Source organism: Muntiacus reevesi, chromosome 18 (genome assembly GCF_963930625.1).
Source record: "Muntiacus reevesi chromosome 18, mMunRee1.1, whole genome shotgun sequence".
Lineage (NCBI taxonomy): Eukaryota > Metazoa > Chordata > Mammalia > Artiodactyla > Cervidae > Muntiacus > Muntiacus reevesi.
This window is the reverse complement of record NC_089266.1, coordinates 10,223,535-10,293,472: the sequence shown is the minus strand read 5'-3', so window position 1 is coordinate 10,293,472 and position 69,938 is coordinate 10,223,535. Positions and strand designations below refer to the sequence as shown.

Sequence of the window (69,938 nt, the reverse complement as noted above, 5' to 3'; positions counted from 1 at the left end):
GAAATTTGTTTACCATTGTCTAGCTTCCCTTGTGATACCACTGAAAGATGCAGATACACACTGTGCATTGCAGGGAACACACCACACATGCCAGTTTAACAGATCAAATCTTGGCAAGTCACCAACTAGGGATCATGTGCGTGCTCAGTAGCTTCAGTCATGTCCGACTCTTTGTGATCCCATGGGCTGTGGCCTGCCAGGCTCCTCTGTCCATAGGGTTTTTCAGGCAAGAACACTGAAGTGGGTTGCCATGCCCTCCTCCAGGGGATCTTCCTGACCAAAAGGGTTGAACCTGTGTCTCCTGTATCTCCTGCCTTGCAGGCAGATTCTTTACTGCTGCGCCACTGGGGAAGCCCCAGTAGGGACCATACTGACATTTAAAACATTACAGGCGATCTCCTAGTCTGGTTCAGCCACCTCTCCAGCTGCCTGGAGAAATGAAATGTGCCTCCAACTCTAGACCAGCTGAGTTTCTCATAGGCAAGCCATCTCTTTGTGTTGTCCAAGCCTTGCATGAAGGGTGTGGGAATTGCCATGTTGAATGGACTGCTGACAAAGGAAGAGACCAACTTGTGACCTGTTCAATCAAATTCCCATCATCAAGATAAGAGTGGGCAGGGACTTCCCTGGTGGTCCTGTGGTTGAGAATCTGCCTCCCAATGCAGGGGACGTATGCTTGATCCCTGGTTAGGAAACTAAGATCCCACTTGCTGTGGGGCAACTAAGCCTGAGCACAGCAATTAGAGAAGCTCACACACCTCAACAAAGACCTAGCACAGCCAAAAAAAAAAAAAAAAGGAGAGAGAGATAAGAGTGGGCAAACGGTCAGGTCTATAAATAAAGCTTTCAAGAGGGGCTCTTCCTGAACCATCTCACAGATTTGGCAGGTGTGAGCTGCCCATTTCTTTCTGTCCCAAATGCAGAGATGGCCAGCTCTCTCCCTGGAGCTTTGGAAGCTCATCATGTAAGAGCCCCTCTCGTCTTTCTCTACCCAGCACTGAGTCAGGAACATGGAATCTTCTTTAGCGACGAGATGGTTCTCATCTCTCCACCTGCCCTGCAACCATGCCACTGCCTGGAAATTAACTCAGGTGGTAAAGAAGCCTCCTCCAGATTTCCAGTTCCCAGTTAGGGTGAGGAATCTCCACCAGCTGACCAAAAACGTGCCCAGAAACCCAGATCACGGCTGTGTTTTGTGTCATGTCCTGCAGGGATCCCTGTGTCTCTGCCACTCTTGACTGATCTCTTACCTGCTGAACCTTAACCTCTCTCACTAGGAGGGACTGTGTCTTTGTCACCATAATTCCCCAGCACAGCGTCTGGAAGACCTGGATAAATATTTACTGAATGAATGAGCTGTGTTTACAAGGTTACAAGTCACTGCTGCTTCCTCTCTTCCCATGTCCCCCAACTGAAACTCAGAAAAGAGTAAAAATTCAGGCAGAGGCTTTCTCGAGGGCTGTCCCCTGGTCCCCCCACCCCCTGCTCCCCAAGTCAGCAGGATTTCCCACCTGCTCATGGGATGGGAGCAGAGGAGGTATCTCTTTCTTTCTCTGTATATCTAAACAATAGCCAATAGTTATCAGATTCAATCTTTGTTCTTTACTCTTCTCTCTTTTATGAAAGACATTGCTTTTGTCATAGCGTGTGAGGTATTTTGTTTTCTCTCTCTGACAATTTTCATCATCAACTTGAGTTTAGGATAAATGCCAAAAGTGACACCAGCTCCTGAATAAACACCTCTGCCTTGTACCCCCATGACCTAATAATGACAATAACTCACAATTATAGATTGCTCACTGAGCCAGGCTCCATGGGAGAGCCCTTACATGCTTTTTCTCTTTTAATCCTCACAATAACCTGATGCAATACAAACTATTATTGCCCCCAAGAGGAAATGGATGCTTCGAGGGGTCAAGTACTTGGCCTGGGGTCACAGAGCCCGTGTGCAGTGGAGCCAGGGCTTGAATCCAGCTAGCCTGGGCTTCTAACCCCGGTGTCACACTGCTGCCCTCAGGAGTCTTTGCACACAAGGAGTGTCTGACCAGGATGTCCCTCTTCAGGAACGGCAGCATAGTGACAACACATCAGAGGCACCAGCTGTGAACTGAGATGAACCCTACAAAGTGATCCACTCCTGGGACCATAGAGTCATCACAAGGCGGGAGCTGGAAGAAGCCTCTAAGAGACCTTAGGAGCCACCCCCTCATTTTATAGACAGATACAATGATGCTCGGGGGCCCACACTTCAGTTGGTGGAGCATCCAAGATCATCCAAGAGTGCTTCTGCCTTTGGCCCCCAATTCGTGGTCCACTCTCAATGCAAACTGGACAGGAGACAGTTTGAGATCAGATTTGGCCTGCTCAGTTCTTGGTTCAAGCCTAAACACCCTGGCTTGTTTCACAGCTGACTCAGCCCTCTGGAGGCCCCCCAAGTTGAACATGGTTTTAGAGTAGCCTCCAAAATATGAGGCTGCTGGTTACCACATCTGCTCTACAGACCTGGCAATAAACTCTCTGCTCCTTGTGCCTGAGTTTCTTTGTAGCCTCCTCTCTTCCGCAACTGAGAACTGACAAAGGATTTTTATTCACAAACCTCACGTCATGGTCATTCTATTTCTATGGCTACTCCATTAATTAAAAAAAATTTATTTATTTATTTGGCTATGCTGGGTCTTAATTGTGGAGCGCAAAGTCTTTGATCTTCCATCCAGCATGCGGGATCTTTAGTGGCAGCTTGTGAACTCTTAGTTGTGGCACCATTAATGCTAAGTTTTCGTCACATCCTCATGGGATGAATGGGCAATTTCCTCAAAGTTCTGAACCAGAAGCCCAGGTTGTTCAGGCAACTTCCATCCCAGCCTTGGCTGCAGCCCACATCCCCAAATGAAAGTGTTATATGCTCTCAATAGCACCAAACACTTTCCTCCCCAGTGCTTATCAAGGTTGCAAATTACATTAGGTGTGTGGCTTTTCTATTGCTATTTCCTCTCATCCCAGGCTTCAAACTCCATGAGGTCAAAAGTAAGGTCAGTTTTATAGTAAAAATAACTCTAAGCACTGGGCTTGATCAGCATGGAGCAGGTGCCTAGGAAATCTTTGTTGAGTGAACGGTAAGAGGATGGGTGGATGGATGATGGATAGATATTGAGAGAGTGGGTTTAAAGAAAAATGTCTAGATGCAAGATTACCAGAATGGCACCTGAAGCTGAGGGAGGTCCCACTGTGCACAATGATGAGGCTAAGGAGGGCCAGAATAGGTGCAATAATTCTTCCCCCACCTTCCTTCCCCACCTGTAGCCTCTCCAGCTACCACCTGGAGACCTACCGGAAGGATGTCCCCTGTAACTGGCAGCCCCTGGGTAAACGGCAACCTCAGGAGGTTGGTGAATGGGACTACATTCTCTCTTCTGTTTATTTGGATTTTGCCCCTTTCTTCCCCAGCCTGCTGCTCCAGGGAAGGTATTGGGAATATTCTAACAGATATGAGGGGAAGCAGATGAGTAGGCTGGAGCAGATAACCTTCATGTACTTCCTGAAGTGGAGCTGACATCGCACACTTTATGTGGGGATTCCCCTACCAAGGAGGGGAGGTGAATGGGGGAGAGGGAGGACAGTCCATTCTTGGAGACACTGGTTTCTAACTGCTGCTGCCTCCACTCTAATGACACATGGGACTTCATAGGCTCGTGGGCACCTCCTTCATGCCCTTGGTGCAGGGCTTAGGGTAGTGCTGGGAACAGGTGCATTTGAGGAAGCATCTCTATAATCATAATGGCAAAGAGGACCATAATGGCATCAACACTAAGATGCAAATTAAAGACTAACCTTTTCTCTGCTTTTCTAATCAGGGCACTACTAAGTACCAGACACTTCCCATGGTATTTTACAGGGTCCTGCCATGATCCCATGCTATAGACAGGGAACTGGGAGGCCTGGGGAAATTCAGCTCCAACACAAGTGTGCCCAGTTGGGGGCCATGGTTCTGTTTTGTCTGTTCCCTGAAATCTAATAGGTGGAAACCCTAGAGGTCATTCAGGTCACCCTCAAACCTAAGCAGGAATTGCTCCATGACTTCCCATGATAGCACAGTGGGCTTACCAGTCCCAAGCATCCTACTCTGCCAAACTCTAGGGGTTGCTAATTGTTGCCTGCTCCTCCTTTAGCAACCCCTAGAGTTTAAATCCACCTTCTCTGCAGCTTCCTCCTGTGTCTTCTGGGCTGCGCCCTCAGGGGCAGGCAGGGATCCAAGTGCTGGGAGCTCTAGGGGACCCAGCCTTGTCAGGAGGGTTCGCCCCCGCCCCCCGCCCCGCCAATGGGACTGACCCCCAACCTCACTCTGCCGCGGTCTGTTGAACCTGACCTGTACCTTTGCCCTTGGCTCCTACACACGCGCGCGCGCGCCCGCGCGCACCCACCCACCCACACCATGCTTTCAGAAAGGAGACAGCCTCTGTCTAGCCTGGAGTGAAAGAGTAACTAGTACATTTTCCTGGTTCTTCCCATACACCACCCCACGCCACCCCCACCCTACTCCCACCTTTTTTTAAACCTTTCGGACGGAACTAAAAGGAATAAGCCAGCTACGACGCCGGTGGTGGAGAGGCGGGAGATGCTCTCAGGGCAGATAGCTCTGCTCAGCCCCTTCCCCAGGTTAACTGCGGTAGGGGAGGGGAAGCATCTTAGAGCAGGGAGGGGTGGGCTTATCCCGGAGGACACCCAAGCACAACCCCAACACTGCGAGAGGGTTTTGATTGCTCTCTCCTTCCCCCTAAAAAAGCGCGATGGGGATGGGAAGGGGCGGGGCTCGGGGAAGGAACGCACCGGCCGCACCTCGACCCTGCTGACTCGGCAAAGCTGGCTCCGCCTGCCCCAGCCCGGCATTAGGAGTAGCCGGAGCCGCTCGACAAAGCTGGGGAGTGGCGCCCCTCCACCTGGCATGCCTGTCTGCCCTTCCGCGGCCCCGGCCCGGCGGACGACGCTGGCGGCCGGCCATCTTCCCTCCTCGCCCCCGCGGCCGCCGCTTCGCAGCTCCGCACCCGGGCGAGACCGCAGGCCAGCCGCCACCATCCCGGCTCCCGGCTGGGGGTCAGCTGGCGCGCGCCAGCGCCGTCGCCACGTGGCGGGTGGGACCGGGGCAGCTCGAGCCCTGCCCTCTAGGGGGTTCCCATCGACAGGACCCGGGGGCTGGACGTGGGGGTGCAGTTGCTTTCTTAGGGGCATCCTGGTGAATTGTCGGTGAAGCCTTTGAAACATTTGTGCAGGGCAGGCTTCGGTGCCACACGTCCACCCTCCACTTCGATGGAACTACTCTGGCCTTTCCCGCCCGTGGTTCCCTCGAGGTCTGCTGTCCCTCCTCTGCGTCCTCGGTCGCATCGGGCAACACTGAGAGCCCACGCAACAGCCACTTTCTAAAGGGTTGACATTCAGTCCTAGGGCTCATTTCGGTGTCCCGATCCGACTGTAAGCGCCCCCAGGGCAGCCGAGTCCGGAACAGTGTGCCCGGGGCCGGTCTGGAGGCGGCTCTTCGCCGGGATTGTCCCGGCCAGTGACTGATCCAGCAAGTGAACAGCGATGAGGCCCGGGAGTGGAGTTTCCAACCACGTGGAGTTTTCACGATAGGGAAAGATAGGGAGGGGAGCGACCTGGAAGCCCCCCGAGTGTGACCGAGTGTGTCCCTTTGACGGTAACCTTCTGGGCAAATCCATTCGTCGCTGGGGCAGTGGAGGCTGCGGACGAGCCGGGTTCACCCCACCCTGGGAGCGGGCCGCCCGCCGCCCGGGGAGGCTTGGGAAATGGGCGAAGTGGTCAGACTGGTTTCCGGAGCTGGGCTCGGAATCCACGCGGGCTGGCAGGCATTGGTGGGGGAGGATTGAGCCTCGCCAGCGGCGTTGGCAAGGCCGCCCTGGGATGCTTTGTTTTCCATCCTCGAAGGAGACCCTGCAGAATGGGGGTGGGAGGGACAGCAGACGTCCGGTTGGGAAACCCAGTTTCAGGTATGAACCAGCAGTCTGGCAACTCCCCACCCCTCTGGTGTCCAGCTCCCTTCTGCCCGGTCCGGACTTTAGCCAAGAGTATTTGGAAGATTGAGCTCCCGGTCCATAGCGAACGTGGGCTTTGATCTTGGTATTTGAAAGAAACAAGGGGAGGGTGGGGTGTGTGAAGAAGAGTCCAGCTCAGCCACTAACCTCTCCCAGCCTGTTTCCTCATCCATCACCATCCTTTCCAGTCAGACACTCCTGGGGGTCTGGGTGCACCAGGAGATGGGGACTCAGAACCCCTAGGGAGTCGCGTGGAAAGGAAAGCAGGGTGCAGAAGCTGATGGCCACCCACTCCCTCCCAACCTAGGACGTGCAGTCGGGAGGAATCAACCAGCAGTTGGAGACCTCGGGTGCCCCCACCTCATCCCCAAGGGCTGGGGACTTGGGGACGAGAAAATGGAGTCTTCAGGCAGAAAATTTCCTACCTAGGAACAGTGTGGCACTTGATGGAGCAGGCTGCCAGGAGCCAGATTCTCCCCCAGTCTCAGGGGTGAGGAAGGGGAGCCTCACCTTCCCCCCCCCGCCCCCCCATCATAAACCCCCAGGTCAGGAAGTCCTGTGCAGGGGAGGTGAAGGAAGGGGCTGAGCAGCAAGCTGAGGGTTTGGGGCGACAGCACTGCCGAATGGAGCGCCGAATCTCGCGTTTGCAGCAGCTGCTGGGCAGCTCGGGGGGGGGGGGGGGGCTCTAGAGAGCCGCCCACGCTGCGGTCTTCTTTGAGGTTCCTAGGGGGAAAACGGGGGCGTGAGGTGGGCACTACACGAGGTCGGTGGGGGCTCGAGGATTAGTGACACTCCCCCCCCAAACCAACCCAAGTAGAAAAGAGAAGGAACTCGAGGCTAGAAGAGCACCCAGCTCTTGTCACCCGCCCAGCCTGCGGGGGACCCCACCCCCCTTCCCGCAACCAGGGTGGGCTACGGCGAAGGCGCGGGTCCAGCCCGGCAACCGAGGTGGAAAGGAGGTCCTTGCTGACCCTCTAGGGCTAGGCGAGTGGCCGTCGCACGCGGAACCCCCCCCTTGGGAGGGTCTGTGCCGGCTCCCCGGGAAGGGCGGGGCGAGGGCGCAGGCCCTGGAGCCCCCAGGCCGCCCAGCCCGGGTGGGCTGCAGGGGCCCCCGCGGGCCCGGGGCGGGCTTTGTCTGCCGCGGCTCCTCTTTGGGAAGGCGCCAGCCCGGGTACAAGATGGCGGGGAAAGGGTGGGATCGCAGGCGCTCGCCACGCGGATCGGCCCCGCTCTGCCTGCAATGCAGCAGGGGGAGGGGCGGGAGGCGGCGGCGACACTGCGCGCCCCCCGCCCCCGCCCCGGCCACCGAATGCGACCCCCCGCCGGTGACCCCGCGCCCCTCTGGCCCCGCCGCTTCTGTCTGGCGGCTGCATCCTCCGCCTTACTCCGCAGAGCCCCGGCCGCGGCAGCTGCAGAAAATGGCTGCCAAAGCGGCGCCAGTCGCCACGCTACCACGGGCGGGGGGCGGGCTCCGCGGCCGGCCCGCAGCCCCGCTCCCTTCCGCGTCCCGGGACTCTCCGCCCGGGCGCCCGGACCCTCGTGGGCACCGGGGAATCTGGGGCCGCAGCGGGGGGCGAGAGGGGAGAGGGGAGGGGGAGGGGCGGTTACCTGCCAGAGGAGGGGGCGGGGGTGGAGGGTGGCAAGGGGCCAGTGCTAGGAGGGCGCTGTCTGTCTGACCCCCCCCCCCCAATTCCGCATGCCCCGTGCCCTCGCGAGGTCGTGGCGCCCGGGTGGGGCAATGCTAATGGGCTGTTGACCTCGGTGACCGCTTGCAGCCCACTGTCCGCACCGCCACCCCTCCCCCGCGTTGAGGCTGGGCTGGTGAACCCTGACACCCCCTCAACCCCCCGCCACCCTCGGCGAAAAATAAAAAATAAATTAAAAAGCCGTGTGCGTGCTGACTACAAAACGACCCAAGCCCGGAACTCCGCGGAGAAGATCCGGGTGGATCCTTCGGCGCCATGAGCCGAAGCGGCGGCGGCAGCTCAGCAGGTGCCGCGAGCCCACCCTCTTCTCTGCAGGGAGCAGCCCCCGACCCCTGCCTCCGCCCAGCCAAGGGCCGCCGCGGGCGCCGAGGAGGCGCCCGCGGCCACCCTGCCTGGCACCCGGGCCCAAGCACGCTTCTCTGGGCGCCAAGAGGAGCCCGGGGCTCTAGAGAGAGGTGTCCAAAGCGATCTGGAGAATCGGCCGGGGGTGCAAACTTAGGGCAGGGCCTGGGGGGCGCACCAGGGAGGGAGGGAAATCGTCCCCCGGACCCCCAGGGCTGGTAATGCTGGGGAAAAACGAAAAGTGCGAACAGAGGACCTGTGGGTGGGGTTAGGTTCTGGAGCCCGAATCACTTGACGCAGTCGAGCGGGTCTGTAGCCCCCTCTTATTCCAATCGGGAGAAATCCGGGGCGTAGTGAGTCCAGCTGGCCAGGAAGAGGTGTTCCTGTAAATTGGGACTTTATTTTCCCCTCTCTGCAAGTTTCTCTCATCCCTCCCGCCAACCGCGTACTCAGCTCCAGCGATTTCACCACTACTGGCTGGAAACTTCAAATTCAATACATAAAGAGGGCAGGGACCAAGAGCCAACAGGTCAAGGAACGGGGTTTCCAGATTAGAGAATGGCTTCTGCTCTTGAAGTTTAAGAAAAGAGAGGAAGCACACGTAAGGAGACACCTCCCCGTGACAGGAGAACCTCTGGGGCCCTCCTCCCTCCCCTCTCTGGGCGAAGTTATCCATCCACCTACCTAAGCACGCAGAAACTTGGGGTTAGAGATTTAATATGAATGACCTGGCTAAATGGGCGTGGGCAGGTGCGGGGCAGGGATGGGTTATGTGGGAGTATCAGGAGGCTGCACCCAGGCATCCACGGATTTTTCCAGGGCTCAGAGAGGTCTCCATGGCAGAGGTCCAGCGTTGGGCTCAGACCCACACAAATCCTCTGCCCCGAGGGCATCCTCAGTCACTGCGCGGGAGGGAAACTGCTTTCTGCTAGGCAAGACACCGCGGCAGAAAATCTCAGCCAAGGTCGGGGAGGGATATGTGCTGGCACCAAGGGCTGCTGCGGCCGCAGCGCTTCCTTCCGCAGAAACAGCGAGGAGGAGGAGGCGGCCAAAACTAACTCCATCCAGCAGGCAGCGCCCTCCTCAATCTCGCACCCGCGTTCCCTGGCAGAGCCCGCTTCTGCCACCTTCCCCGGGGAGGGTCCAGGTTGGGGAATTTTAGTTTTGGAAGAGAAAGAGGGCGAAGGCGAGGAAGGATGCCCAAGACCGAGCAGAGGTCACGCAGGTCATCGTTCTCCGTGTCCCATCCCCCACCCGAGCCAGGTCTCCTGTGCGACCCCCACCTGCGCAGGGCTCCAGGCACAGGCTTCCCAGTAGAGGGCATCGCTCAACGCCTGGGCTAGGCGCGGCCCTAGAGGCAAGCTCTGTCACAGGCAAAGTCCCAGGGCGCTAAGGTGCTCATTGTCTTAGCTGTCCCCTTTGGTTCTCCTGGGGACAAGCGCGGGTCCCCGAGAGGGTAGCTCTAGTCGCCACGGCGTCGCTAGGAGAACACGCGCTTCGGAATTGGTTACCACTCGGGAGGGGTCAGCTGGACACCTGTGCGTGCGTGCGCGTGCGCGCGCCTCTGAGCACGAGGGAGGGGCCGAGGGGAGCCCCGGGAACCGCTGTGCGTTTACTGCCCGAGTTTGAGGCAAGCCCGAGCCTCAGGTCCACGGGAATAGGGACGTCTTCTTCCTCCTCTGGCTCCTGTCCAGCGGGTGGGCTCAGCGCTGAGCACCTGACCTGCATCCCGCAACCTCCAGTGCACTGCGTTTTGCCTGAAATCCCGAGGGTGGCTCTATCAGTGCATTTTTCTCCCTCACGCAGCTTTCCCTCCACAACTGGCAGTTTTTTAAAACAACCTTTAAATGAGACATCGATTTATCATTATTATGATTGCATTCAGAAATCCAGCCCGAAGGGACACCCTGGGAGATAGTAATTTGGTGGTACCTAGGGCGGTTTGTGGTTTAGCACATCCCTAGTTCCGTAACCACATTTCTTCGGCAGCTAATTGCTCTGATTACCTTTGGGGCAGGAGAGGTGAGCGTGAGTATGTTGCTGGCAGAGGGGAGACTTGGACTGTTCCCAGAGCCCCGTGCGTGCACACCGTGGACCTGATGCTGCAGCGGCAACCGCAGCAGCAACGCGCGCGCACACACACACACACCCTCCAGCTCCCCTCCCGCATCCGGGCCTTCCCGCTCCTCCGTCGCCGCTCGCAAGGGTTTGGGGAGGGGGTGCGTGGGGTAGAGGTGGAAGCGTGAGCGGAGGGGGCGAGAATAGGCTGAGCGAGAGGAAGAGAATGACAACGAGGGGGAGGGGGAACAGCCGCGAGGAGAAAACTTGGGGAGGGTCAGGCAAAAATGGGGGTAAGCAAGGAGAAGGATGCGGAGACGAGAGGCGGGGAAGCCGCGGGAGAAAGAAAGGGAGGTGGTGGGAGCGGGCGGGGGCGGCTGGCTCGTTTCCACTCGTGAGAGCCGGTTGCCGAGAGACGCGCGGGCCAATGAGCTAGCACCAGCTCAGCCCGGCGCCCGCCGCGTGCCCTTATATGGTGCGGCCGCTCGGCGGGCGCTCGCGCACATCGCCATATAAGGGCAGGAACCTAAATACAGGCTATACCTTGTTCTCCGCTCGCCCGGCCGCGGCCTCGGCGATCGATGAGCGCGCCGCCGAGCGGGCTGCGGCGCGCGGGTCCCGGGAGCCGGCGGGGAGGGGGCTGCGGCGGCTGCGCGGCTGGGCCAGATGTGGCTGGCGCAATGGCAGCGCGAGCCAGCTGTGGCGCTCGGAAGGTGTAACCCGCCGCCTCCAGTCTCCCTCTTTCCTTCCTCTACCATTCCCACCCTCCCACCTCCCACTGTTTCCAAGGTGCAGATGCAAATGAACCAGAATTGACATCTAATTGCTTTTGTTTAAAATAATAACAATGTGAGCGCGTCTGTGTTAAGTCTGAGCAAAGGCCCAGGATCACGAGAAACCTAGCCCCACGCTTGGGAGCTGGTACGGTGGGGAGGAAAGAAAGCTGGACTGTGATATGAAGGTTCGAGTTCCCCTCAGCTTTCTTCTGAGGCCTGGCCCACGGTGCCGTCAGCTGAGATCCAGCGTCCCTTTTTCTCCTACCTCCTCGGCGCCAGGCCTGGCGCAAGTGCCAGGCCGGGGCTCAAGAAGCGGGAGCTGCGTGTGGCCCGAGCGCAGAGGACTCACGGGCTCGGTGCCCGGGCGGCCCAGGCAGCCTGGAGCCAGCGGAGCGGCGGGAAGCAGCGGTGAGAGGCGTTCCCGTCACACCTCTCTCAGCGTCTTCTCTGTACCTGCCCAGCTCCTGGACGGCAGGCTACATGCTACCCGAGGTGACAGGCCTGGCAGGTCCGCGGCCCAGCAACGCGATTGGGCCCAAGGAGGTGAATTCGGACAGCTGCGAGGAAGAGAGCCCGCCGGAGGTCTCTGAGAGAGGAGGTTGGCCAGAGGGTAGCCTCAGAACAACTGGTCAGCCTCAGACATCTCCGGGCTCCTGCGTAACCCTTTGACCCCAAAGTCCTGTCTCCAGCTTGTTGCACTGCTTGCCTTCTCCCTTCCCACTTATGACCAGTTTCCTAGCCCACCCAGAGAAGAGTTTTGGCCTCCAGGCGAGGGTCTGGACCAGGAATGGCCCCTGGCCAGGATGCCTGCCAGCCTGGAAGGAGCCTCAGTGGTGTGATGACATAGTTTTCCTGCCAGCGGAGTGGGTGGGACATAGCTTTGCCAGTGAATGTTGCTAGAGACCCCACAGAGCTTACCCATGGCTCCCCACTGTGTCCCGGGCTGAGGCCTTTTCTTCCCACTGCCGGCGGACATGAGAGACTCCCAAAGAGTCTTGCCAGAAGGCTGATGGTCCTGAAGAATCCTATGCATCTGGGCCAGTGGCCCCCAGAATCTGAGAGACCCATGCCCCATCACCCAGTGCACCGGTGCCTCAGCTGCCTCTCTCCGTGCAGTTTGCACTGGGGTTGTGTCCACCTTGCCTTGGCTTCCCCAGTGCCTGGAGATGCCACAGAGAGAGCCTCTTCCCTCTAAGGAGGCCATTTCCAGTAGCATGATGCCACCTATAGAATGTACCTGGAATTAGTCCCAGCTGCGGCTATGCCTCCAGCAGCCTGGTGCTGTACTGGAACTGGAGGGAAGATAATGCTCCCTCCTTGTCCCCGACAGGTTGGGACTGGAGAGGTAGTCTCGTCACCCAGTGCTTCCTCCAGGACTCTTCCTCTTGCCTTCTTGGATCCAACCCCCCCCCCCCCAGTTGTTTAGTAGTTCTGCGCCTGGCATTATTTGAGAAACTGAGACCAGAACCTGGCACAGCTGGGGCAGGAATTCCCGGCTCTCCCCAGGAGTCCCTGTGATTTCCCAACAGTCATGAGCTCCAGGGTGGTGTGCTGGCTGAGGCGTCAGTGGCCAGTCGTCAACGGTGAACAAGTATTTTCTAAACATTTTGGAAGCCCAATAAACCTGACCACACGACCCCAAATGTACAGAATGGGGAAACTAAACAGGCTATTCTAAGGCTATATGCTCCAAATGACCCTTTTACAGGACAAACTGAAGTCAAGAAGGGGGAAAAATGACTTATCCAAGGCATCTCAACCAGTCGGGTGGAGCAAGCACAGGTCTGAATCCAATTTTTTTTTTCATTCCCCATCCACTGTTGTTTGGATTATCCAGGCATGTCTCGGCACAAGCTTCCATGTTTGAATGGCTTGGTGGTCCTGGAACCCTGCAGCTGGTGCATGAAGTCCCATGATGGTTGCCCCACTGATTTACCTGCTCCTTGTAACTGACTGCCTTTGATGGCAGCTAGTGGCTCTTCCTGGATGGCTGGGGAGGAGGGGGGCCAGAGGCAGGGAAACTCTGTTGGACCCTGACCTCAGGCTGTTGGGCTGCTGGTCTGGCAAGAGTCTGGGAAGTCCCAGGGTCAGTGACCCCAACTGCACCCCAGATGACTCTGTCATGCCAAACACCATGACTTGGAGCAGCAGTGGGGCGTGTCTAGCTTCCTGCTGTGCCTGGTTCCAGTACCATGACACCTCCTCTTACGCACCACCGCAACTCCTGGGTGATAGACCTAAGTCAACCCTGTCCTCAGCTTAACTTGGTCACCAGTAAGTTACTTAGTCCCTATGAGCTTGTTTCCCCATATTTAAATGTGATTACTGAATTCTCCCTCTTAGGACTGTGATGAAGAATAGAAGAGTTCAGAAGCTTCCAGCCAGAACTTGGCATGGAGCAAGCAGCCATTGCTCAGCAGATGGAAGCTACATCTATCCACTCCCACCACTCCTGCACACCCTCTTGTGCCAGGCTAGGCACAAGGCTCTGCTAGACAAATGACCATAAAGCTTCATGTACATTTGAGCCCATGTAGAAACATGGGAAACTCCATATAGAAACTCCCAAGCACTCTCCAGTGGGCTCCCTTGGGCAGCTAATTTGTGGGTGTCAGCTCTAGCTTCCACCTTATCCTTGTATAAATTTCTCCAGTCAGTACTCTCCAGTTCTAGCCTGGATCCATCCTCTGCTGCAACCCAGAATCCAGCGATCTAGCCCTGGGCTGGCTTCCCTGAACACCCCTAGGAGCTCTCCGGTGTAGACTGCACCAGGATCTTTCCCTCTGGGGAAGAGAAGTGCCTGAACCCACAGAAGCTGGAAGAAGCACTACCTTACTGTAGGAAATTGAATCTGGGACCTCTTTCCTCATCTTAGAAAAACAGCACGTGTCTGTGTGTGTGTGTGTGTGTGTGTGTGTGTGTGTGTGTGTGTGGTCCTGCCTTCCTGGGGTCCAAATTACTCTCCATGTGGGTCCACTAGAGGTACCTATCATAGCAACAAAATGGGGAAGACCCTGCCAATTTGGCAGTTGGGAATACTGATTTTCCAGAGAGGAGGGAAGTCTGCTCATCTTGTGGGGCAAAAGCTGAAGGCACTTTCTTGGATTCCCCTGAGCTGGAAACTTGGGCTGGACAGCGGTTGAGAGCCTCAGCTGCAGGAAGCACAGGGATTAGCCTACAGGTTTGGAGTACCCTGGGGTGGGGTGGGGGAGGCTCTGTCTGAGGCTCCAAGTCATCTCCCCCAAGCCACCTCTCCTCCACTTCTGCCAATCTTTCCTTCTCTTCCCTCACACCTGCCTCTGGCACACCCTCGCTCTCAGGATCGGATCCCCACGGTGGATATCGGCTCACTAGTCAGCTGAGACAGGCCACTGCCCCACTCGCTTCTGAGTGGTCCAAGCGCCTCTAAAGCCCAGCTGGCTTGCTGCGATCCCCGCATCCACTGCCCTCGGCCTCTCCATTTCCACTGGACCAGTCCGCGCTGACCAGACTAGTGCAAAGTGGGGCGCAAAGTTTTCGCCTAATCACACTGGGGACTTTGCTCTTAGAAGTTTCTGCCTCCCGGGAGGAAAGCTCACCACCCCGCTGCCCCGCACTGAGGCTTGCGACAGTGACTCGGATCCCGAAGCCTGGCGCCCGGCGCCCCCAGGTCGCGGGCGCCATTCCAGCGGGGTGGCCAGTGCCTCTTTCCGTGTGGGCCGCTCTTTGTTCTCTGTCGGTTGGGCCCGGCTTGGCTCCGGTTCTAGGGTCAACGAAGCTATTACTCCGGACTTTGCAGGCTGGATGGCGCTTCCCTCAGGAGGAGAGGCTGCTCGCGGGCTGGAGAAGTTCGATCTTTCCCCTAAGCTTGCGGTGGGGGGTGGCGGTGCGGTAGTGGGGAGGACTGTTTAGGGACCCACTGCCCGGGGGCTGCTAGAATACTTGCAGCGGCTGGAGAACGAGGTCGGCTAGGGACCTCCTTCAGAGTTAGGTTTCGGAAGCTGTTAAACCGGCAACGCCCTGAAAGTCGGACTCCTTTCTCTACTCTTCATTGGGTGTCCACCCTACTCTCCCCAAAGGAGAAATTGAGGCTGAAACCTGAATCTGGGATTGGGAGGCCAGGAGCCCCAATTCTCCCCGCGTTTCCCAGCTAGGAAAAGACTTGGGGGAGGCTAGAACCTTTGCTCCGGTATTCCAGGGGTGCCCTTTCCCCAGGGCACCCCTCCCCCTAGGGAAGAAGCTGTGCTATCACACCCACCGCTAGGGGAAAAAAAAAAAAAAGATAATACCTCTGGGGTCGAGCTGCGCCACCCAAGGAGGTGTAAAAAAGGCAGGATGCAGGCTGCGTCCAAAAGGCAGTGAGAATAAAAGCAGAGGAAAGAGAAGGATGGAGGAAGGGCTAGCTTACTGTCCCAACCCAGTAGTCGCGACTCTCAGCGACACCCTTTCCCGCGCCGGGAGGTCTGTTGGCGCCCTCCTTCCTTTCCGCGGAAACAGCCAGTCCCTAGACCGTAGGCTAACCCTCCGCCCATTTCCCCTCGCGCTTCCCCACTTCACTCTGCAGGTCGCTTCACTCTCAGCAATTCCTAATCCTGCTTTCCCTCTGCAACTCTGATTTTAAAAGAAATATAAGAACTACTTCAAAAGGAGTGACCGCAATGGCGGCTTTTTCTGCCACCTCCTTAATTAAACATAAAACTTCTGTCCTTTTGGAAGAGATAGGGAATTCCTGTCCACAGCGCGATGCAGGGAGGCGGCGCGGGGGGGGGGGGGTGGGGGGATGGATCTCCCACCCTTATGCATTGTGCTCTCTCTGCGTGGTTTGCTGGAGAAGACAAGACTGACCTTGGAGGGAACAAGTCCTGCTGAAAAAATCCTCTGGAGCCCAGAATAACCCTGAAAGTGGCCCCACGATTACAATTCTGGTCCAAATCCATTTACCATATTTATTTGTGGATTTCTCCCTCCCACTCCTCTTCATATTAAAAAAGATCAAAAAGACGTTTTAATGTATAAAAGATGTTTCCTCCACATAATGCCCTCATCACCACCCACATACCTTTTTTTTTTTTTTTTTTGCTTTGAATCCAAGGACTTTTGCTGCGCCAGTCGTTGCGGCGACCCTCCCAGAGCAAGGAAGTGCTTCCTCTTGATCTGTCCAAAGGGTGGGGAACTGAGCCCTAGAGGGGCCAGACCAGAGGCCCAGAGCTCTGATCTGCCGGATACCTCCTTAATCCTTGTCGAGACGCTGGTCTACCTTGTCTCTGCCCAGCGCTATTTTCAATGTCGACCTGCTTATATCCCCAGCAACAGTACATGCTGTCCCTGTTTCTTGGGCCACTGAACCTCCCACGATGGCTGGGGTAATAGATAGTGTTTTCCAGGATTCCCGCGGTGGCTCAGTCCTTCACCCATTTGGCCAGAAAGTAGCTAAACTTCAACTAGATAAATAACAAACTCGGCTGTGAACCTGACATTTCCACTACTTTAAATTTCACCGCTCCCTGGTCCTGGTCAAGAACCCCATACTCTCAGTAAAATCAGTTTTTCTTGCCGTAAGCCTCTGTTTTCAGGATCTCAAGGACTAACTGAAGAAATTAATTTTGCAAAAAAAAAAAAAAAAGAAATTAATTTTGCCTCTGATTACTGTGTTATTCTAGATAAGCCATTATTATGCAAATGAGAGAGTGCGACTTTCAAGTTGAATAAGAACGGTGCCTGGTAGCGGCGCAGGACTGCCCCAGATGTTTGCATAATTACTTCTGCCCCAACTTCGAGAGTGCAAAATGTCAAGGGAGGAAGTGGTGCGGGTAAATACGGTACCACTTCCCTCAATTTGATTTCTTAGAGAAGGGCGGGGAAGCCGTTCTGAGGCTTTCATCTGGAGCGAGAGAAGGCGTCCCGACTCTCTGGCGAGGGTGTCCCAGCCCGAGTGGCCGTCGACGCCCTCCCCCTCGCGGGTGAGCCATCCCGCAACCAAGAGTAGCCGGAGAGACCCGGGTCTCGCCGGGGCAGTGAGGCGCTTGCGCGGGGACTGAGACGCCGCTGGCCGCGCGCTTTCAAGGCAGCCCGGGAACCGGCAACTCGGCTTCTGGGCGTGCGCGGAGCCTGCGCGCTCTGGACGCTCAGCCTCGACGCCCGTCCGACCTGGTCTGGTCCCCGACAGCGCCCCCTCCTGGGGCTAAGGCTGGGGGTGCACCTCGGGAGCCCCGACGCGGGGCTACAAGGAAAGGCACTGATCAGGGCCGAAAAGGACGCCGAGGTTCCATCCACCTCCATCAGAGGCAAGAAGTTCGGACCCTCCCAAGAACCGTCGCCTTTTCTCCGTCGAATCTCAAACGTCTGCTCCTAGGGTTTTCCGTATGCCCCCGCGAGGGCGAACGCGTCGGCGGAGCTCGGCCCGCGGGGTTTCTGCGGGAGCACCCAGACTTATACCCTCGCCCCCGCAACATGTGCCTTCTTGAAGGACCTGGCCGGCTCTTGGTGTTTCTGATCTCTGAAACGGGAGACTGGACGTTGGCACTTCTCAGCGTGAACAGCCTCGCGAGGAAGTGGTACTGGCCGAGGAATCTCGAGTTTGGAACTCAAGGTCCCGAGAGCACCATCAAAAAGTCACTTCAATTCCTTCCGCTTGGGGGCGGGGTAGGCAGTGAGAATGAACGTGAAGCACCCGACGGAGTCCGAGGCATCCCTGCAGATTCCCTGGGGGCGGGAGAGAGCCTGTGGGGTTGGAGAGGGCAGTGCGGCGACCAGTTGGTCGGCATTGCTGGCTACCAAAGTGCCTACCCGGGCAGAGGTCGGATTCTAGAGAGCCCAGACCTCGCTGAGCGTAGGCTCTGGGGCTACCAATCTTCACCCGGTGTCTTCCCTTGGGAAGTGTATGTTCCCTGCCTCCTGATGGATGGGGTCACCAGCGGGTAGTCAGCACAGACACACGGACCCTGCCTAGTCACTGCAAGGCCAAAGCTTTCCCCGGGCAGACAATCTGGAGTCAAACTCCCCTACTGGAGCATCTTGAATCACAGGCTGAAGTCAGTGAGTGAGTTAGTGAGCCCTCAGGCCAAGGCTGACGCCGCAGGGGAGTTCTCGAGTCCCGGGAATCTCGGGGCTAGGACGCTTCGGATAACACCTTCCTCTAGGATGGGGCGCAAAGGCTTTGACCCTTAGGCTACCCATTTGTCTCTTGCGGCTCTGCCACTCCTCCATGCCCTCTTCGCCTCTCCCACTTCCGCCCCGGCTTGGGCCCGTCGAGTCTGAGCCCCTTTTTCAGGGCCGACGGAAACGGAACACCCAGACCCCTCTGTTTTCGGTCCCCTTCCATCCTGCGGGACAGGTACGGAGATGCAGTAGCTCAGGTCTCCGACCCACCTCGGACCTATCTCCCCTTGCACCCCGCCAGCCCCAGGGTGCCTCCGGGCTCCTGGAGCGGGATTTCGCACGCAAAGCGAGGCTGCCTTCCTGGGGAAGATTTGGGGGATTCACCCCGCGGCGCGCGTGAGCGCATGCGCGCCAGCTTCAGCGCTTTGCGCGTGCTCCCGCTACACCGCACCCGCAAGGAGCTGGGCCTTCGCGCTGCCGGAGTCGCGGTTTTGGTAGCGAGCCCGCCTGATGCGACGCCTCCCCGGGCAAACATCCTAAGAGGCGAATTTAGACTTCGTCTAAGGAGTCTAAGAAACAATTTCCCTGGGAGGCCCAGCTCCCTCTTTGGGGGTACCCCTCATGGGAGGCAGGGACTGCGCTGGCTGATACTGGATTCCTTGAGGGAAAATCACCCAATGCAGACCCACCAAGTCTCATTAGCCTGACCTGGCCCCAGAACATTAAGAAGGACAAGTGTTACAGTAATAATGAACATTTGTTGAGCATTTACTTATGCCTGACGGTGTGACAGTGCTTACAAAAATTTTAATATTTCTTTTAAATAATAACAATTATGGGGACAGAAGCACAGAGTGGCTAAGTAACTGGCACAAGGGCACACAGCTATTAAATGAATTTGAACCATTGGCCCTGGAGCCCACAATTTTAGCCACTGTGCTCTGTGATGAAGGAAAAATAAAGACTTCCACCATCATCCAGCCTCCAAGTGGGTTGATTGGGCTCCTAGAACTTATCCTTCACTCTGTTGTTCCAGTCTCGTTTTTTTTTTTTTTTCTTCTGATGACCCAGATCAATATTTCTGCTTAGCATGGTCAGGTTGCTCACTCTGACAATGAGACCACTGTCTTCTATGGCCAGTTCCATTGGCCCCTTCTTACCTTGAATAATTTCCATAAGCCAGGAAGAAGTGAAACATCTAGAGGGTCCCAAACTCCTGTCCTACAGTATCAGAGAGCATTGGGCTTGGGACTCCTCACACAGAACCCCTGCTGTGTGCCCCTGGGCAAGTTAGTTATTTGGCTTCACCATGCCTCAAGTTTCCTCATCTGTAAGATGGGGATTATGGCATTACTCTCATCTGGTTGTTGTGAATGTTAAGTGGGATAATGCAGCTGCTCAATAGATGCTGCTTGCCCTGTAGGGCTGCCATTCATCCTGTGATTTCATTGGGCCAAGTCAAAGGTTGTGTTGCTTCTAGAGTATGTGCAGGCTTGTGAGAAATGTGCAGCATGGTCAGCCCTTTATATCCTCTGCAAATTATTCTAGTGTTTCTCTGACACCCATTGAAAGTCTACTCGGAAGAAGAAAATGGGACAGGAGAGGTGGCAACTTCTTGATTCTGGGAAGGACTAAAGGCTGGAAACCTCTAGCTAGGTTCCAGGCCAGAAACCTTGGCAGCCTCCTTCCTGTCACCATCCAGCCTGTCCCGGGTCGAGTCTTTGGGACTTCTTTGCAAGGTGTTGGATCACCTCTGCCTTTCCCCCTATAGCGGGCAAACAGCCTTCCCAGAGGCATCCGGCCCTGGCCCAAGCATGGGGGCGGCAGAGTCGGAGGACGCCTGACGGGCTCAGGGGCTGCTGGTGGCAAGCCACGGGCCGCAATCGCCGCACACGCGGCCACGTTCGGAGCCACCCATGCTCGCTTCACAGCCTGCCCTGCCGTCGCGCCGGAGGCAAATGGTTGATTTCTAAATCCGCCCGCGTCCGCGGCCAAGACCGGGCAGGTCCGACACCCGCCAAGCCGCAGAGCTGAAACGCTCCCAGTGAACTAGCCGAGGCCCGGCCGCATCCTCCAGCTAGAGGACGCGCTGGGGCTTGTTGGTTTGGCCGGCGACCCAGGAGCCGAGCCCGTCACCCCGGTCGCCCTTCCCCTTTCCTCCCCATCGGACCGCGCCAGCCTCGAGGACTCCTCCCCGGGGCTTAGTCCGCAGGCAGCGGACACTGGGCGGCCTAAAGGGCCCCGGACTGGGGGCGGCCCTCAGGTGAAGGAGGCGGGCGCGTGGGGCACGGGATCCGGATACCTTCAGGACACTGGACCGAGGGCTGGGGCTGGCTTCCAGAACCGGCAGCAGGTTCTGGGGGCACTTTGTCGGGAAGCGAAGTGGCAGGCATGTGCCCAGTTCACCGAAACGAGTGCAGAATCGGGCAGTAGACCTAGGGGGTCGGGAAGCAGGTGGCCCGATGTGGGCGGGCATCTGTATTTCCACAAACAAAGGAACAGGGCAGCTCACCCCGGAACTAGAGGGTGGTGGGAAGACTGCTAAAAGAATCGCCGACAATTTCCTTCATAAAAATGCGATCTGAGAGCATTTGATTTCCACTTTCACTCCCCCTCGTCCTCCTCTCCGACACACGCACTGTCTCCAAAGACACTCAAATTGCAGCCATATGGGGCTAAAGTAATAGGAAGCAGTTACCTTATTTACTGAAGTGGCAGCGCACTCAGACTTGACAGCCGCAGCCGAGGACCGCGGGGCAATGAAATTAAGAGCAGAAGGTTCTTGTTCTTTGAAACTTTGTTTTGTTTACACCGAGGGGTGCACGCGGGAAAAAGTTATCTGACTTTGAAAGATAAAAGAGGTTGTGTGGAGGAAAGAAGGGAGGTGGCGAGAGTTGAGTGATGAGGAAGGCAGGTCCAAGAAAGGTGGGGAGCCGGGTTCCTTCTTACCTTGGTTTCTAAGTGTCACCGGCTGATTACTTTGAAAGAAGGGGTAGGGACTCAGCGAGGATGCCTCTACCCACCCCCAATGCTAGCACCCTCCATTGCAGGTACAGGCAACCTCCCTCGCCAACCAAGGAGGCCCCAGCTCTGGGTTGCACCAAGACTACAAGCCCATTTCTCAGACTTCTCACTTAGTCTCCAAACTGTCGGGGCGTCGAGGTCACTTAGTGACCGGTGTTCACACTCTCTCCAATCCTGCTGTCTTGCAAACAGATGGCAGTGGTGGGCTAGTCAGGAGTGAGACACCCCCCATCAGCAAACCTGGGGCTTATCCCCCCACACCGCGGGACTGAGTTTCTCTGCAGCGGACAAGAACGGGGCTTGGTCTGATTGTTCTCAGGTTATTCTATGCCTCTCCTTTTCTTCAGGATCGAGTTCCACCTTTGCTGTGGGCGCTGTAGGAACCCCCGACGTTTGCAAACTCAGACACCTTCAAAGCGCTAATTTTGTTCAGGAACAAGTGTTTTCACAACCAGGCATAAAGACAGGCAGAATATTTCGGGAAAGCAAAAAAAAAAAAAAAAAAATTACTAAATACCCTCTGGAGGAGGGACCGTGCACAACAGCGCCAGGGTTTTCATTTCCCACTTGAAGCTTCGGAGGCACTTAAGCAAAGAAGAAAGAAAAGGGAGTGAGAGAGGTACGAAGGAAGAAAGAAAGGAAAGAAGGAAGGAAGGGAGGGAGGGATGGAGGGGAAAAGGAGGAAAGAAGAGAAAGACAGGGAGGGAGGAGCTGAGCTAACTTTTTCAGCGTGAAACTGAAACCATCGACCTCTGCACGCCTCGTGCAAACTCCAGGTCTGTAAAGGCACCCAACGCAAACACAGCTCGCGGGAACAGCGCTCCAGAAACCCTATCAGAAGGGAAACCACCACTCTTTGCGGGCGCGGGCCCACTTGAGAGGGGTGGGGGAAGGACGGGGGTGAGGGGGGCGGTGGCGAAGCCCCTCCGTTCCTCCAGCTAGCTCGGGACAGGCTCCCTCCTTCCGGCTCCAAGGTGGCCTTGAGGCTGCCCAGGGAATTCAAGAGACCGGTGCGTGGCTGGCACAGCCGGGCAGCCGTAGCCCACAGCGGGCAGCGAATTCCAAGAGGCTGCGGGCGGGGCGTGCAGAGAGACCCGGGCCCAGGGCGGAGGGTGGGCTTTCTCTGGGCGGGGAAACCAGACACTTACAGGCGGCTGAGGCCGACTTTATTTTTACTGCCCAAACTGTTGGAAAGTATTTAAGCTTAAACAGAAACAGCTGTATCGCTGGCACCGGCCAACGAAACTATTTGTTACCGGGAATGACTTTTTATGATTAAGGACCCGGCCGTCGGCGGCCTCTCGCGGGCAGCCCGCGCGGGTCGCCAGGGCTATCTAGGTGTCGCCAACTCGCTGTTCGTTAAGACCGAACGGCCAGAGACATGAGACTGTTCACCCAGAGCTCACCTTGTAAAGTTTGAACAAGGCCAAAACCTGGACCCCCGCCCCGTTTCCAAGGGTGGGGGCGGGGAGTGCGGGAGTGGGAGGGTAAGAGTGGGGGCGGGAATCTCTCCCGTCCCGCGCACCCAGGACCGCGCCGCACCCGTCGCGCACCTAACTTTGGATAGGAGGCCGGTTTTCCGCTCTGGGCTTCCTGCCCTTTCGAGTCAGACTCCTTGGCTAGCCTTTCCTCCTTTCTCTTGTTCTCCTTTTTTTCTCTCTTTCTTCCACCACATCCCTCGCCAAGGGAAACTGCTTCCAGTCAAGTTTATCACCGATGTTTTAACTAAATCGTGGGTTCCGAGGAGTGGGTGCTGTTACTTGCAGCTTGGGCGGTAAGAGAAAAAGGTCGGGGATTGCTGGGCCCAGACTGGGGCTTCTGTCTCTGTCGCTGCCACTCCAGCCACGGGTCACCGCGAGCTGAGCAGGAGCGTGCAGTTTGCGTGTGTGCAAACGCCAGGCACGCGGGACCCGGTCCTCACCCCCTTTCCTGGACCCTGCCACCTTCTCCCCTCTTCGTCAACCTTCAGTGGACACTGTGAGGCTCCCCGGGTTTTCTCGCAGTGTCTGCCACGCGCATTGGGACGAGCTGCCAATAGGAAGAGTGAGGCACAGGCCCAGCGGGTTGCCCGGGTACGGGTGAAGCAGGGAGCTCCCCCAGTCGCGCTCCCCAACCCCAGCCAAGCTCCAGACTCTGCTTTGATGGTCGTCCATGCCCTCCCCAACATACCCCGGCCTGGGGCAAGGAGCGGCTGGGCTGGGGCTAGCGACACTTGGGGCCAGGGACTGGCGTGGAACAGCAACGAGGGCTGGCGGCAGGGGCAGGTGGCTGCGGGTGTCGGGGACAGGTCGGGGAGGGGGCAGGAAGAAGGCGCGCGAACTCCCCCACTGGATCCTGGGGTGCGGGAAGACTCGGGCGGCAACGGCGGGCCGCCACTGGGTCTGCATTCGGCCTCCCAGCTGGGGGCGAGCGCTCGAGCCCAGCCCGGCTCGCAGGGCCCGGAGGGTGGCCGAGGGCAGGGTTGCGCGACCGGAGGAGACACAGGCACATTGATTTGTTAGCGGGATGGGGCTGGCGGCAGCGGGGGCAGGCCGTTGCCATGGAGACCGAGGGTCGGGTGTGCAAGCCGGGGGGAGGGGGCCGGGTGGGAAAGCTGGCGAGGGGCGCGTCGCCGGCACTAGGGGGTTCGGGCGCGGCCCGCGGCGCCCCAGCACCTGTGCATTGTGCATTGTGCGGCGCGGGCGGCGGCGGGGGGAGGGAACAGCGCGAGTCCTGGCGTTGGGGGTGGGGCGGGTTGGGGGTCGCCAAAGGGGCGGGGCCTGGCTGACACCGCCGCCAGGGTCCCAGCTAGAGCTGTGGGGGACGCTGAGCACCGGGGGGACATCTTGGCGGCGGGGGAGGGGGCCCCGGCGGGGACCGAGGGTGGACGGCCCCCCTGCCAGCCCAACAGACTGACAGCGGCCGAGCCCGCCTCCACGCTACGCCACTTCCGGCGGCGGCCCCACCCCCCTCGCTCTCTGTCTCCGGTGCGCCTCGGACTCCGCCCCCTGGCGATTGGAACGCGGGTCACGTAGCAACGCGGGGGAGAAAGCGAGAGGGGCGTGGCCCGGAGTTCGCCCAATCAGAGCGCGGGAGAGCTGGCTCTGGCCGCTCGGCTTTAGCAACGTCGTTAGCAACACGTGGGGCGGGAGGAAGCGCGGAGCGAGCGGGGAGGAGGGAGCTGCGCGAGGGAGGGGGCAGGGAGGGAGCGAGCGCGCGGGAGGGGGAGGAGAACTGACGTCAGCGGGAGAGTATTATGGTCTGTCGTGCGCTGGCTGCTGCTTTTCTGCTCCTGGAAGCGGCCAAGGGGGGAAGCGCCGAGTCAACATGGAGCTTTCAGCGGTGGGGGAGCGGGTGTTCGCGGCCGAAGCCCTCCTGAAGCGGCGCATCCGGAAAGTAGGTGCCCCCGGGCCTTGGGCCGAGCCCTCCCCTCCCGGCCCGGGTTCCCTCCCCCTGCTGCAACCCAGCTTCCCTTCCCCCAGGTCCCAGCAGCGGCCGCGGCCGTGGCGGCGGCTCTGAGCCCAAGCGCTTTCCTTAGACTTGCAGCGATGCACAGATTGCATGGGTGGGGGGCGGGGTGGGGGGAATGCATAGTGCCGGTGCATGCACTATGTGCAGCGTTTCGTGCAGGGGGTGATGCAGCGGGCGCGTGCCTTTCGCGGTGGGATTTAGCGCATTCATTCGGTGCATGCATTTTTTGCATGTATTTCTCGTGTCCCCGTCATGCATTTTTCCCCGTGCACACACAATTTCCTTTTTGCATCTTCAGGGACGCATGGAATACCTCGTGAAATGGAAGGGCTGGTCGCAGAAGTAAGTAGGTTCTGTGCAATTCTCAACCCCAGACTGTTATTCCGGAGCTTGCTTTCTTCCTCTTTTTCCCTTTACATTGAAATACAATACAATGCAACAAGAAAAGTTACAGACATACACATACACACCCGCGGTTCTTTCTCTGCTCCCTGGACTGACGCCCACTTCTTCCTGATTTCCTTTAGGTACAGCACATGGGAACCCGAAGAAAACATCCTGGATGCTCGCCTGCTCGCAGCCTTTGAGGAAAGGTACAGGCCCTTCCAGGCTTCAGCTTCTCACTTAGAAACACGAAGGGTGGCTCCTGTCCAGCCTCAACTGGAGGCGCACTTGGTTTCTTCACTCACGCACCCCCTTTCCCCCCTCCTTCCTTTCTGCAGGGAGCGAGAGATGGAGCTGTATGGCCCCAAAAAAAGAGGACCCAAACCCAAAACCTTCCTGCTCAAGGTAGGGTGACAGTGTCCAATGGTGGGCAGCAGTGTTCTGTGTCAGCTTGTGGGAAGCAGGCCATGAGGGGTTATGAACCAATGGGGTGTGCTGTTTGTAATCCAGGAGGGAGTCCCTAGACAGGCTGTCACTTCACCGCTAAGGGTATCTGAGAGGAGGGGCTTAGCCAAATTAGAATTCCTTTATCAGACCCCCTCAACCATTTCAAATAGACATAATCAAATATAAGAAGGGTGCTTGTACAAATGACTGCTTCCAGGCAAATCTTCTACCCCTTTGCTTCCAGACAAAGTGCTACCCCTACACTTCACCCCTACCCATATGGGAATTCCATGGCATCAGAGGGTGACCCTGGGAGGCTAGGGCTGGAAGAGGGGTCGGGGAGGTGGGGGCGGGGCAAGGGCCCTGCTCGGTTCTTGACACTACCCTCTTTTCTTGAAGGCCCAGGCCAAGGCAAAGGCCAAAACATACGAGTTCCGAAGTGACTCGGCCAGAGGCATTCGGATCCCCTACCCAGGCCGCTCACCCCAAGAACTGGCCTCTACTTCCCGGTCCCGTGAGGGCCTTCGGAACATGGGTCTTTCCCCACCGGGAAGCAGCAGCAGCACCAGCAGCACCTGCCGAGTGGAGCCCCCTCGGGACCGCGAGCGCGACCGGGATCGAGAGAGGGAGAGGGAACGAGAGCGGGAGCGTGAACGGGGCACCAGCCGTGCAGATGACAAACCCAGCTCGCCAGGTGACAGCTCCAAGAAGCGAGGTCCAAAGCCCCGGAAAGAGCTCCTAGACCCCTCACAAAGGCCCTTGGGAGAACCCAGTGATGGCCTCGGAGATTACCTCAAGGGCAGGAAGCTGGACGATACTGCTTCCGGGTTAGGAAAGTTCCCAGCTGGCCACAGCGTGATCCAGCTGGCTCGAAGGCAGGACTCGGACCTGGCCCAGTGTGGTGTGGCCAGCCCTAGCCCCACTGAGGCCACAGGCAAGCTGGCTGTGGACACCTTTCCAGCCAGGGTCATAAAGCACAGGGCTGCCTTCCTGGAGGCCAAAGGCCAGGGCACCCTGGACCCTGGTGGCCCCCGGGTCAGGCATGGCTCAGGCACCCCTGGCTCTGTGGGGGGCTTGTATCGGGACATGGGGGCGCAAGGGGGAAGGCCCTCCCTCATCGCCAGAATCCCAGTGGCCAGAATCCTGGGGGACCCAGAGGAAGAATCCTGGAGCCCTTCTCTGACCAACTTGGAGAAGGTGGTAGTCACCGATGTGACCTCAAACTTTTTGACCGTCACCATTAAGGAAAGTAACACGGACCAAGGGTTTTTTAAAGAGAAAAGATGAATATCTGGGTGGGTGATCCCAAGACCAGGGAGCAGGAGAGAGAGAGTGAGAGTGCAAACTTGGCATAATGCTTTTTATTTCTGGGTGGGGAGGCGGCCTTCTGGCTGGCCCTGTCCGGTCCCTACCTTCACACAACCCCTTTCCTTTCATCCCTCCCCCTCAGTTTTGGTTGGAAAGATTATCTCTAGAGTTATATTTTCTATTAGATGTAAATATGTTATTTAAGAAAAATATCTAAATATATATATTTCAACTCTTGAAGTTGTTTTATTTAAACAAGGAGAGAGAGAGACTCTGTGGTTTAGTTGGGGAAGACAGGCTGAGTTGGGGCAAGAGGGGGTTGACAGCCACCCAGGGCAGTAGGGAGGATGAAGACCTGGGCACTTGGCCTCTGTAGGTGTCTGGAGGGACTCAGCCTGCCCACCTCACCCCTCCTCCTTTTTCCCACAGCCCCGGGGCAGACCCCTGGAACCAAGGCAGGACCCGGATTTTTTTCTCTCTTCCCATTGGTTGACCAGGCCAACAAAAGATTGGCTCCCCAATCAGAAAGGGAGGAGGTGGGGTCAGTCTTTTTCCTTTTCCTACTTTTTTTTTTTTTTTTGGTATGTTTTAAGATTAAGAAATCTGTTGGGGGAAAAGCAAAGTTTTAACGAGTAATTTTTGTGTGTGTGAAGTTGAAGGTAAAAAGTTGCGGGTGGGTGGGGAGCAGCAGAGTCCCCCCAGGACCACACCAGGAAAAGCACTTTACGGGAGATGTGTGTGTTGTACACACAGATCGGATCGTAGGTATGTCATGTGGACAAAATCCCCCGGTTCCCTCGATTCCTTTCCTTACTCCACAGAAAGAAAAGAAACCCAGCGAATCTGTTTACATTCCCGAAATGCCAGGATAAATTGGGAGGATTGCATGTCGGTGCCCAGAGTTCGAGACAGTTGCTGTTTTACGAGAGAAGTGTTCGGGGGTGGACTTTTCTTATTCGCGTCTTCTAGCTTCGCCAGGAGAGACGGTGACCCCCACCTCCCAAGAAGAGTTGGACTAGTCCCCTTCCCTCGGGGAGGGCGGGCCGCCAGCTCTCTGGAGAACGCCGGGCCGGACAGGCCCACCCTAGGGGACCCACGGGGGTGGGGGGCGGCTGGGAGCGGAGGCTTCGCACCCAGGCTCTGGTCGCAGCTCGGCTGGGAGTGCGGTGGAGGTCTGAGCTCCACCTCGGAGCTGGGCAGGACTGGCACCCCTGCGGCTTTGGCGGGGCGAGGGAAGGAGGGGGCGAGGGGAGGTTTCCATCCAAGAGAGCGCATCAGAACTTTTCCTTTTTTCTTTTTTTTTTCCCCCTTTCTTAAAAGCAAAAGCTATAATTTATAGGCCTTTTCGATTCGCGGAGTGTTCTCTATTTGAACTCGACATTCAAACTCCGCCAGAGGGGGAGGGAGGAGCGGGAGTTGGAGAAGAGACGGCCGGCGCGGCTGGGGAGGCCTGCGCGCGGCGGCGGGTCCCGGGACGCCCCCGCCCCGGGCGACTCGTGACCACGCTGTGTTCCAAGGACGCAGGACGCGCGCCCCTCTTTTGACTCAAAAGCACAAATCTGCCCCCCTCACATCCCGGTCCCTTCGAGGACTGGTCCTGCGGCCTCCTCGCCCTCCCCCACCCTTAAAGGGCCAGAGGGAATCTAACTTCCCATTGCTAGGGGAGGGAGGGGCGAGGGGGCCCGGCGCTTTGGGAGGAAGCACAGACTCCCGGCGAGACAGGCGGGGAGCCGGGACTGAGGGGGAAACTTCTCGATCCTGGGGGGACTGGGCGGGGACCCCTGCCTGGTTTCTCTTCCGCACTCCCGTATTCCCACTCCCTCTTCGCAGCCTCTCTCTCCTCCAGACTTTCTTGCCTTTGAAGTGAGGGGATAAAAACAGGAAGACGGAGTACATGATTTTTCTTTTTTAATTATCAAATTGCGCCTATAAAAAGCCCGTGGAATAGGGATTTTTATCTGCTCACATTTGTAAAACTGGTATTTTAGACTTTGTATAAAGAAGCGCCGTTGACCAAGTGTATCTATTTAAATATCGACGCTATTTTCAGATGAAACTTCATTGAAGGGACATGTCTGTTACCGAGTGGACGGTCACTCCAGGACCCATGCCTTTACCTGGCGGCTGCCTTCCCTCCCTCCTTTCCTGCCTTCACCCTCATCTCCCTCCCTTGGGACTGACTTTGCCCCTTCCTTCCGACCTTCCCCGGCCAGCCTGGTTCTGCCCTACCGCCTATCTGTCCTGTTGTCTGTCCGTGGCCGTCCGCGTGTCTCCTTTGCTCGCTCTTGCGACGCTGACCTGGGGGTGGGTGGGCAGGGCAGGGGCCGCGGGGCTGGGCGTCTGCAACCGCGCGAGATGTGCGGGTGTTGGGTTTATTTAATTCTAAGATTTGTACAAATCTCGAATCGATCTCCGCCTCAGCTCGAGTGAAGCTTGGCACGTATCTTCTGCGGTTGTGAATGTCTGTATCCAATACCGCTTTTTACGTGTTTAAATACATACTTTGTAAATAGAGACGTGTCTCGGGTTTTGTTCCTTTTTTCCGGCCCTCTAGAAAAGGGAACAGGCGCCCCGGGAGGAGAGGACCCTTCCCTCCTCGCTCATGACCCATCCCACCCGCCTCTCTCGCCCCTATCGGCCCTGGACGATTCTGTTTCCAGTAGGCCATTCCCCAGCTGGGGGGATGCCAATCCGGCGGGGCAGAAGAGTAGGGTTGGGAGGAAGCGGTAAGTGACTCTTCTTAGCCTTCTAAAGGGGAAGGTCCTGGCTTTCCTCACCTACAGACTGCACTTCTCTGCGGTCTGGGCAGAACTCGGGGATACCGGGGAGATGGGCGCGACCTCCGGGTTCCCATTTCTCCTGGCGGGACTCCCCCGGCTCACCCCACCCCCAGGCCTGATGTCCTGGTCCCTGACGCCCCGCGCCTCGGCGCCGGGCTGCTCAGTCTTCCCCGCCTGCTCACCAGTGTTGTCCTGGGACCCGCCCCCCAGATCCACCTAGCCTTGCCAGCGCTCCCCGAATTGCAGCGCCTCGCGCCTATTGATTGAGGAATTGAGTTCGCGGGTATTGCTAGGCAACTGGCTGCTCCGAGCCGGCGCAGAGCTCGCTGATGTGATTAGTGAACCCGGAGCTGCTGAGGCGCAGCCCCGCGCCCCCCGCCCCCGGCAAACCCCCCCCCCCCAAGCCTCTCAGTCCCTGGTCGGGTGGGGGGGGGGCAATAGCCCCAACACTGGGAGAGAAATGGTTCGGGGTAGCGCAGAGCACAGGGTGGGGTGGGGGTTCCTTAGATTTTCCTGGCCCGAGACTTTGCAGCAATGGGGTGGGGTCGTGAAGCCTGCACAGGAGAGCCGCCCTGGGGACCCCAAAGGGGCCACCGCACAGAGCGCAGTTTCACCCCCCAGAGATCTAGCAGACGTCGCCACCAGGAGAAGCGCAAATCTAGGCACACTTGGCAGAACCGGAAGGGAGGGGTGTGGGCACAAATAGGCTGGCGCATCTCCTACTCTTGCCCATTGAGTCGGTGACCGCGCCTCTGGCGGAGCTCTCCCGCCTTCTTCCTCTAGTCTTCGGCCTGTATGTGGACCTGGAAGGGAGGGAGCGGTTAGGCACCTGGCCTTGGGGCCATGGGTCAGCCTTCCGACGTGAGGGGCTGAGACGCCGGCAGAGTCAGAGGGCCGGGAGTGGAGTGCAGTGGCTTGGGGAGGGTCGCAGCGGGTGGCCAAGCCGTTGCCCCGTCTCTCCACAGAGACTGTCTCCCGCATTGGGCAACCAAGTGGGCTCCTGCTTTGGGAGACAGGGAGATGGGAGGGCACCGACTCTGCCCCCTTTCCCCGGCTGTCTGGCCATCACCAGCCTTGGCCTTGATCTGGTGCTTCTCCAGCGGGTTTTGTGGGTAGATGCTCTGGGAAAGACACCAGGTGTGGAGGCCTGGGCCTGTGATGCTGCCTGGGGCAGAGGCATTCCTCTGCCTCCGAAGGGCAGGGCCATCTACTGCTGCGTAGCCAGCAGGGAGCTTGGCCCAGCACACACACTGGCAGAACTGGAATTTTTACGGCTCTTTGGAGAGAGAGCATTGGGTTGGTGTTTTTTTTTTTTTTTTTTTTTTTTTTTTGGTCTCCTGTTTGATTCTTAACTGTACAGATCCTAGTCGAGGACCCGGGCTGTGTGCGGGAGATTCAATAGTGAACAGGCCTGCCCCAAGACTTGGGGGTGGGGGGGCTCATATTATTTTCCCCTCTTCTCACCCCAGAATCCCCCAGGGCCAGAGGGTGCCTGGAATCCAACTGGGGTTCGAGTTGGGGGCGTCTCAGTGCTTGATCCGGCTCTACCTCCAGCCTTCGGAGTCTGGACAGGAGGAAAGAGGCTTGGGGCCGGGGCTTACTTCCTAAAACTTTGGAGACTTTTGGGTGTGTGTGTGTGTTTCAGAGCAATTGTGTGGCGGATCGTGCAATTCGGTTCCCTTTGGCAGCTCGGAACCGGGGGTGGGGAATATTCCTCGCGCGTCCAAAGCGCCAGCGGCCCGATCTTCGCGGGTCGCGCGCGCCCTCTAGAGGCGATGGCCTCAACCCCGCTCACTGGCGCCCACCCACTCCCGGAGGCGATGCCTTTCTGGGTCGCCAGGGGAGCAGGGAACGCCTCGTCTCTCCATCCCAAAAGTACTCTAGAGTGGGCCACCGTGGGCTCCTCCTCCGCGACCTCCCTTCGGCCAGGCCCTCCAGCCACAAAGGTAGGGAAGAAGGAGGAGTCCAGCGGCCTGATCCGCCAGGCACCCTCGTGCTGGACCCAGCGGCGCGGGGCTGAGCCCCAGGGAGGCCGCGGGCCGGGCTCTCGGGCCGGGTCGGGCCCCTTGGCAGCCCAGCCCATTCTTCTGGGAAGGCGGTGGATTAGGCGATCAGATCAGCAGCGCAGAAACTAACAAAGGCCAGTGTGGGTCAGGGCCCCCCCTACACGTCTGGCTGTCTCTCTGTACAAATGGGCTCGCGGGAGCCGCGCGGGTTGTTACTCTTCTAGCTTGCTCTTTCCTGGACATCCCCAATCCCTTCTGCTGCCCTCAAAAGCCAGAGGACAGGACGGCTAGGGTCGTCCCTGCCCACCTTCTCCAAAAGAAAATAACGCCAGCCTCCGAAGGCACAACAAAAAACATGCCAGTCGCCTTCCCCGCAAGAACGATTTCAAATTCGCGGGCCTTTTCTGGAGCCGGCCAGAGCTGGGGGAAGAAGCATTTTTGTAGTGGGAATCTCTTCCTGAACTAAAACATTCAGGCCTTCGCCCCAGCTAGCCTTTCAACCAGTGGTGGCCAACATCCAGGCCCAAGTTCTTCTCTTTACTTCAAAGGGAGCTTCCTTCTCCCTGGAGGCTGAAATTTATGAATAAATTCATGCTGAGGGTAATGCAAACCTAAAGGACCAAGGAAGGTTATATAATAAGCAAATCGTCTCTTTATTATGAGCCATGGGTTAGGAGTCACAGAAGAACCAGATTCAAAGCTTCTTGTGCTTCATGGCTACACCCCTGAATTTTATAGCTGTGTCCTTTTAAAGTGTTACCACATGTGGTGAATTCAAGGGGTTGAGTAGTTTTCCAACACAGGATCATTTGGATACTGGGGGTGGGGTGTGCACATGCACATGTGGAAATTTTGGTTTGTTTTAAAGTATTAGCTTCTGGGAGATGTCTCAAAGTGAGTTTGACTTGTGACATACTGCAGCATCCTTGGCCTCTATCTGCTAGATGCCAGTAGCAATAACACTCACCCTTGCGCCCCAGTTGTGACAACCACAATCGTCTCAACATTGCCAAATGTCCCCTTCAGTGTCCAATTGCCCTCTCTGGGAAATTCTGGTGTAGGGACTCATAATCAAACCCACTTCTTTGCTTAGAAAAACATTTTTTTGACCCCATTAGAGTGCCTGAGACTTTTGCAAAACCCTTAATTTTTTCACCCCATGATTCAAGTTGAGATAAGTATTTTGCCTCAAGAAAGGTAAAGTGAATAGACTGCTGTTTCACTCATGACACACACCAAGCTGAAAAGTTAACAATTTATTGATATACTAAGAGTTAACAAAAAGTTAAGACAAAAACCCTCTGACACCATCTGCTAATGGCTCTCCCCTACAAAATAAATTAACATCCGTCTAAAAAGATCAGCAACCTATGGCTAGTGTTAGTTTTCCAAAAAATACTAGAAAATCCACAGAATCTTTAGATGCACGTGAGCAAAGATCTGGTCCTCTAGGCACTACCTTCCTCTCCTCCCACCCTTCCCCCACCAAACCACTGTGAGTTTCCTGGGGGAAGTTTTTCCTTTTAACTGGTTGGTCCTGACTGAATATGGGGGCTGGGCTGCTGAGCTGTTTCAACAAAGATCTTAAGTTTCCCAGGGCAATAACATATCCACTTTTGTTCTCTTTTAAAAAAGCAAACAAACACCCATAGTTTAAAGTAATTAGAAGTGGCATACATGAATGATTGGGCTTTTTTTTTCTAAATTAAAAAACACAAATCAAGCCAGTGATTGGCAATGGTCCAAAACTCTGGTCCTCCCCCAAAGTTCTCTCCTAATGAAACCTCTAGGCCTAGAGCCCTCTTAGTCAGGTCAGAATTTTGAGTGTAACCCCAAACAAGGAACACTCTTTTTGGTATGAAAAATATATATATAAAAATATGCCAAATCCCCTATAGGAGACAAGACTGGCCATTCTTCCTATCCAATACAAAAGCAAACTGACAAAACAGGATTAAAACAACACTCAATATACACTGTGATGCAGTTCAGCATAGGAAACCCTGCAGGATAAAGAAACCAGTTAGATGTGTGACCAATGCCTAGACACACACACACACACACACACACACACACATACAGACACACACACACACACACACACACACAGCAGCAAATGAAAAAGTACTGCTTTGATTTATCGGTAAACATGACAACCAACTCTGAGCATCTCTCCAACTCTTCAGCGAAGGCTGTCACGCCTGCACGTGTGTATACACACACTCACACTTATAGACATGAACCACTTGGGCTCACAAGCACCAAGAAAAAACATGCAACACAGCAAGAAGGCAAAGTGGCTGGGAGTAAGATGTTTACAGATTCAAACTTTGGGATTGAAGTAGCTGGTAAACAGAAAGGCACCTGGCACCTGGTCGGGGTTTGAAGACCTGGCAGCTGGAGCCGGGTAGTCAGCCCAGAACGGGGGCGCCCTGAGGGCGGGAAGGGGAGAGCTGCTGCCGGCCTGGCTCTGCAGCCTCTTAAGGCAGCACAACTTGAAGGTTATGAGCTCCTCTGATGGGGAGGCAGCCTGGGTCCCTTTAGTCACACCCAGGGGCATCTGGGGACAGGACTGAGGCTGGTGCCAGGGGCCCAGTGTGCTGGCACCCCTTCCTTTCAGACGGGGCAGTGCACTGGCATCTCTCCATCTCCTGCTGGGGTAATGGAGGGGACACTCTTCCCCTTTACCGCCCATTTTCCAGTTTAAGCCTAGGTGTCTGGGACCCCCAGCCCTCGGGTCTGCCCAAGTGGGCACCATTCCAATTGCAGATAGCATAGCTATCACACACGAGTCAGAAACTGCATCTGGACATCCCTCAACCAGGTCTTGGATGTGGATCCGTCCCCAAAGGCACACTGCTGAAATTGATTTGGCTACACAAAAGCCATATCTTGCTATTTGGCGTGGAGGGTGAGGAGGGACTGGGGGGACTGGAGTCCTGGGAGGCCTACCCTCAGACACTAGAGCCCACTGTGTCCCCTGCCCTGAGGATTATGGGAACAACAGAAGACTACACCTGCTGGCTGATGTTAACTGGTAATCAAAGCAGAAATAAACTTCCCTGCATTCCCACTTCTCTTTTTGGCATCAAAGACCAGTGACTCCACTCACTGATGCACCTCTCTGCCCCAAGTCAGTAACAGCAATTCTGTTGTTTGCTGGAATTGCCAGGACCACTTCCGGACTCAGCCATCTCTGGGGAGGCAGCCGGGCTGGCAGCTCCGGCCTTTCCGAGACACTCTGCCAGGTGGACCACTCAGATTTGTCCCACTTCCCAAATGGTACAGATACAGCTTCTCAGCTGGGAAAGAGAACATGGAACCCCCCGAGGTGCGGCGGTGGGGGGGATTGTCAGGGGAGGTAAGTGGGAAGTGCGGGAAGCCAGCGCAGGGGAAGGGAAGCCTACTTCCAGCAGCTGCCCACATGGTCCAGTTTGCGGGGCCACGATTAAGACTAAGGCAGCCCTTGCTCCAGGTGGCAGAAAGAAGGGCAGTGGAAGGACATCTTTCTCCTGTCCCCCAAGCTTGGGAGGTTCGGGCTGAACAGCTCTGAGACCAGTCCCCTCCCTGCCCATGTTGAACTCTGGGTCAACATGTGGGGGCTGCAGCTGTTAATCTGAATCAGCGTGAGACAGCACCCACACCTACCTCTCTAGGGTTCCTGATCTCAACTGCCACGCCTGATGGCTAACGTTAAGGCCACAAGCCCTCAGCTTTCCGAGGTGAGAGCAGAGACAAGGAGGCGAACAGTGTCCTCACCCTTGCCGGCTCAGGCATTGCGCTGAGTGGAGGGTTCTGACCAGCATTCCCCCTTCCCCGCTCCTCCCACACCCTGAGCAGAGTCCTCCCAGGAGCAGCAGCCCCCAGGCCTTACCTCCCCCCAGCCTTAAGCAACCCTCTCTTCCAGCCACTGGCCAGAACAGCCAAGCTGGACCTGGAGAAGACCCCTCCTCTTAATACCCGTGCCCAGGGGACACGGGGAGGCAAGCTGACTACCGCTGTCATCACAGACCACGAAGGCGGTTCAAATAGCAAATGTGGTTGGGCTTAAGAAACACAGGATGCTCTTGGGAACATTTCACTGAGCCCCAGGCAGCCACCCAGACTTCCTGAGGCAAAAGGGGAGCAATGCAAAGGCCCAGAGGTAGGAACAAGGGTAAAGGCGAGGCAGCAAGGCATCATGGTGCCTCCCCTGCTAAAGTCACAGGGAAGGCCGGGTCCAGGGGAGTTCCCACCCAAGCCTGCTCCTGAAGGAGGCCACCGGCCCCTGGAGAGGATTTGGGATGCAAGCCACATATCAAAGCAAAGCCAGAGGCCAGAGACGGGCAGGGGAGCCGGGGCAGCCAGGCGGCGTCAGTAATGTCTCAGGTTGAAGAAGCCCACGCTGGTGGGAGACTCTTTCACTGTGACGGTGATGAGGTTGGCGGTGACGTCAGTGACGAAGACGTGCTCGATGAGGCTGCGGGTGGGTTTCCAGTCCTGGCTGGTCTGGACAGACACGGAGAGGTTCTGCCCGGCGCTGGGCAGAGAGGCTGAGTCAGGGTCCGAGTCGGAGCTGCTGTTCTCCTCACCGGTACTCATCTCAGAAAGCGCGGCTGTCTTCCGCACTTCTCCTGACGTGGGGTGGCCCTCCTGCACGGGGGCCGTGCTGCCCTTCCCACAGTCCCTCTTGCCTGCAGGGGTGGGTACGGCGGCTGCCCTGGAGGCCAGCTTCTCACTCTTGCTGGCGTCGGTGGGCAGGCCGGTCCCACTTCCTGCAGTGGGGCCACCCCCGGCACCCTTCCCAGTGGCTGGGTTGGTGGCAGGAATGCCCTTGGTGGCTGGGGCATGGCGGGCGACCATGCTCCCCGCTGGTGTGCCATTCTTGACACTCTGTAAGTCCAAGACCTGGAGACTTAGCTCCTGGGTGGGTGCAGGCTGGGGGCCCAGGCACCCAGCAAGGGCCTTGCTGCCACTGTGGACGTGCGGGGGTCCTCCTGTGCTCCCCGTTTTCTGCTCCACAGCTCCACTCGGGGCCTTTGGGACTTTGCTTCCTGGGGGGCTTATCCCCAGCTCCCCCTTCTGCGTCCTCATCTTGAGGTCCAGCCCGAGGCTGCACTTGCTGGTCGCTGGGGCCCTGAGGGCCAGTCTGCCGGCAGCCTGGGCCTGGCTCTGGCTCATTCGGTTCATGTAGTGCACGATGGAGCTCTGCCAGCTGATGCCCCCACGGCTGGGGCTGCCGGCCATGCCCTTCATCAGGTTGGCCAAGTTCTCTGGGGTGGCCATGGCACTGGGGCCACTGCAAGCCTCCTTGGCATGGGCCTTCAGGGCCGCCAGGCCGGCCACGGGGGCGCTGAGTGGAGGGGGCAGCTTGCCCGCGGGCGCCCCCAGGTCCTTTCGGGCCGTCTTTAGTACCTTGGCCAGGCTCACAGGCCTCCGGGCCGCCTTCTGCTCCGGGGGCAGGGGTTTCCGGCCCCGCTTCTTCCGGATGGGGTCCTTCAGTTCAGGCTTGGCTACCAGGATCTGGGCCTTCTTCTGGGGCACTGGGTGAGTCTCGCGGCCCCGTGGGCCCCTCTTGGCGTCTAGGTCGCTGTCCTCCTCTTCCTCTGAGGAGGAAGAGGAGGACGTGGAGGAAGAGGAAGAGCTGCTGGATTTAGATTTGGAAGGGGCGTCAGATTCCTGCAACGACAAAGGATGAGGTATCACTTCTAAAGCCTGGTCTCCAGGGGCATTCATTGGACACCTTGGAGCCAAGCCTCTCCTGTGGCTTCCAGACCAGAGGGGTGGCCAGGAGGGTGCAATCTCACTGTCTGGTTCTGATGTCCTAAGCAATGCAGTTAGAAGTGAAGGAGAACAAAGAAAAACAGGTGGCTCACAAAGAGAAGCCCGAGTGATGGACAGAAACATTCGCAGGCTGACACTGGGCCCTGGGCCTTCCAGGGGCCTGTGAGAAGCTCCCGGCCCTTGGCAGACACCTGGCACAGGGAAATTCATAACAGCATGATTCACATGTCTCAGAGGGGCAGGGTGGAGTGAAGTAGTATGTGCAAGGGCTCTGCAACCAGGACATCTTGCTTCAATCTCTCCATTTCCAAAGACAATCCCTTCAGACCCTTCTAGCACACAGGAAAACAAACCACTGCCCTCCACATCATCTGGGTGTCATCCCAAACACTAATTTGACACATCTTCTTGGTTCTCAGGTCCCTGTGCAAAAGGGGTGCTTTAGGGAGACAGAGTCAACACCTGCTCTTAGCCACAAAGCTCTTCTGCCCCGAACTGGGGATGATGGAGTCAAAACCAGGGAGTCTGGGGCCTCCTTGCCTGGCCGGCTCCCCACCTTGCTGCCGCTTCTCAAGCCAATGTGTGCGTTCAGGCCTGGAGGGCAGTGCTTTCAAGAGAGAAATCAAAGACACATCTGTTCTTGCAGCTGTGCCATGGAGCCCAGGTATGTGCGCAACTTTTAGCCGTGCCTACTTGGCATACCTATGAGCACCTACTGTATACACGTGTTCTGTATTTGGTTCCTCGTAAGCCACTGGAGGTGAGAAAGTAGCACAGAGGGGACCTCACTGGAGTAGGAAACCAGCTGGGGTGGGGGTGGTGCTCAGTCACCCCAGAGGGACGGGGCAGGAGGTGGAGAATTGAGGTTCACTGTTGCCCCCTGCTGGCAGACCCTCAGAGTGGCAGTCCAGAGGGAAGCAGAGCCAAGGTCTTCTGAGCAAGGCAAAGACTTGTGTGGAGATGCCAGCTGGCCTCCGTCCCCCAAGCCCGCAACCCTCCTGCCACCACTTTTCACTGGGCTGGCAGAAAGCCAGCACTTGGGGGTAAGCCGCCAAATCCAGGGCAGCAGCCACCCACCTTGAGCTTGGAGTGTCGGCTGCAGGAGGACATCACAGTGTGCTTCCTTGGCCTGCCCCTCGGCCGCTTGCCTCTCTTCCGGTTCTGTACCTCCTTCTCGTGTTCCCTGAAGACAATCAGCAATCAGAGTCACATACTTTTCCTTCGGCTATCCTGGAACCCTATGGTTTCAAATCCCCCCAGGTAGCTTATCACCAGTTTCCCTGCAAAAACATACCCTGTTAATGAACACATCCAAGTCAGGGGTGCAGATTTGTTTCATTTACATTTCAGTAAAGACAAGTCAAGAAATTCAAGCAAAGCTGGGAAAGGAATTATTCCCAGTTTTCTCTGACTCCTCTTAAAACAACCTTGTGCAAACCTGCAGGGAGATAGTCCAGCAGAAATTCTACAATGCCACTAGAAGGAGTCTTCATGGTCACATGGTCCAACTTTCTCAATCCAAACAAGAGAGTCCAGGGCCAGGGAGGTGAGGACCACTGCCCTCCACCCTCCACCTCTCTACCTCCTGCATAAAATCTCAGTCATGGGAGCACCGGGGTAACCAAGGGGTCCTCTTCCCCACAGTCTTACTCAGAGCCAGTGCCCCAAGCACATATTTCTTTATCTGTTTCCTTTTCCTAAGTTCTTTCTGTTCCTAGACTCTGCTCTGATGGAAGTACTGGCGGCATCTGACTGTATGGTGGCTGGGGCTCAAGGCGGGACAGTGTTAACTAGCTCCATGACTCGGGGTCAGAGGGCCAAAAGAGCCACCCCCACCCACAACCCCGAAAGCATGTATTCCAGGCTACCCCAGGGGAAGAGGCTCTATCTGAAGTAGTTTCCAGGTAATTAAAATGCGCAAACACCATCTCATTGGCGCCTGTAAGGTGATCTCTCAGAGCAGCCCCAGCCGGTCTCCTAAAAGGACAGGAGCACTCATGGGTCTCTGCTGACATATTAACCTGTGCCCATGGGCCCAGAATCTGGATTTCCCCTGACAGTCAAAGACCACATCCCCACACCAAGCAAATAACCACCAGTTCTTAGATTCTGGGAGAATTTCTGGGGGTGAAGAGGACAAGGCAGAGCACCCACCTCCCAGTTTTCTCTCCCCTGTGATGTAAACCAGAGCACCTCATGGTTCTTTTAAACTCTTGCATCTATCTCTGTGACATCTGCTAACCTCAGTTCTTGCCTGTTGTGCTTTAAGTAAAAGTGAAGTGAAAGACACACACACTCTGGACAATCAGGACACTTACAGAAAAAGGTACTAGCTTCCACCCCTTGGGACCTACAGCACTTGAGTTATGAATTAAATAGCAGACAGCAAGCTTGCTGGTAAGTTTTTTCAAAGGTATAGAGGCAAGCATATGCTCATTGTCTTCTCTCTCAACCCACACCGAAATCTCTTACTTCTCCCCCCATTGCCATGGCCCATCTGAGAAGGCCCAAAACATCTTGCTAGAGCAAAAAACATGGTGGACATAGGTTGAACCAACAGAGAACAGCTGGCTGGACTGACCCCATCTGAGAAAGCTTTTGGGCACTTAATTTATCAGCCTCTACCAACAGGGCAAGGGGTTTCCCTGGTGGCTCAGTGGTAAAGACTCCATCTGCTAATGCAGGAGATGCGGGTTCACTTCCTGGGTCAGGAAGATCCCCTGGAGAAGGAAATGGCAACTTGCTCCAGTATTCTTGCCTGGGAAATCCCATTGACAGAGAAGTCTGATGGACTACAGTCCATGGGGTCGCAAAAGAGTCAGACACGACTTAGAGACTATAAACAGCAACAACCAATAGGGCAATTCCCACGCCTTACACCCACCAGCCTGCTCTGGAATTCCGTGGGACCTTATGCCACCACAAGTCACTCGCCACACTTTCCCCTGAGTGTCTCAAAGAGGCTTCTCTTAACCCAAGTCTCCTACCTAAAAATAGATATGACATCTTGAATTACAGAAGCAAATTCAGCCCGAGACTGGTGAGGGGGCCCCCATGGTGCTCACTTGGGACCAGCTGTTTTGCAGCACAGAAAAAAAATAAACGTGCTGCTCTTGGTCCAGACACACCATAGTAGGCATAACTTTCTGCTGTGTGTTCCTGTCCCCTCGGTGAACCTTCTTTTGCTCAATCCACCCATGAGGACTGGGAGGCCAGGTCTGCATTTTTTAGGGCAAACCTGCCATCCTGGTTTTTATTAGGGCTGTTTGCAAACTAGTCAACAGCAAAGGCCAAGAAGAGAAGCCAGAACTTTTCACAAAGGATGTCCAAGAAGGTTCATTTTGGCAAGTCTGTCACAAAGACCAAAAGCAGCACTTACTCAGGGATTCCCAAGATCTGGACACCGTGCTGGCCCTCCGGGGGGAGGGAGGGAAAAGACGACTCACCTGGGACTTCAAACCACAGCCTGAGCCCAGGAACTCTGGAGGGCCAGCACTGCCCTGAAAGACCGTGTGACAGGCCAGGGTCCCCCCAACTGGCTTCCCCCTCCCACAGGTTGGTTAACTTTCTCACTTCTTCTGGAAGGCCAAGAGCAGCCTCGGGTCCAGGATATTTTCCTCTGGTTCCCAGCTGTTGTGTCTGGAAAAGCAAAGAACAGGACATCTTAAAGTTCTAGGCAGTGACCAACCACTTCCTAAACCAGCCCAAGTGGGGTTGCCCCACTGTTCCCTGATGCCTGCTGGCAGCCAGGGAACCGGGGTACTGGGGCGAGTTCCCCAAGGTCTCACCCACGTACAGGATGAACTCCTGGGACACTGAGTTCTGAAGCCAACACCTTGTCCTCAAACTCAAAGGGAAACCATTGCCTCCACCCCCAATTAACACCCGGCCTCAGGAGGACTCTACAGCCTCCCACAGGAGGAAAACAAATCCCAATAAAATGGAAAGTTGCAGAAAGGGAAGACCCCAAACCCTGGCCCGGAGCCAGGGAGGGAAGGGAAGGCTCCTTCCCGCAGGATGCAGAGAGGGGGGCGCTTAGGGGCACAGAAACGCAGCCCAAGGATGAAGAACATTGTTGCTGGCATTCAGGCCAACACCGGCCGGGGCACCCGGAGGGGAAAGCAAAGAAAGAAAAGTGGGGTCCGGGAAGAATGGGGAACTGGGTCTGCGCGAATCGCCTGTAAATACAGCCCCTTCCGGGATGCCAAGTTCCCTCCCTTCCATTAAGAGGGGGAAAAAAAAGAGAAGCCCTACATCCATGAATAGAAAGCTCAGGTTACAGCCGGGGAAAATACGGACTAGAGGAGGGGGGCTGGAGTCCCGCGGGGACTGTTGAAGCGGGCGGGGACGCATGCAACAAATGGGCGCGGGAGGAACGCGCGGCGCCGGAGGGGCGCGGGCCGGGCGTGGGGAGAGGCGGCCCGGGAGCCCGGACCGGAGCGGGGCGGGCCGGAGGGGGTTCCGGGGAGGCCGCCCAGCCCCGCGCCCCGCGGGCTTGTAAACAAAGGGCACCCCGCGCACGCTGGGCGTCCCCTAACCGCCAAACCCGAGAAGCCCGCGGAGGCCCCCGCAAACTTCCCGCCGGGCACGCGGACGCCCCCCGACGGCGCGGGCGAGGAACCCACGCCGCCCTCCCACCACACACCGAGGTGGCGCGGGCGGGAAGACGGGCACCGCATTGTTGGGGACTCACTTGGAGGACCAGCCGCGCCACTTGACCAGGTACTCCAGCTTGCCCTGCAGGGAGAGAAGAGGCGCGTGAGCCGGGGTGGGCGGGCACGGGCGGGCGCGGGCCGGGCCGCACGCACCTTGCGGAGCCGCTTGCTCAAGATGCACTCGGCGGCGAAGACCTGCTCGCCCACGCTGCTCAGCTCCTCCATGCTGCCGCGCGCCCCGCCCCGACCGCGGCGCCCGCCGCTGCCCGCACAGCCACAGCCGCCGCGCGCCCTGCCGGCTGCACACAAAGCACCGCCCCCGCCCCGCGCAGGCCCGCCCCGCGCACGCGCACCGCAGCCGCACCCCGCGCGCCCCAGCCCGCCACCCGCCCCCGCGGGCCGCCCAGTTCCGGAGCGGACCAATGAGCGCGCGGGGGCGGTGCCAGGAGGCGGGGCGCGCATTGTTCACGGCGGGCTCGGCTTCGCGCCCGGGGCGGGGGTCCCGCGCGCGCTTCGTCTGGCTGGGCCGGGGGCACGGGTGGCGCGCGGGGGTCCACCGAGCTGGGGCAGGTTCCTAGCGGGGAAGAAGGAAGCGCCTCCCTTCTTCTGGCGTGGGGATCACCCGCCGAGTCCCGCTTGGTCTGCGGGGCGCGCCCGGCCTCCGCCGAACTTCGTTTTCCGGGCAAAAAGCCATTGTTCTGGCCCGAATGGGGGGAAGTTGGGATGAGGCGAAGGCGGCTGCTTCCTGCCCCTGCCCCCGAGGGGCGCTGCTTGGAGCGCGGAGGGCCCAGGTGCCCTCCGCATTTTTGAACTTGGTCTCGAGCGGTCGGGCTATTTTGCGCGGGAGCGAAACGGGCTGGAAAGGGGGTGGGGAAGGAATGGGAGACGAAATACGAGGTGAAGAGGTGAGCAGCAAAAACGGAGCAGCCCAACTTTCCCCCCCAAAGGCAGGAGAAGAAAATGAATCAGCTGAAAACGAACGTCTCTTCCTTCTTAATTTGTTAAGAGTGGCACCCAACCCCCAAGTTTTAGGGCGCATGTAGCGGGAAAACAACTGCACCTTTTAAATATTTTGTTTCATAATTTTAAGAAAATGAACGTGGGGGGGGGGAAGGGATCGAAATTTGAGGAGATGGTTCTAATCTAGGACTAAGTCATTAATGTGCCCTCTAGGATTTGGCAGTGGGTATCCGTTGGATCAGTTGCATGCGACAGAGAGTAGACTGGACCGCGTTTAGAGTAAGGGGTGCCCTGGAGTCCTGTAGGGCCATCTTTGGCAGTGACCCTTTTATGCTGTTGAGAGCAGTGTTGCATGAGCAACACTTTTAAATCATTTAGCTGTTGAATCAGAGCAAGTCAAATGAGTAATTAAGATAGTGTTATTACAGTTAATAAAGTAATACGTTAGTGCTAACTTTTTTCACATCAGTACAATTTAACTTAAAACTCATTTTCTGGTTTTGCTTTTCCCTTGGACGCAGCTGCAAAGTACTCTGTGTTGAGCAAATCGAAAAGTCGTTTCTTGTGCAGTAGACTGTCAATGTAATTTTGATCATTAAAACCATATTTATAAAAGATTCTGCAGGAGAAGTGTACTTTTGTTGCTGTTTTAATGGGAAAGGCCTACTGTAGAAAATTTGGAACTGCAGGAGCCCATCTTTCATTTTTTGGCATGTTCTTCAGTTTTTGATTAAATAGGTTACAGTCCTTTGATAATCCTGGAGGGAACTTGGGTAACGTTTGAAAACTCAGATATTGTTTGCAAAGGAGGTGGGGAAGAGGAAGATTGCTTGGGGGGTGGGATTTGATTGCTTTCTTTGGAGAAGCTGCAGCCTGGAACCCATCTTTTGGGGGTAAAACCTGCACTCCTGGGATAAAGAGAGCTGTGTACAATTTCTAGTTCTTTTTGTAACCTCATCTTCTGGAGCCAGGCAGTAAATTGTGGGGCTGATGCCAAAGGTGTATTTATTGTAATCCAACAAATAGCTGGATCAGTTTCAACTCACATTTCTTTGCAGAATTCATCTTGGGTGTGAGATTTTTGCCCTGGAAGTTTCCACTTTCCTCTTGATATATGGTATCCTGGGATGCTTGCTTTTTTTTTTTTTTTTTTTTAAGAAAACTTAAGAGAATTCTTTCTTCCTCTGAGAAATAAATTTGTCTACAATTTGACCCTAACTCACTGGGGAAAAAGAAAAAATCGATTTCCTGGAAGATTTAATACATATATTGTCTATCCAACTGGGGCCACCCAGTTTGGGTCGAATAATGTTTAGGTGATTTATTGGGGGAAACAAATATGACAGATTTGACTAGAATTAAATTCTCAGATAAATAGGGTGAGGTATGATCCAAAATTTGTGAAGTGTTTCTTAAAAACAAAACTAGAAGTTGGCAAAATCAAGGAATGATTCCAGCTAATCCAGTTGTGTCAAAACATGGATTTGGGCTAAAGCTGATTCTGTTTTGACTGTCATATTTAAGAATTATTAAGACAAATTAGAGCTAATTATTTTCTTGTTCATTCAACAAATGGTTCCCCAGCATTTGCTGTCATCTAGACGTGACTGGATATAGTATAGAGTCTGTAACAGTGCTGTCTAGTGGAACTTTCAGAGAGGATGGAAATGCTGCAAATGCCTTATGTTTGTGTGCTTCAGTGTGTTACTCACCAGCCATCTGTGGCTAGTGAACACTTGAAATGTGCTGCTGAAGAATTACATTTTAATTTTCATTTTTATCTTAGTTCCATGAACAGGGCTTCAACCTGAGCCCACTACATTGAAAACGTGGCATCTTAACTGCTGGACTGCCAGGCCAGTCCCTTTATTTTATTTTAAATAACTTAAGTTTAAATAGCCACGCATAAGCTAGTGGTTAGGGCTTCCCTGGTGGCTTAGACAGTAAAGAATCTGCCTGCAATTCAGGAGACCTGGGTTCCATTCCTGGGTTGAGAAGATCCTCTGGAGGAGGGCATGGCAACCCACTCTAGTAGTATTCTTGCCTGGAGAATCCCCGTGGACAGCGGAGCCTGATGGGCTACAGTCCATGGGGTGGCAAAAAGTTGGGCACGACCGAGTGACTAAGCGCAGCACAGCGCAGCTCGTGGTTCAGTGCTGGGCAGTATACATCCTTAGGAATGCAAGCACTATAAATGTATTTTCTAAGAAAGTAATCTACTTACTTAATCCTGGAACATGAATAACTTATCTACATTCCCATTTATGCTTTACTGTCTAAGAATGTTTGAAACACAAACAAAAAAGATTTAACAATACAGATATACAGGTAAACATACATACTCCATTTAATGCCATTTTTTTTAATGCAAGTGACGGTGTCAATGAAAATTATTAACTAATTAATGTCAGAAATACCACTGTGAAAAGTTATGTATTTTCATGTTGCCCTCATGGATCTGAAAGCAAAGAGACAGGCATGAAGTGAATGACGGATGTGACAGTATTATTCTCAAGTTGATCGAAAAGTCAGGAATTGAGTTGAAGCAAATACCCTTGACCTGTCAGCTTTGGTAGTTAAAACTAAAGAACACTGGGAACATCTTACAAAGGAATTCCCAGGTGGCTCAGTCAGTAAAGCATCTGCCTGCAGTGTAGGAGACCTGGGTTCAATACCTGGGTGAGGAAGATTCCCTGGAGAAGGAAATGTCAACCCACTCCAGTATTCTTGCCTGGGAAATCTCATGGACAGGGGAGCCTGTTGGACTACAGTTTGTGGGATTGCAAGAGTAGGACACAACTTGGTGACTAAACCATCAACCATCTATGGTAAAGAACCTGCCTGCCAATGCAGGAGACGCAAGAGATGCAGGTTCAATCCCTGGGTTGGGATTGAAGGAAGGAGGTGGCAACCCACTTATCCTTGCCTGAGAAATCCCATGGACAGAGGACCCTGGCAGGCTACAGTCCATGGGGTTGCAAAAAAGTCAGACACTCTTGTTGACTGAACAAGATCAATGTCTTACAAAACAGTTTTGGAACAGCTCTTAGTTCTTCTACAAATACTGTCTTGTTACTGTAATCAGAGTTGACTGAAAGAAGTAACACCATCCACACCAGATACATGCTCAGTGGTCTGCATGGGAGAAACTCAGCATATATATAATACATTGCATGATCTTGAATTGTCCCCCAACCAGATCCCCTCACATTTGCAAGACGGAAGTAACTTACAGGCGAGCCGGGTTATGTGATGCTGACTCTGTATATGCAGTGGATAAATATTATATGTATGTGACACACAGTGTTTATGTATGTGAACTCAAGTTAAAATAAGCACAGCTAGGGCCCTTGCAGAAGTTCTCAAGCTTTCAGTTTGCCTAAGAATCCCCTGGGCAAACAATGCAAATATTGACCTTTGGGCCCCACCCCCAGAGATCCTGACCCTGGAGACCCCAGAGGCCTACTACAGCTCACGGTGCTTAGAACACTTCTTACAAAGGGCAGCCTGTCCCAGCCCTGATTTTACAGGAGGAGAAGGAATCCTAAATTGCTTCAGGTCATGCGGCCATGAAGCCCATTCCTACCATTTCCTACACACGCCTGGTGGGGGCGGGCAGGCCACATCTGGAAGTGATGAGGCAGCCAGGCACAAAGTAGGCCCTCCAGGGCTGAAGCCTTTCAAGCACCTGGGACTCGCCCCAGGCCCCCTAACCTATTTGCATGGCCCCTAATCAGGAGCACAGACTGGACTCACCTGAATCCTGGGGCCTGGGGAGGTTAAGGAACACTGTTGTAGGAGGTTCAGTTCAGTTCAGTCGCTCAGTCCTGTCTGACTCTTTGCAACCCCATGAATTGTAGCACGCCAAGCCTCCCTGTCCATCACCAACTCCTGGAGTTTACTCAAACTCATGTCCATCGAGTCGGTGATACCATCCAGCCATCTCATCCTCTGTCGTCCCCTTCTCCTCCTGCCCCCAATCCCTCCCAGCATCAGGGTCTTTTCCAATGAGTCAACTCTTCGCATGAGGTGGCCAAAGTATTGGAGTTTCAGCTTCAGCATCAGTCCGTCCAATGAACACCCAGGACTGATCTCCTTTAGGATGGACTGGTTAGATCTCCTTGCAGTCCAAGGGACTCTCAAGAGTTTTCTCCAACACCACAGTTCAAAAGCATCAATTCTTCAGCACTCAGCTTTCTTCACAGTCCAACTCTCACATCCATACATGATCACTGGAAAAACCATAGCCTTGACTAGACAGACCTTTGTTGGCAAAGTAATGTCTCTGCTTTTTAATATGATATCTAGGTTGGTCATAACTTTCCTTCCAAGGAGTAAGCATCTTTTAATTTCATGGCTGCAATCACCATCTGCAGTGATTTTGGAGCCCCCCAAAATAAAGTCTGATGCTGCTTCCACTGTTTCCCCATCTATTTCCCATGAAGTGATGGGACCAGATGCCATGATCTTAGTTTTCTGAATGTTGAGCTTTAAACCAACTTTTTCACTCTCCTCTTTCACTTTCATCAAGAGACTTTTTAGTTCCTCTTCACTTTCTGCCATAAGGGTGGTATCATCTGCATATCTGAGGTTATTGATATTTCTCCTGCCAATCTTGACTCCAGCTTGTACTCCTTCCAGCCTAGCGTTTCTCATGATGTACTCTGCATATAAGTTAAATAAGCAGGGTGACAATATACAGCCTTGACGTACTCCTGTACTCCTTTTCCTATTTGGAACCAGTCTGTTGTTCCATGTCCAGTTGTAACTGTTGCTTCCTGACCTGCATACAGGTTTCTCAAGAGGCAGGTCAGGTGGTCTGGTATTTCCATCTCTTTCAGAATTTGCCACAGTTTACTGTGATCCACACAGTCAAAGGCTTTGGCATAGTCAATAAAGCAGAAATAGATGTTTTTCAGGAACTCTCTTGCTTTTTCGATGATCCAGCAGATGTTGGCAATTTGATCTCTGGTTCCTCTGCCTTTTCTAAAACCAGCTTGAACATCTGTAAGTTCACGGTTCATGTATTGCTGAAGCCTGGCTTGGAGAATTTTGAGCTTTACTTTACTAGCGTGTGAGATGAGTGCAATTGTGCGGTAGTTTGAGCATTCTTTGGGATTGCGTTTCTTTGGGATTGGAATGAAAACTGACCTTTTCCAGTCTTGAGGCCACTAGTTTTCCAAATTTGCTGGCATATTGAGTGCAGCACTTTCACAGCATCTTCTTTCAGGATTTGAAATAGCTCAACTGGAATTCCATCACCTCACTAGCTTTGTTCGTAGGGAAGCTTTCTAAGGCCCACTTGACTTCACATTCCAGGATGTCTGGCTAGGTGAGTGATCACACCAAGGTGATTATCTGGGTCGTGAAGATCTTTTATGTACAGTTTTTCTGTGTATTCTTGCCACCTCTTCTTAATATCTTCTGCTTCTGTTAGGTCCATACCATGTCTGTCCTTTATCGAGCCCATCTTTGTTGTAGGAGGTAGGAAACAGCAATTAACCAACTCCTTTATGATTGTACTTTGGAGACCAGACCGCAACCCTCTGTGAGAGACCTCCGTTGTATGTAGATTTTGTTTTTAAAGAGTGTCATTTATTAATTCTGCAGTCATATAAGTCCATGATTCTAATTTCTTACAATTAGTGCAGTGAGAACATCTTTATTTTTTGAAATTGAAGTACAGCTGATTTTCAGTGTTGCGTTAGCTTCTAGCTAACCGATTCAGGTATGCATGTGTGTGTGTGCGTGTGTGTGTGTATTTTCTTTTTCAGATTCTTTTCCATTATAGTTTATTACAAGGTTTTGAATATAGTGCCCTGTGCTATACAGTAGAACTTTGTTGTTTATTTTATTTCTTTTTTTTTAAATTTTTTATTTTATTTTTTTTCAGTGGGTTTTGTCATACATTGATATGAATCAGCCTATTTTATTTCTTAAAAAGATTTTGTAGCTGTGGTGGGTCTTTGTTGCTGCATGAGTTTTCTCTAGTTTCCGAGAGCGCGGGCTACTCTCTAGTTGCAGTGCATGGGCTTCTTGTTGCAGTGATTTCTGTTGTTGAGGAGCACAGACTTCAGTAGTTGTGGCTCTCGGGCTCCAGAGAGCAGGCTCAGTAGTTGTAGCGCACAGGTTTGGTTGCCCTGAGGCATGTGGGATCTCCCCAGATCAGGGATGGAACCGGTGTCCGTTGTATTGCAAGGTAGAGTCTTAATTACTGGACCACCAAGGAAGCCCCTATCTATATTACATATAATAGTTGGTATCTGCTAATTTCAAACTCCTAGTTTATCCCTGCTCCCTCTTTCCCCTTTGGTAACTGTAAGTTTTTTTTGCTATGTCTGTGAGTCTCTTTCTGTTTTGTAAATAAATTCATTTATATCATTTTCTTTCTAGATTTTCCATATAAGTGATATCATGTGATACTTGTTTTTCTCTGTATGACGTGACTTCGCTTACTATGATAATCCCTAGGCTCATCCATGTTGCTGCAAATGGCATTGTTTAATTCATTTTTATGGCTGAACAACATCCCATTGTGTATCTGTATCACATCTTTTTTCTCCATTCATCTGTCGATGGGCATTCAGGTTGCTTCCATGTCCTGGTATTGTAAACAGTGCTGCTGTGAACCCTGGAGTGTATGTATCTTTTTGAATCAGAGTTTTCTCTGGATATGAGATTTTCTCCAGGAGTGGGATTGCTGGGTCATATGGTAACTCTATCTTTAGTTTTTTTTAAATGAAACTTCACAGTGTTTTGGAGAAGGCAGTGGCAAACTACTCCAGTACTCTCGCCTGGAGAATCCCACGGAAGGAGGAGCCTGGTAGCCTGCAGTCCATGGGGTCGCTAAGAGTCGGACACGACTGAGCGACTTAGCAGCAGCAGCAGCATAGATTTCCCAGAGTGGCTGTACCAGTTTACGTTGCCACCCACAGTGTAGGAGGGTTCCCTTTTCTCCATGCCCTTTGCAGCTTTTATTATTTGTAGACTTTTTGAGGATGGCTATTGTGCCTGGTCAAACATCTCTATCTTTGCACGTGCAAGATGCTAGCACATCTCTGGGATAGCACGCCTAGATGCTGTACTGAAGGACAATGAGTCCACATGTTTTTTGTTGGCTATTGCCAAAGTGTGCCGCAAGGGCCTGCACTGATTTACACTTCCACCCCGGGTAGATAGGGTTGCTTCTGTCCCCACATTCTCAGCAACTCCAGGAGGTGTAAGTCATCTAGGGCATTTCTGAAAGTGTTTAATGCTTAGCTGGTTTCAGTGGCACTCGAACACAAATTAGTCACGTCTGTTGCGCATCCCACATCTGCTTTTCTTCAAGATCTTTGCCTGGTACAGGATTGTTCGAGTGTAAAAAAGATTTTATGAGTGCAGTTTCCCAGTGTGAAGTACATTATTTTCACAAATTAAACAATAACTTAACAGTTAAAAGTTTTAAAATTTGGTGTGAAGCCCTTACTTAAAAATCAATAATTAGTTTGGAGATTCAAAGCAGTAAACGGATATACATCATGAGACTTGCTAATTGTTCTCCCTGGATGCTGGAGGTGATCACGAACATCCTCTATACATCCTTTGGGTACCACTGATAAAACCCAGGGGTTTCAGGAGTGATGGATCTGAGAATTGGGTTGCAAATCCCCCCCTGAATCAAATGTATGCTCTATTTCACCCTCTTTGTTAACTGGGTTACTTCTTGTCTAAAAGAACCCAAACAAAGAAATGTTGCTCAGGTCTCACAAGACAAGAGATTTATGTTTCCATCTTTAATCCTATTGCTTTGGTGAGAAACTATGAAGATAAGTCCAAAAGACACACAGTTTTCATCTTATTTAAAAAATTTTAGTATAAAGTGTTTATTTATTTACCTGACTGCACTGGGTCTTAGTTGCAGCATGTGGGACCTCGTTCCCTGACCAGGAATTGAACCCGGGCCCCCTGCATTGGGAGCCCATAGTCTTAGCCATTGGACCACCACGGAAGTCCCCAGGACACAAATTTTTTGCAAAGGCCATTTTCCTCCTTCTTGTTGTCAGAAATCTCAATGAATCAGAGGAATTGCATTTGGAGGCTAGGAATGTTAAACCAGAATGCACCGAGAAAATTCCACATTGCAGGTGAGCATGGGGTGGCCCAGAGGATGACTGGAATATCCAGTTTGATGTGCCCAAGGATGATTCCCTGCTTTTTGCTGGGCAGCATCTTGCCAGGCCCCAGCCTCCAGTTCTGTTCCTTCACCACTGTGGACCTTCATGGCTGTCGACTCAGCAAGGAGAGTGAGACATTCCCTGCTGCCAAAAGGTTCAGAATGTGTGTGTGTGTGTGTGTGTGTGTGTGTGTGTGTGTGTGTGTGTGCTCAGTCATGTCTGACTCTTTGCAAGCCTCTGGACTATATAGCCTTCCAGGATCCTCTGTCCATGGGATTCTCCAGGCAAGAATACTGGAGTGGGTTGTCATTTCAGACAGATACTGAAAAAGCTCCCTTTCTCCTTCCTGTCCCCAGCAGTCTGATTCTTCACTCTGGAAGCAACAAACTCTACCCCTTCCTAGGTTTTCTTCCAGGGGCACCTGAACCAGCAAGGATGTTTGGAGCATTTCCTCCTGCCCCAAGGTCCCACTGGTTTCTTTCGATCACACAGATGGTAGTGCACTAAGGCTGTTCTTCACACTGCTTTTCCCACCCCTCCTCTTAGCTGTATGACTTGAAGGTTATAGGCCCCATCAAGTGGATAGGTCTACCTGGCTCCTTTGAGTCTCTCCATGATATCCCGTAGTTGGGTGTATCGTTGATATAACTAGATCCCGATTCACAGATGGTGAGTTGTCCCCATGTTTAGCTCTTGCAGCAAAGAGTAGCATTTGTTTAAAGAACTGAGTTTTTCTGTTTGCTGGACTGTGAGGGGGATGCAGGCCTGCAGCAGAAGTGTCCACGGTGACTGCAGAAACAAAACATGTTGAAACGCTGTTAATTTAATCGCAATGCACGGCCATGTCCTTTGGCTGGGCATGTTCTCACAGGTTCTGAGAGCATTTCAAATAACTCTCAGTGCTGACGGTGGTGGCCACTGTCTTTTGAGGTATTTTTATAGGCTATTCCTCTTTGGGGAGGAAATCTATTTTACATGCCCAGGCTGTTAAGTGAAAGGGGCTGCTGTCAATATCGCTGTTTCATATTCCCGGTTCGATTCCTGGGTTGGGAAGATCCGCTGGAGAAGGAAAGGCTACCCACTCCAGTATTCTGGCCCAGAGGATTCCATGGACTGTATAGTCCATGGGGTTTCAAAGAGTCAGACACGACTGAGCAACTTTCACTTAACACAAGTGCTTTCTAGGGCCTCATGTCCTAGTGTGAATGTTGCTGGATGGGAGCATGTGTCCCAGAATGAATGGCACGTCAGTGTCCCCATAACTTTAGTAGACAGTACCCACAATACCCACAAGTTCAATATCAACAATCTCAGATACACAGATGACACCACCTTTATGGCAGAAAGTTAAGAAGAACTAAAGAGACTCTTGATGAAAATGAAAGAGGAGAGTGAAAGAGCTGGCTTAAAGCTCAACATTCAAAAAACAAAGATCATGGCATCCAGTCTCATCACTTCATGGCAAATAGATGGGGAAACAATGGAAACAGTGAGAGACTTTGTTATCTTGGGCTCCAAAATTACTGCAGGTGGTGACTGCAGCTATGAAATTAAAAGACGCTTACTCCTTGGAAGAAAAGCTATGACCACCCTAGAAAGGATATTAAAAAACAGAGACATTACTTTGCCAACAAAGGTCCATCTAGTCAAAGCTATGGTTTTTCCAGTAGTCATGTATGGATGTGAGAGTTGGACCATAAGGAAGGCTGAGCACCAAAGAATTGACGCTTTTGAACTGTGGTGTTGGAGAAAACTCCTAAGAATCCCTTGGACCCCACAGAGATCCAACCAGTCCATCCTAAAGGAAATCAGTCCTGAATATTCATTGGAAGGACTGATACTGAAGCTGAAACTCCAATACATTGGCCACCTGATGTGAAGAACTGACTCCTTGGAAAAGATCCTGATTCTGGGAAAGATTGAAGGCAGGAGAAGGGGACGACAGAGGATGACGTGGTTGGATAGCATCACCGACTCGATGGACATGAGTTTGAGCAAGCCCCAGGAATTTGTGATGGACAGGGAGACCTGGCGTGCTGAGGTCCATGGGGTCACTAAGAGTCGGACACGACTGAGTGACTGAACTGAGACTGAGACTCAGTAGACAGAGTGGAACAAAATAGTGAGGATGCATGCAGATGGGAATTTGCAAGGTGAATTTTGGGTTCATAAGTGGTTATGAGACCACACACAGCAAATATTTTTTGAGTGGCTGTCTTGGTCAGGCACTGTGTTAGGCCACCCTGAAGGAGCGGGGAACAAGGCTGGCAGGGACCCCAGCCAACAGTGACACCAGAGCAGGGCCTACAGCCTCATTTGGGATGGGGGTTAGGGTTATTAGTGATTTTTTAACCCCTCAAGTCCTCAATTAAATTAAAAATCAGTTTAAAAGGCCCTGGTAAAAGTTGAGTGGGAATGTGAAACCAGCCCTCACGCAGCATGGGTAGGGATGCAGATGGTTTCACTGTTTCTGGAAAGCAATTTGCCATTGTGTTTCCAGATCCTTAACACCATTTATGCCCTTTGATTAACATCTGCCTACACTCGGACAGTAAAGAATCTGCCTGCGATGCAGGAGACCCAGGTTCAATTGCTGGGTCAGGAAGATTCCCTGGAGAAGAATGGCAACCCACTCCAGTACTCTTGCCTGGAGAATTCCACGGACAGAGGAGCCTGGAGGGCTACAGTCCATGGGGTTGCAAAGAATCAGACACGACCGAAAGACTGACACACTTAGACACACCGTTGTAGCAAGTGTGACCAAGATGCCAGGTGGAGTCACATCTCTGATCTCTAAGAAAAAAAAATCAGAGATGCACTGAAACATTTATTTATGTCCCAATTTGTTCAATGCAGTAGAGCTTATAAGTAAATTGGAAATAGTTCAATATCCATCAGTGGGCAGTTGAGTTAAATGGAATGTACTGTGCTCATGCAAGGAGATTCTCTATGATTCTTAAAATCCAAGTTTTAGAAGATCTTTTTAAATGACATGGTGGAAGCCATGTGTAATGTTAGATGAAGAAAGCAGATTAGATAAACACATACAGTGTGGTCTAAATATTATAAAAATATATGTGTGCATGGAAGAAAGTGGAGAGGAATAAAAATACTTTGTGAGATTAAAATTAGTTTTTCTTTTTAAAAAATAATGTTTATTTATTTATTTAGGCTTTGCTGGGTCTTCATTGCTGTGTGTGGGCTTTCTCTAGTTGCGGGTGATGAGGGCTACTCTCGAGTTGTGTGTCGGCTTCTCATAGCAGTGGCTTCTCTTGTTGTGGAGCACAGACTGTAAGGTGCATGGGCTTCAGTCATTGCCTCACATGGGCTCAGTAGTTGTGGCAAATGGGCTTAGTTGCCCTGTGGCATGTGGGATCTTCCCAGATCAGGGATTGAACCAGTGTCCACTGCATTGCAAAGCGGATTCCTAATCACTGGACCACCAAGGAAGCCCTTTTGTCCCTTCTTATACCTGTCTATATTTCCCAAGATTTCTGTGGTGAGTACATAGTGTTCTCATCGTTAGCATTTCTGAACTCAGAGTCTCAAATCTGGACAGGTGGGTGGTGAGGGTGAGTGGGGACAAACTTGGGAGGAACAGACCTTTTGAGCAAGAGAGGGAGAAATTATGAGAAGGAAGAAAAGTGAAGAGGTGCTGGGTTAATTTTTCAAAAAAATCCTTAAAAAAAATCTCTCACTGGGACAAAGAAAACTGTTGCATCTTTATTAAAGTTACAGCCCAGTGAGTTTTTCTATTTATAAATTTGAATGCAGAGCGGTAGCTTTAAAATGCAGCAAGTAGGGACTTCCGTGGCCGTCTGTGGTTGAGTTGCCATGATCCCAATACAGGGGCATGGGTTCTTTCCCTGGTCAGGGAACTAAGACCTCACATGCAGTGGCCAATAAATAAATAAAATGCCACAAGTAGTGTCACAACTAGAAGTTTGAAGGAGAGAACTGTTCTGCCCGTAGTCTGAATCCCCGATCCGGAAAGAAGACTCCTTGAGACAATGCAACTTGCAATAGGGGAATTTATTACTGACTCGAGCCAGGGCCTCCCGCCCTCACCAAGGGTGTGAGGACGAAAAGGCCCCGAGCCCCAGTTCTCTCGGGTATTTATTGGGTACAATCGGGTAGTTGGCACAAGCGGATTGGTTACACAGTTGCAAGGCAATTTTTGTTGGCCCAATCCTTGTGGGCTTTCAGCTTTCCCCTGATAGGTTCCCTTTTTCTTGCTGGGCACATGTTGATTGGCTGGCTCCAGGTGGCCTGATAATTATGTTACCCCGGGAAACCAGGCCTACTCCTAATCTAGGCTGCCTGTCATGACGTTAGCCGTGACAGCCTCACAAGAACAGTTGCTGCTGAGACTCCCATGCATCTTTCTGAGAAGTCATAGAGCCAGGGGGCATGAAGGGGTGAGGCCTTGGAGGACCACGCCCTCACTCTTTTGATGTCTTGATGGAACATCTTGTTTCCCGGGCAGGATGTATTTGTATGCTTTGCTCTCTGACTCTGGTTGTGTGGAGACCACCCACCTTCCTTTGGGGTGCTGACTCTCGCCCTCCCCGTGTAGCTGTGCGTGTTGGCGGTGGGGCTGGACATTGGTCCTGGGAGCTTATGCAGCTACAGTCCTGGGGACAGCTGTGACTCAAGCAGGGGCTGTTACAGCCTCCCCTGGCCTTCCCCTAAGGGTCCTGCAGAAGGATCTTGCTTCCTCTGAGGTGGCTAAATTGGAGGGATATCCATCATGTCCCCTCCCTGCCCACCCCCCACCCCCCAGGGGATAAATGCATCTGCTGAGAGATACTGAAGTCAGCACACAGAGAGAAGAAGGATAAGAAGCAGAGAGCAAGAAATAGAGAAAATTAGCGGGAAACTTGGGACAGACCTGGAAGATCGGGATCCACCTGGGTCTTCCTTACTTGGACATCCCCTTGGCGGCCTGCACTAGTATGGGTTGGGTTTCTGCCCCCTCCCATCAACCCAAGACTCATTTCAACTTCCCGTCAAACATTTGTAAAACTTGATGTTCTAGGCCACAAAGAATATCAGATTCCAAAAGTGGAAACCATATGGGCCCCATTCTCTGATCACGAGGTAATAAAACAGGAGACTAACGCAAAAGGGGGACTGTCTAGAAAGAGTCCAAACAAACACATCCCAGAAGCAGACATCAGCATGTCAACAGGCACCTCCAAAGATGCTCCATGTCACAGTTCATTAGGGACACACAGGTTAAAACTACACCTCCGCCGAGCAGATACAGTTCGGAGGACGGCCAATAGCAAGTTCTGGTGAGGGTGTGGGGAAACTGGAACCCTCACGCACTGCTGGTGGGAAGGCAAAATGGTTCAGCCGCTCCGGGGATCAGTTTGGCAGTTTCTTAAAAGCTACATAGACACTTACCATATGACCCGGAAATCCCCCTACGTATCTGTCCAAGAGAATTGAAAACATATGTCCACATGAATCGCGTACCCGAAAGCTCATAGCAGTTTCATCCAAAATAGCCAAATGCCCGTCAGCTGGTCAATGGATAAACAGGTTTTGGTAGGGCCATTCTAGGGAGGCTGCTCAGCAACTAAAAGGAAAGGATTACTGATGAAAGAAACAACGTGGACGCATCTCAGCGTCTTGAGCTCAGTGAAAGAAGCCAGACACAAAAGACTACATATATATATATGCTTTCATTTCTATGAAATTCTAGAAAAGGCAAAATTTACAGACACAGGAAGCAGATCAGTGGCTGCCTGAGCCAGGGGTGGAGGTGGGGGTTGTCTGCAGAAGGCACTTCGGGAGTTTTTTTGGCAGGATGCTCCCCAAACTGGACTGGGAATGTGGTCCTAGAGTCTTTCTTTGCTGTTCTAGGGATTTCCTCCTCCTCTCTCATGGGATGGCCATACAACAGAATGCCTGATGGTCATAAAAAGTGCTGTAGAATTTTTTTTCTTGTCCTGGGCAGATAGACATATTAAGTTTTTTTTTTTTTTAAGTAGGTTATAAAGCTATATACACAAAATGATTCCATGTTTGTTAACTATGTCCAGAAAAGGCTGGAAATACATTTGTCTAATTCTTGCTTATTTTATAAAATAATGTCTGCTCAAGGAATGTGTATGGTTTACATAATGAACAGAAAAAATATTTGTAAGAAAGCTTGGGGACCCTTTGCTCTGGTCTTTTCCTTTATCATCTGTATCCTAAAACTTAATTATGGTGGTGGTGGCACAATTATATACATTTTCCAAAACTGATAGAATAGCTGTTTACAATGGGTATATTTTGGGACTTCCCTGGCGGTCCAGTGGTTAGGACTCCCTGCTTCCAATGCAGGGGGCAAGGGTTAGATCCCTGGTCAGGGAACTTCCAACATGTCCCGTGGTGTGGCCACAAAATAAAAAATAAAATAAAATGGGTGCATTTTATTGTATTTAAGCTATATCCCTCAAAGCAGAAACTAGTGAAACTGGAGAAATCAGAAAGGGTTTGTGGACTATACCAATGTCAATTTCCTGGTTGTGATATTGTGCTATAATTATGCAAGATGTCAACTTTGGGAAAAGCTGGCAATCACCCAAAGCTGGAAGAGGCAATGAAGAGTTCTCCCCTAGAAACTTCAGAGGGGATGTGCCCCTGTTGACACTTTGATTTCAGACTTCTGGTGTCTGGAACTGTGAGAGGGTGAATCTCTGTGGTTTTAATTCATGTAGTTTGCCATACTTTCTTACAGCAGCCCTAGGAAACTTGTAGAGAGGACTGTGAGCCCCTGATGGTAGTGACACTGGAATCACTGTGGAGGGGTGGTGAGGCAATGAGAGGTGCCAGACTAATTGGTAATCTTTTAGGGAAAAAAGTGATAAAGTTATACACTTTGTGTTGTTGTTCAGTTGCTAAGTCGTGTCCGACTCTGCAACCCCATGGACTGCAGCATGCCAGGCTTCCCTGTCCTTCATTATCTCCTGGAGTTTGCTCAAATTCATGTCCATTGAGTCAGTGATGATATCTAACCATCTCATCCTCTGCTGCCCTCTTCTCCTTTTGCCTTCAGTCTTTCCCAGCATCAAGGTCTTTTCCAATGATTTGGCTCTTCGCATCAGGTGGCCAAAGTATTGGAGCTACACTAAAGTAAAAAAGTATCAGATGGATAAAAGGTTAAATTAAAAAAAGGTAAGGCTATCACAGGTAGAAGAATTCTAGTGATTTCTTCTATCACAGAAGAAAATATAGAAAAGAGAAATTTGTTTACTCATGGGAAGTCTTTTCTAAGCATAATACAAGATCCATTTCCATTAAAGGAAAAAAGCTTGACTGGATTTAGACTTCTATGCCCCAGAAAACACCAAGAACAAAGGAAAAAACAAATGACACTCCAAGGATGCATTCTTGCCAAAAAGATTTAATCTGAATCTAGTGGAGCACCTGGATCCCGTTCTCAGTTTCAGAAAAGACAGGTAACCTTGGAACAGGTAAAATATCCCTGCAAAGAAGCCATCAGACAAAACCAGGATGTGGTACACTCCACAAGACCATTGACTTGGACTTGTTGAAAAGGCATGGCATTAAAATAAAAAAGCTGAATAACTATAAAGATGCATTAAAAAGCAAATGCAGTGCTGAAGCTTGGTTGGGTCTTGGTTTGAAAAGGAAACTTTGAGGATAGCTGGGAAAATTTGAACCTTGATTGACAGTTAGGTGACATGGAGAATTTTGTTTCATTTTATCGGGTGTGATTACCATTTTCCAGCTAGGTAGGAGGTGGTTCTTGTTCTCAAGTGATGTATATTGAGGTATTTAGCGGCGAAATGCCATCTAAACCTACAGTTTCTTTTTATATGAATCAGCAAAAACAAATTGACATAGCAAATGTGGCAAAATGCTGAGAATTTGGTGGAGAGTACCCAGATATTCCTCTGGAGAAGGAAATGGCAACCCACTCCAGTGTTCTCACCTGGAGAATTCCATGGACAGAGGAGCCTGGCGGGCCATAGTCCTTGGGATCGCAGAGTCAGACATGACTTGGCGACTAAACACCACCACCACCACCCAGATATTCATGAGCTCTTCTTTCAGCTTTACTGTATGTTTGAAAAATGAAATAAATGGATGATAGTGGTTTAGTTGCTAAGTTGTGTCTGACTCTTGGGACCCCATGGACTGTAGCCTGCCACACTCCTCTGTCCATGGGATTCTCCAGGCAAGAATACTGGAGTGGGTTGCCATTTCCTTCTCTTAGGATGTTATTATCCATGCTTTATTCCTTATAGAAATAAAAGAGATACATACTACTGTGTATAAAATAAACAATAAGGACCTATTGTATAGCACAGGGAACTATATTCAGTATTTTGTAATAACTTATAATGGAAAAGAATCTGAAAAAGAAAGTATATATGTATATTTATGTATAACTTAATCACTTGGCTGTACACCTGAAACATTGTAAATCAACTATACTTCAGTTTAAAAAATAGAAATTAAAAAAAAGAGATCCCAAGAGAAAAATGCACAAGGAGACATAAAGAGGCAATTCGCAGATAAGAAATTATGATGGTAAATACTTGGAAAGATGATCCCATCCCAGGAATAATCAAATAAACACAAAGTAAAGTATCTATTACAATATCTATTTTCACCCATCAGGTTGTCAACAATTTAAAAAATTGATACTACAGAAGCATTTAACAACTAATGGTGAAGATATAGAGATATAAACCTGCTCAAGAGTGGGTCAACTTCATGTGGGCAGTCTTGGCCATCAGCAGAGACTCTGAAAGGAGGGGAGGAAACTTTGTTCCAGCAGCCGCATTTGAAAAACCAACACATTTTTCCTGATTATAAAAGTAAAACATATTCCACAGAAAATATATGAACACCAGACTTCCCTGGTGGTTCAGTGGCTGGGGCTTCTTGCTCTCAATGCAGGGAGCCTGGATTTGCTACTTGGTCAGGGAACTAGATCCCACATGCTGCAACTAAAACCCAATGCAGCCAAATAAATAAATAAACCCACTGAATAAACGTTAAAGATTTAAAAAATACATGCATAGTTAGGATAAAGATCACCCAGGAAAGGGCAATGTTAATATATTTAAATAATTGTTTTTCCTTACTTTGTACATAGATGATATATGGTTTATGATCTTTAGCCTGTCTTCACTTAATGTTATACCATGAGCGTTTCTCCATAAAAACAAAGTTCTTTGCAAACATAACTTTACATGATTGCACAGTTATTGCAGGCTAATTGTCATTATTGATCACTTCCGTGCTAGGGACCATGACAACACTTTATAGAGGTGATCTTGTTTAATCCTTGTCTCACACTAGTCCAAGAAGCAAGTATTAATAAAATTATTATTCCCACTTTAGCAACTTTAAATTTCCTGTTCTGGCTTGTAGCCCCTTCCTGCATCTTCCAGGTCAGCCTTGAAGCATTGTCTGTTGCTTCCTCTGACCTCTGCTTCCCCCATCACATCTCCTCCTCTGACTCCCACACTCCTGCCTTCCTCTTTCACTTATAAAAACCTCTATGATCACGTGGGCCCAATGGATAATCTGGGACCATTTCCTACCTCAGGGCCCTTAGCTTTATCGCATCTGCACAATCATTTTTGCATTGTAAGGCAGTATATTCACAGCCTAGGACTTTCAGATGTGGACATCTCTGGGGGCCATTATTCTACCCACCTCATTTGCCCATATAATACCATATAAGTGATGGAGGCCAGGCTCCTCTTTGCTGACAGCCTGTGATCTATTGGATCTCTGCATATTGTTGACTGGTTAGATTATTTCCAGTTATTTTAACATTGAATAAATAATGCTGTGACAAGCATCCCTGAATAGAAAACATTTTGTAATTTGAATTATTTCTGTATAGTATGTTTTTTGGAGGGAATCTTAGGATCAAAGGATACAGTCATTTCTGTTCTTCTTGATATTGAGTGCTTTCCGAAAAGGTTGGCCACTGCCCACCACCAAAAGCACCGTATCAGAGAATTATAGCTCACACTTTTGTCTTAGAGCTGGAACAGCAAAAAGTGAATCCAACTGGCACGAGTGCTTGGGCAGGGGACTTCTGCTTAGGGTAGGGGCTGAAAATTTCTGCTCTCAAGTGGGACCTGACCCATAGATCTCCTTTATTTTGCTCACACACTTTAAAAAATATGTACATAATTCACCAAGATAAAATTCACCATTTTAAAGTGTTTATTTTTTGGTCTATTAATAAGGCTGTACAATCAGTTTAGAGCACTCCCATCATTCCCAAAAGAAACTCTGAATCTATCTCCCTTCTCCTCTCCCCGCCAGCCCCTGGAAACCACCAGTCCACCTTCTCTCTATGGAGTTGCCTATTTTAGAATTTCATATAGATGGGACCAGACAATATGTGGCCTTCTGTGTCTAGCTTCTTTCACTTGAGCATTGTGTTCTTAAGGTTCCTGTTTAGTGTGTGGTGTGTCAGCGCTTCACCTCTGCTTATGGCTGTGAAGGTGGCTTTATTTGAAAAACAGGGTCTTTGAAAAAAGATGATTAAATCAAAGATCTTGAGATGAGATCCCCCTGGATTTCATCTGGGCCCTAAATCCTATGTCAGTGTCCTTATATGAGCTGAAGGAGAGGGAGATTTGAGGCACAGACCCAGGGAGAAGGCTGTATGCTGGCATTGTGGAGACTGGAGTGGAGTCTCCCAGCCAAGGATCGCTAGTAAACCCAGAAGCTGGACAAGGCAAGGATGGACTCTCTCTCTCTCAGCCTCCAGTTAAAAAACAACCTGCCAACCTTGGCTTCAGACTGCTGGCATCCAGAACAATAGGTTTTTGCTGTCTTAAGCCCTCCGGATTGTGGTAATTTGTTAACAGCAGTCCTAGGAAACGAACACGGCTTGTGTGAGAGCCTTTCAGTGCTAAACCCAGGAGAATCCGGCACAGAGAAGGCTTGGTCAATCTGACACTGGAAGTACCCGTCATGTGTCTAATTTTTTTTAAATTAAAAATAATCTTGCCATTTAAAAAAAAAGGTTTATTTAGATATTTTTGGCTGTGCTGGGTCTTTGTTTGCTGTGCGGGATTTTTCTCTGGTTGCAGAGAATGGGGGCTACTCTCTAGTGGTGGTGTGTGGGCTTCTCAATGTGGTGGCTTCGCTTGTGGAGCACAGGTTCTAGGGTGCGTGGGCTTCAGTTTTTGGGCTCAGTAGTTGCGGCTCCTGGGATCCAGAACACAGGCTCAATAGTTATGGCGCCCGGGCCTAGTTGCTCCGCAGCATGTGGGATCCTCCCAGACCAGGGATCGAATTCATGTCTCCTGCCTCTGTCAGGTGGATTCTTTACCAATGAGCCACCAGGGAAGCCCTAAAAATTTTTAAAATTTATTTTTTACTATGATGTATTCTTTCTTTGTTTTTATTTATTTATTGGCCACACCACATAGCATGTGAGATCTTAGTTCCTCAACCAGGGATTGAACCCATGTCCCCAGCAGTGGAACCTGCGTCCCCTGCATTGGAAAGCAGATTCTTAACCATTGGACCACCAGGGAAGTCCTCCCACCATGTTTTTTAAACTCAAGTCAAAACACATGAGACAGCTCTGGCTCAGATGACATGTTGAACTTCTCTTACTTAGATCAGGACGGTCATTCTTCTACATCTCAGCTCCTCCTTCTGTCTGTCTCTCTGGTGTCCAGCTTTTGGTAGCATAGGTTGGCCATGGCTTCCAGGGAGTAGGAATGGGCAGGGGGAGCCTGTGGTCCACTCAACAGCTCTGCGTGTCTTTGGGAGTATGCAATCCCACTGCATCTCAGCTTCCCTCCTTTGAAAAAAGGAGATGCTTCCGGCCGGGGTTATATAGATGATCTGGCTTCCAGCTGAAAGATGCAGCAGATGACAAAGTGCCAAGTGGTCCTCACCTTCCCGGGGCTTGTTTCTGAGCGGAGAGACACTGGTGGTTTCACTTAGGAGTGAAACCTGGACCACATCTGGTGGCAGCCGGAGCCCAGAAACCCTGTACTGGGAAGAGAGCTGAGCTTCCTTTTTCCTATTTCCTCCTGTATCAGATCAGCAGACCCACTGATTATCTAACCAGTGAGACAGCCTGAGAGAAAGGAAGAGCTCTACACTTCCCACCACCTAGACCCGATCTTCCTGATCGTCCACACAGGTGCCCAGGGAGCTTCTCCCAGGCTCCTCCGGGACTGACTTTGCAGTTGTAAAGAATAGCCAGGAAAATCATTTTGATCTTAACACAGCTGGGGTCTCTCCTGGATTCATCCTGAGCTCTCCTGTCCTTCCAACTGTAGTGGATCACCGGAAACCTCCTCCGACGTCCTGGAAGCCTCCCAGGAAACCCCCAGAGCCGTTTTCCTCCGTCTCCAGCAATGCAGAGTTGTGTGGCTGAGGCCTGCCCCTGGACGAGGCCTCTGGAAGAACACAAGCAAGAATTCCTTTTGATCTCACAATTTCTCAAGTGCAAGTATTTAGAAATGACTCTCGCCCTGAAGCTGGTGGCCAAGTGCCAGGAGGGCAGGCTAGATGGAGGAGTGGGGCGGGCTGAGGAGTGGTGCGGATCCTCCAAGGCCGGGCACAGAGGAGGGAACCAGTTTGCACGTTGGGGGCCGGGGTTGGGGCAGGAGGCAGAGGCTGGAGGAGCTCTACTCAAGAGTCTGGTCTTCCATTTTCCTTTCATACTGTATTGTCCATATACATAAAAGTAATACGTGCTCACTCTAAAAGAGGTATTTCTATTTTGTGTCTTTAATAATATACTTGAGAGATTTTAAGATGTGTTTTTATATAGTGTTTTCTATATATATGTGCAAGTAATACATGCTCATGGTAAAACTATATCTATGGCTTGTCTTTTTGAGTATTTTTAATATATTGTGGTTTTTGTGCATGGAAAGTAACATATGCTCACTAGTATTAGCTAGACTAGCAAAAATAACTTGTAAAATTGAGATATAACTTACAAATCCTAAGTACAGATCTTAAGAGTACAGATCTTAAGAAATTGCTCAGTATATTTTCACATTATATATGTATCTATGTAGTTATCACTCAGATAGAGGATACCATGGCAAAGGCTACCTTGGACCCCTCCAAACAGGTCACCTCTATTCCAACTTCTAACACCATAGATTAAAAAAAAATAATTACTTATTTAGGCTGCTCTTTGCAGCATGAGCTTAGTTCCTTAGGGATCGAACTTGGGCCCCCAAAGTAGAAGCTCAGAGTCTTAACTCCTGGACCACCAGGGATTCCCTGTCTGGCTTATTTCACTCAGCATTAGCCTGCAGGGTTCAGATAGTGAAAGTCGCTCAGTTGTGTCCAACTGTTTGCAACCCAGGCCAGAATACTGGAATGAGTAGCCGTTCCCTTCTCCAGGGGATCTTCCCAACCCGGGGATGGAACCCAGGTCTCCCACATTGCAGGTGGATTCTTTACCAGCTGAGCCACAAGGGAAGCCCTATATTTTGATAGATGAAGCCAAATTGGTCTTCCAGAAACTTTCACCAATGCCCACGCGCACCAACATTAGGTGAGAATGCTTTTATTTAACTTTCAAATAGATGCCCCCTCCCACCCCCTGCCGCCCGCCAATGGCATCTCACTTTGCTTTGTGTTGCTTTAGTTGGGAAGCTAAGCACCTTCTCTGGGATTCACTGACCTTTGATATGCTTTAGAAAATTCTTTCTTTCTTTGTTTTTGATTGTGTTGGGTCTTCGTTGCTGTGCAGGCTTTTCTCTGGTTGCAGCGAGCGGGGGACTGCTCTCTAGTTGTTGTGTGAAGGCTTCTCGTTGTGGTGGCTTCTCTCGTTGCAGAGCATGGGCTCTAGAGTGTGCAGGCTCCTGGGCTCTAGAGCACAAGCTCACTAGCTGTGGTGCACCGGCCAGTTGCCCCATGGCATCTGGGATCTTCCTGTGCCAGGGATTGAACCTGTGTCTCCTGCATGGGCAGGTGAATTCTTCACCCCTGAACCACTATGGAAGCCCAATGTACTTCTTTTTTGAGGATTGTCTAAATATTTTATTAAAATCTTTTCTGTCATTCATCTTTTTAAAATTATATTTGTAAATTCTCTTCGTATATTGCAGAAAGACCCTGTATTTGAAAGGCATGGAAAGGAAATAATTTTATACCTACAGCAAAACAGAGGTGGTTCCACTGATGTTAGCTCTTTCTTTTTGCTGCTTGGACTGGGGAATCAAACCTGTGCACCCTGCTGTGGAAGCGCAGAGACCTAACCACTGGACAACCAGGGAATTCCCTCTGGTGTTAGTTTTGAAACTCGACTGTCCAACCACAGTCTTCTTCTTCTTTTTAATGTCTCTGCCTTTTATTTATTTTTTTCCCAAGTATTTTTATTAGTTGGAGGCTAATTACTTTACAATATTGTAGTGGTTTTTGCCATACATTGACATGAATCAGCCATGGATTTACATGTGTTCCCCATCCCGATCCCCCCTCCCACCTCCCTCCCCATCCCATCCCTCTGGGTCTCCCCAGTGCACCAGCCCCGAGCACTTGTCTCAGGCATCCAACCTGGACTGGCGATATGTTTCACACTTGATAATATACATGTTTCGATGCTGTTCTCTCAGATCATCCCACCCTCGCCTCCTCCCCTAGAGTCCAAAAGTCTGTTCTATACATCTGTGTCTCTTTTTATGTCTTGCATATAGGGTTATGGTTACCATCTTTCTAAATCCCATATATATGCGTTAGTATAGTGTATTGGTGTTTATCTTTCTGGCTTACTTCACTCTGTATAATAGGCTCCAGTTTTATCCATCTCATTAGAACTGATTTAAATGTATTCTTTTTAATGGCTGAGTAATATTCCATGGTGTATATGTACCACAGCTTCCTTATCCATTCGTCTGCTGATGAGCATCTAGGTTGCTTCCATGTCCTGGCTATTATAAACAGTGCTGCGATGAACATTGGGGTGCACGTGTCTCTTTCAGATCTGGTTTCCTCGGTGTGTATGCCCAGGAGTGGGATTGCTGGGTCATATGGCAGTTCTATTTCCAGTTTTTTAAGGAATTTCCACACTGTTCTTCATAGCGGCTGTACTAGTTTGCATTCCCACCAACAGTGTAAGAGGGTTCCCTTTTCTCCACACCCTCTCCAGCATTTATTGCTTGTAGACTTTTGGATAGCAGCCATTCTGACTGGCGTGTAATGGTACCTCATTGCGGTTTTGATTTGCATTTCTCTGATAATGAGTGATGTTGAGCATCTTTTCATGTGTTTATTAGTCATCTGTATGTCTTCTTTGGAGAAATGTCTGTTTAGATCTTTGGCCCACTTTTTTTTATTACAATCACACTCTTCTTTTGCTTGTATATTATACCTTGATCACACAGTATCAAAATGAGGAGTTTAAGTTTGATTTTGGTAAGTGCTTTGGAATAAAATAAACCCAGAACTGGGAGGCACCATTAATTCTCCATTTTGACAGCATGCTTTCCTTCTGAGCCTACACTGGGCCTCAGAATCCTTCCTAACACAAAGCTCCACGTGGCCCGTGGTGACTTGAGTTGGCATGAATTGAAACCTCTGTGCCTCCACGATGGAATGACTCCTGGAAGTTACCTGAATGTAGTGATGCACAGTAGAGGTGGGATGGAGGAGCTATCGGGGTTTGTACTGGTTTCATCAGGTTGAGGGCAGGACGATTGAGCTCCAGGCTGGGACTGCAGGGATTCTGCGCAGAAGATCTTGCATGGCCATAGTAGGTTCTCACTGAACAGTTGATGAAATGTTGGTGATGAGGTCGTGTCTGGATTTTGCAGGTGAGGAGAGGGAGAAGGGGATATTGGTGGCCCAGGGGGTTTCAAGATAAATGTAAAGGATCCAGTTTTGGAACAAGAGGTGCATTGACTGTGTTTGTCTTTGTTCATGCTTGTTGCCCCCACAGGTGAGTTCCCAGAACTGGAGGGAAGGAAGCCTGGACGGCAGTGGGGGACAGCTCCTACCTCCCTTCTCCAGTCTTTGCTGTCCTTGTTCTAGGCTGGGCTGGCCGTGTCTCGAGTGTCAAAGGTGGACTTTTTAAGCGCCTTGTGTTTCAGGCTGGAGATCTTGGGAAAGAAAATGTATTTGGGCATTTTGCCTATTCCTTTTCCTGCACAGAGAAGCCTCCCCCATCTGCCTCCAGGTGGCTTTGCAATTTAAACTTGAAAATGCTGAAGTCTTTTCCCACAGCCACTTTGGGATGACTTCGTTACTTTCCACATCCTCCCAATTAGTTCTCTGGCTTCGTGTATCCCTCAACAGCCTTTCTCATTCCACTGCGAAATGAAATGCTCTTATGCAATCTGAGGGAAATGTTTTAATATCTAGATCACCACAGGTACCCTGTCTGGGCTTCTTCGTGGAGCTAAGTGGATGGTGTTAGGTACCTTGAAAGTACCTTCTTATCAACCCAGCCCTCTGTGTATGCATGCGTGTGCACGCATGTGTACAGGCTCACACAATTCTCTGCATATGCAATCCCTTTGTATCGTGTATACTACAGACGCTGTACTGAAAAACCGAAACATCAAATGACATATGTTAAACCTACTTGGAGATAGGCGGTAGGCCAGGTGCCAGCGAACACCTGGCAATCAGGGTTGCTGCTGTCAAGGAACTTTGCTCAGTTTCCGGACTGGCAGTCAGTGGGCTTCATTTGGCACCCACACATGATGGGTGCTTGTGTGCTGAGTTGGTCAGTCATGTCCGACTCTTTGCAACCCTGTAGATTGTACCCTGCCAGGCTCCTCTGTCCATGGCATTCTCCAGGCAAGAATACTGGAGTGCGTTGCCTATTCTCTTCTCCAGGGGATCTTCCAGACCCAGGGATTGAACCAGGGTCTCCTGCTTTGCAGTCTGATACTTTACCATCTGAGCCACCAGGAGAGCCCATACTGGTAGTATGAGACCTTTAACTTTACTACTTGGCCTGTGATGTGTGGCCCATGCTTCATCCAAGCTGGGTCTTTTCAATAATTTTAAAAGTTTAGTAAGATGTACATAACATGAAATTTACCCTTTGAACCATTTCCCCCCTTTTAACTATTTCTAAGTGGATGATTCTGTGGCATTAAGCACATTCACATCATTATGTGACCATCACCACCATCCATCTCTGGAATATTTTCACCTTCCCAAACTGAAACTGTGCCCATTAAACACTAACTCCCCATCCTTCTCCTCCAGCCCCTGGCACCCACCATCTACTGTGATCTGACTCCTGGAGGTCGCTCACAGGAGCAAAATCAGAATATTTGCCCTTCTGTGACTGGCCGATTTCACTGAGCACCATGTCCTCAGGGTTCATCCACGTTGTAGTAGGTGCCAGCATTTCCTTCCTTTTTAGGGATAAGTAATATTCCATTGCGCGGATAGAGCACATTGTGTTTATCCATTCATCCATTGAGGATACTTGGGTTGCCTCCACCCCTTGACTTTAGAGATAGTGCTTCTGTGATCATGGGGGTACAAACTGCAAACAGGACTTTTTCATATGTGAAATTAATTGTCAACATTTAATAATTGGGAGATTTCACCCCCAGAACATCTGCTGTCCAGTTTCTTGTGAAAAACAAGGCGATCTGGCCATACTGGCCTGCCGTCCTGAGTGTCAGGCACTGCAGAGGAGGTGGGAACAGCTCTTGATTCTGGGGCGATATCATCCAGAGACTGAGTCCAGAGGCTGACTGCTGTATATTATTGGGTTTATGCTGTTGTTTTTCTCACAGTCGAGTTACGAAGAAAGCAAAATATTTCCATTACTTGTGTCTCTATCAAAAGTGGAAAATAAAAAGCAGCTGGAGAGGTCTCCATGTTCTGGGGAAAGAGGACTATTCCTACTTATCAAACATACGGATGGGGTAGATATGTGGGCAAAGAGCCCAGAGGATTCGTTTCATGTTATGAAATAAGCTAGCCCCTTCACCCATTTCAGGTCCCTGCTGGGCATGCCAGCTGATCTCTGGCTGGGGTTTTAGGAGTGCTGGCTAAAACAAGCTGGTTTTAGGAGTGTATAGTTCTGTCCCTATTAATGGGTTGGTAATCCCTCTGGACAACCATACCCAGTCACCTCCAAGGCAAAGTTATTAGATGTATAAAGTAAGCAGGTCGAAAGACGTGTTCTAAGTCCTAACCCTTGGTACCGCTAAACATGAGCTTTAATGGAAAAAGAGTGTTTGCAGATGTGATTAAGGATCTGGCGAGGAGAGGAGGTTATCCTGGATGAACCAAGTGGGCCCAAAGTCCAATGACAAGTGTCCTTATAAGAGACAAAAGAGGAGAGACGCGGATGGAAGGGAAGGTCACGTGATGATGAAGGCAGAGACTGGAGTGAGTGGCCACAAACCAAAAAATGCTGGCAGCAGGAGCTGGAAGAGGCGAAGGAGCCGTCTGTCCCAGAGACTTCAGAGGCAGCCCTGCCGACACCTGATGTCAGACGTTTGGCCTCCAGAATTGTGAGAGAATAGATGTGGGTTGTTTGAGCCATCCAGTTTGCTATACTTCGTTACAGCCACCACGGAAAACCCAGGTAGCCGGATTGTCTCTGTGGGTGAAAGGGAGCTTACTCGTCAGTAATTTCAAGATACAGTTGAAGGACTTCCCTGGTAGTCCAGTGGCTAAGACTCCATAGTCCAATGCAGGGGGCCCAGGTTCGATCCTCAGTCAGGGAACTCGATCTCATTGCTGCAACTAAGAGTTCAAATGCTGCAACTAAAACTAGTGGGAAGCTGCTATATAACACAGGGAACCCAGCAGGTGCTCTGTGATGACCTAGAGGGGTGGGATGGAAGTGGGGAGAGAGGCTAAAGAGGGAGAATATATATATATATAATTATGACTGATTTGAGTTGTCGTAGGACAGAAACCAACACAATATTGTAAAACACTTAACCTCCAATTTAAGAAATTAGATTTTGCATGCCACAACAAAGATTGAAGATCCCGCATGCTGCACCTAAGACCCAGAGCAGCCAAATCAATAAGGTAATT

General features: G+C 52.0%; 2 protein-coding genes across 2 annotated transcripts; one reads left to right on the top strand and one right to left on the bottom strand.

Annotated features, from left to right (window-relative positions):
* The first annotated feature begins 24,268 nt into the window (after positions 1–24,268).
* On the top strand, positions 24,269–27,720 carry CBX8 (chromobox 8). Its single transcript, XM_065910224.1, has 5 exons — positions 24,269–24,399; positions 24,773–24,816; positions 25,002–25,067; positions 25,197–25,263; positions 25,705–27,720. The coding sequence occupies exons 1-5, from the start codon at positions 24,331–24,333 to the stop codon at positions 26,590–26,592; spliced, it is 1,134 nt and encodes a 377-aa protein (XP_065766296.1). The 5' UTR covers positions 24,269–24,330; the 3' UTR covers positions 26,593–27,720.
* A 4,922-nt stretch (positions 27,721–32,642) lies between these two features.
* Positions 32,643–42,143, bottom strand: CBX2 (chromobox 2). Its single transcript, XM_065909312.1, has 5 exons — positions 41,971–42,143; positions 41,856–41,899; positions 40,736–40,801; positions 38,240–38,345; positions 32,643–37,057 (listed from the first exon to the last, which is right to left on the bottom strand). Exons 1-5 carry the CDS (start codon positions 42,040–42,042, stop codon positions 35,753–35,755), a joined length of 1,593 nt encoding a protein of 530 aa, XP_065765384.1. The 5' UTR covers positions 42,043–42,143; the 3' UTR covers positions 32,643–35,752.
* Between the last annotated feature and the right edge of the window lie 27,795 nt (positions 42,144–69,938).

Excerpts from the sequence above, each read along its gene's own strand:
- CBX8 (XM_065910224.1), top strand. The coding sequence starts at position 24,331 with ATGGAGCTTTCAGCGGTGGGGGAGCGGGTGTTCGCGGCCGAAGCCCTC. Across the intron at positions 24,817-25,001 it reads TGGAAGGGCTGGTCGCAGAA|GTACAGCACATGGGAACCCG; the intron begins GTAAGTAGGTTC and ends GATTTCCTTTAG. Across the intron at positions 25,264-25,704 it reads CCAAAACCTTCCTGCTCAAG|GCCCAGGCCAAGGCAAAGGC; the intron begins GTAGGGTGACAG and ends CTTTTCTTGAAG.
- CBX2 (XM_065909312.1), bottom strand. The coding sequence starts at position 42,042 with ATGGAGGAGCTGAGCAGCGTGGGCGAGCAGGTCTTCGCCGCCGAGTGC. Across the intron at positions 41,900-41,970 it reads TGAGCAAGCGGCTCCGCAAG|GGCAAGCTGGAGTACCTGGT; the intron begins GTGCGTGCGGCC and ends CTCTCCCTGCAG. Across the intron at positions 38,346-40,735 it reads CTCTTGGCCTTCCAGAAGAA|GGAACACGAGAAGGAGGTAC; the intron begins GTGAGAAAGTTA and ends GATTGTCTTCAG.